This window comes from Mesocricetus auratus, unplaced genomic scaffold (genome assembly GCF_017639785.1).
Source record: "Mesocricetus auratus isolate SY011 unplaced genomic scaffold, BCM_Maur_2.0 Super-Scaffold_100007, whole genome shotgun sequence".
NCBI classification, from domain to species: Eukaryota; Metazoa; Chordata; class Mammalia; order Rodentia; family Cricetidae; genus Mesocricetus; species Mesocricetus auratus.
In genome coordinates this window covers 32,855,448-32,926,516 of record NW_024429191.1, presented here as the reverse complement: position 1 = coordinate 32,926,516, position 71,069 = coordinate 32,855,448, and the positions used below count along the sequence as shown (strand labels likewise).

The window sequence follows — 71,069 nt, the reverse complement described above, 5'->3', positions numbered from 1 at the left end:
TAGGCCAGCATACGATTCTTCTGCTCCTTGGTTCTCTTCCTTCGCCCTGGGCTTCATGGCACTCTGGGTGACCGTAGTCCTGGCCGTCGCCTGCCTTGGTGGTCTTGCTGCCCCAGGCCCAGTACCAAGATCCATGTCTCCTCCTGTGGCCCTCAGGGAGCTTATTGAGGAGCTGAGCAACATCACACAAGACCAGAGGGTGAGTAACACCCCCCCTCCCAGGAGGATAGCACGATCAGGCTGGGTCTGGCCCTGTATGTATGACAGAAGCAGTCCCCAGTCCCCAGGCTCAAAAGGGAGGGAGAAGGGAAGCTAATTGTGGGGGGTGGGGGCAGTGTGGCCAGTGAGGGGTCTGCTAGAGGAAAGACCTTTACTCCTGGACATGTTTACTCCAAGAAAACCTGTGGAAGTGAGGTTTCTATGGGCACAGGGAAGGGTTGGGATGTGAGTAATCAAAGGCTGGTGAGCACAAGAGTGCCAGGTGACCCTTAAAACTCTGTGATGGCCAGGTCCTATCAGGGGTCTGCTGGGGGATGGCCACAATCTGGGAAAACAAGCTACTCAAGTTTTGGAATGCTGGTTACTGTGGTTTTCAGAAATGGCCACTGTTTAACCAAAGTGGAGGACTTTCTCAAAATGGCGGGGCCATGGCTAGCAAGTGAACCTTGGCAGAGTCACTAGGGGCCTGGCCCCACTCCCTACCAGCTCAGCACCCTTCCACAGAGGAAAACAGGGCAGGGCCAGCAGCTCCCTAGGCCATTTGGCATCTACCAACTGGATCCCACATGTCCCAGTCATGATGTCAGGCAGCTGGACAGATGGCCCTGCAGCCTTGACTCCCTCCCGACTGGCATATTGGCTCACGCTGTCTGACCATTGCTTATTGCTAAGCCTGGTGTTATGCCATGTTGTCCCTACTGATTCCTCCAGAGGAGGGCACAGTGGCTTCATTTTGTAAGGTTCAGGAAGGTTAATGTCAGAGTCTAGACTCAAGTCTTGCAAGAATCAGTTGTGGCTTCATGTGTGTGTGTTTCTCTAACATAGTCTCCCATTCAGAGAACAGACTAATACTACACATCGGGCATCTACTGCCTCAGGTCTGACTTGACCAAGTCAACAGCATCCCCACCCACCCCTGGGCCAAACCCCACTCTGGCCTTCTCTATAGGCCTCCATCCTCTTGCCCAGACTGTGCCAAGCTTCAGATAGGCATTTTCCTTGTTAATAGCTGCTCCATGTTCCTCTCTCCGCTCCGGGGCTCTAATTCCTGCCCCAGCCCCTCCTGTAGAGGAGACACTGGAGCTTAGGGTGTTGAGGGGTGCCGGTGGGCCTGGCCTGCTGGGCAGGCCCATGACTTCTGCTACCACTCTGCTCATGTCATGTCTCTTTGCTTCCGCAGGCTCCCCTGTGCAATGGCAGCATGGTATGGAGCGTGGATCTGACAAATGGCGGGGTAAGCAGCCTGGGCTTCAGGATGGGGTGGTGGCTGTAGGCCTTGGGCTCTCTCTGGGCCCTGCTCAGGCAGCTAGGGCTTTGCAAGTCACTCTCAGAGCTCGGTATGCCTGAAATATCAGAATTTCAGAGGCAGGAGGATTACCATGAGTTTGAGGCCAGTCTAGAGTAGTAAGTTCTCGGCTGTCCTGGGCTACAGAATGAGATCCTGTCTCACAGAAATGAACTGTAAAAGCAAACTCTAGCTCAGTGGTTCTCAGCCTTCCTGATGCTGCAACCCTTTAATAAAGTTCCTCATAAAATTATTTTCATTGTTACATCACAACTGTAATTTTGCTGTTATAAATCATAACGTAAGTATCTGATATGCAGGATATCTGATACATGACCCCAAAGGCATCACAACCCACAGGATGAAGACCACTGCTTGAGAAGCTACACACTCACTCCTTATAATCTAGGCTCCCCCTGCCACCCACAGCCATCTGGCTATTCCAACTTCCTTCCTGTGACCTGGGCCCTCTTCTCCCATAGTTCTGTGCAGCCCTGGATTCCCTGACCAACATCTCTAGTTGCAGACCCATCTACAAGACCCAGAGGATATTGAACGGGCTCTGCGTCCGAAGGGCATCAGCTGGGGTAAGGCTTGTTCCATCCCTACCCCACTACTGCTAGCCTGGCTGAATGCCTCATGTCTGTGTCCGCCCAAGAGCGGTAGGGACCCAGATTTAAGGAGTTACAGGTCCTGGACTCCCAACTTTAACCTGAGCCTCAGTTTCCACATTTGTGAAGCAGAGGTGAAAACAGACCCCACCGGGCAGGGACTTTTGAGAGCATTGCATGGAAAGCCCCTGGTGGGTGCTGGCTGTCCTTGATGTTGGCGTCCCTGTAACGGATGGGCCTCTCCACTGTTTTACAGGTTTCCAGTCTCCCAGATACCAAAGTTGAAGTGGTCCAGTTTATTGTAACACTGCTCAGCTACTCAAGGCAACTTTATCGCCACGGCAAATTCCCCTGAAGACAGAGAAGCAGAGACAGGCCCTGGTCATCTCGGATGTGGAGTCCTTTTTCTTTCTCACATCAGACATTTCTTGGGGAGGCAGGGAGGGGGGTTGGGAACGGATGAGATTGTCTTAGCCTGCACTGCCTGCCTAGTGCCAGGGGGCCCAGCCTGGCAACCTCCTCTGTCACCCATCCCTACGCCTGGGGCCCACTTCACACAGGCCAATTGAGGCAGAGAGCAGCTTGGGCACATCTCTTCTTGATCTTATTTATTATGGATTTATGTTATTTAAATGAGTCTGTCAGTATTAGGGCAGGGGAATGGTTTGTTGCCTATGCCCTGAGACTTGGGGACCCAGCCCTGATGCAGTGGGCTCTGGGGTCCCTGGCAATGATTACTGTATACACAATTCTGCTACCTCACTGGGGCCTCCAGGTCTCACCTCAGGCAGGGGACAGGAGGGAAGGCCAGAGCCACGCTCCTGTCTGCCAGCCAGCAGCAACCAGCCCTCAGCCATGAAGTAACTTATTGTTTTATCCTTATATTTAAAATATTAACTAGGTTAGCAAAGAATTAATAATATATGAAAGAATGGCCTGTTACACCTAAGGTGATATGTGGGGAATGGGGTGGGGGGTGTCACTGAACAAGTTTTTTCATTGACTATCAGACTAGAAACTGGAAATAAAGATGGTGACAGATAAGCCTGCCTGCTTTTGCCTTCTCTTTTGATCTCTGGGATGCTGGCCCGTGGGCTCCAAACTGAGGAGCTCGGTGTGAGGCAGGCTGCTCAAAGCAGGAGTGAAGGACAAGCCCTGGGCTGAGAGCAAACCCTCTGGGGGGGGGGGGGAGTTAGTAGAGGAGACTCTCTACTCTTGGTGAACAGAGCAGGCTTGGTCCAGGAAGCTGGGGCTCAAGAGGGATGTCTGGAACAGGCGGGGGAACCTCTTGGGTATCTCCTGATGACTGGCCAGCTGTGTCTGCACCGCCCACACGTCTCAGGTCTCCCTTGCCACAGTGGGAGGCACTAAGAGCCTCAGACAGGGTGGGGGCAGGAGGCTTGCCCAAGGCACCCGCTGGGAAAGACCAAAGCCCACACTGCCTCTTTTCAAAGGTCGCCAGCTGAAACACATGGCCCTTCTCCACTATATTGCCTGCTTGGATGTCCCCTGTTGATGGGGCATTCACTACTTACAATCTAGGGACAGCCTGTTCAATTTCTGGACTCCACTCGTCACTGCTTTGTAAGCCAGGATGAATCAGTTGACATGTGGGAGACTGGGGGAGAATGACAAGGCCATGGAAGATGGCACCTCAGGGCAGGTGGCCTGCCTCCCCCTTGCTGGCCCAGAAGCTAGAGTGGTGAGTGTGTCTGCGTCAGTAAGCCCTGGCTAACATGGTGTCTGTCAGCATCCTTGGGAAGTGCTGTCCAGAGTAGAAAGAGACCTAGTAGGACAGGGTGCCTCTGCAGCAGGTGTGGAGGGGGTTCAGAGACCAAACCCTGAATGCTAGGCAGGCCAGGACAGGAGATTCCAGCACTGAGAGCCACATGTCAGCAGGAGTTCATCCAGTCCTCGGGGAATCAGTTCCCTTCTTGCCTCACTGCCAACAAAGGAGAGAAGGGAAGAGGCCAAGCCATGGCATTGGGAGTTGGCACTAGGCAAGGAGAATCGCTGCAGAGGGGCGTGGGATGTGTGCAGCAGGGCACGGGGCTTCCAGGAGTACCAAAGGGGTCACTTTCCCTGAGGACCTCCTGTGCCTGGCACAACACCAGTCACCTAGACTAGGGACTGCAAGATGTGGTACCAGACAGAGCTTACAAATGTGGGGAGAAGGATGCTCTCCTCCACCCTCCCTGCTAGGGGTACTTTGCAAAGTCAGGGGTGAGTGATGATCTTGACATCCTCCACCCATAGCCTAGAATCAAAGACTAGATGGATTGTTTTGTTTTGTTGGTTTTTCCAGACAGCGTAGCCCTGGCTGTCCTGGAACTTGCTCTGTAGTCCAGGCTGGCCTCGAACTCAGAGATTCACCTGCTTCAGCCTTCCTAGTGCTGGGATTAAAGTTGTGTGTCACCACCAACCACCTTGGTTGGTTGTTTAAGAAAAGGGTCATGTGTGTGTGTATATATACATGTATGTACATGTGTGAATGCCCATTGTGTACATGTGTATGATGTGTGTGACTGTGCATGTATATATGTGTCCATGTGTATGACTGTGTGTATGCATGTGTATATATGTGTGTGTGTATATGTGTGAGTATATGTGTGTGTGCGTATGTGTATGTATGAGTATATGTGTGTGTGCATGTGTATGAGTGTGTGTGTATGTGTGTATGTGTGTGCATGTGTGTGTAAGAAGCTAGAGATCAACCTTGGGTGCTGTTCCTCAGGAGCAGTCCACCTCAAATTTTTTGTTTGTTTGTTTTTTGGGGGGACAGGGTTTCTCTGTGTAACAGTCCTGGCTGTCCTGGAACTCACCACCACTACCTGGCTCACCTTGGAATTTTTGTTTGTTTGATTTTTGGTTTTTCAAGACAGGATTTCTCTGTGTCCTGGCTGTCCTGGAACTCACTCTGCAGACCAGGTCTGCCTTGAACTCACAGAGATCTGACAGCATCTGCTTCTGTGTGCTGGGATTAAAGGCGGGTGACACCACTGCTGGCTGAACCTTGTTTTTCTATATAGGTCTTTCACTCACTGGTGTAGGACTGGCCTGCTGGGCTATCTGAACCTTGTTTTTCTATATAGGTCTTTCACTCACTGGTGTAGGACTGGCCTGCTGGGCTATCTGAACCTTGTTTTTCTATATAGGTCTTTCACTCACTGGTGTAGGACTGGCCTGCTGGGCTATCTATGCTGCTTGGTCAACAATCCCCAGAGATGCTCTGGTCTCTGTCTCCCAGCGCTGGAGTTACACGTGTGCACCATCCTACCCTCTCTCATGCTTTCAAGGCAAATAATTTACCCACCGAGCCATTTCCCCCTAGTGGCTCCAAGAATGGTGATTTTCTTAAAACAGAATCATTTTCCTAGCATTCTTTCATCTATAAAGCTCCATCTTTACCCAAGTCCCCTCTACTTGACCAAAGCGTCACCTGTCTATCTGAAATAAGGGAGCAGTTTGGGGATAAAACACTTGCTGTGCAATCCTATTGCCTGAATTCCATCTCTGGGACCTACACAGAAGATCAGACACAGTGGAAGTGCCTGTCACCCCAGCACTCTTAGGTGATATGGGAGGTGAAGACAGGAGAATTGCCAGCAGCTCATGGGTCAGCCAACTCCCGGAAGGATGGAATGATAGGGCTGGGGAGATGACTGCGGTTAAGAGCACTGTTCTTCCAGAGGCCTCAGGTTCAATTCCCAGCCACGTGGTGGCTCACGACCAACTGTGACTCCAGTCCCAGGGGATCTGATGGTCTCTTCTGGCCTCCATAGGCACTGCTCACACATGGTATACAAACTCAGGCAAACCCTTATCACATAAAGTAAAAAACAAAATCTCAGGGATCTGATGGTCTCTTCTGGCCTCCATAGGCACTGCTCACACATGGTATACAAACTCAGGCAAACCCTTATCACATAAAGTAAAAAACAAAATCTCAGGGATCTGATGGTCTCTTCTGGCCTCCATAGGCACTGTTCACACATGGTATACAAACTCAGGCAAACCCTTATCACATAAAGTAAAAAACAAAATCTCAGCCCAGCATGGTGATGCACCTTTTTAACTAGCACTCAGGAGGCAGAGGCAGGTGGATCTCTGTGAGTTCAAGACCAGCCTGGTCTACAGAGTGAGTGAGTTCCAGGACAGCCTCAAAAACTATACAGAGAAACCCTGTCTCAGAAAAACTAAACTAAAAAAATTATTATTATTATTATTATTTTTTGAGACAGGATTTCTCTGTGTAACAGTCATAGCTGTCCTGGAACTCACTCTAGACCAGGCTGGCCTCTGCCTCCTAAAGGTGTACACTACTACTGCTCAGCTTAAAAAAATTTTTTAAGCCTGAAAGAAAACTAAAAGTTGTCCCTTGGCCTCCACATGTACACAGTGGCACAGGTACACATGCACTTAAAAATGTGTTCACACACACACACATCTGCTACACACACGCACCACACACACACACACACACACCAAGCTCTCCCTCTCCTCTCTCTACTCTGTCTGCTCTGTCTCTCTCCCCCACTCTCCCTTTTCCCTCTCCCCTTTGTCTCTCCTTCTCCTCCATCCCAGAACCATTCCAAAGGGAGCCTTCCTGTTACACGGTACATAAGGAGCCATACCAGGTCTGGCCACTAGGGGTCCACAGCTAGCTGCGTTCTCCGCCACCATGGACACAATCCTTCAAGCTAACTGTTACTCAGGCAGGGGTGAATCTCTGGTCCTCCATAAGGTGCACTGGGCCCTTCGGGAACAAAGGATAACTTGCATTGTCATAGAACAAAGCTGGTATAGCTGACAGCAAGGAGGTGGCCCAGTCAGGGACAAGAGGAAGAGGAAAAAACAGGAGAAATGTAAGTTTGGGAGCATCACCTAGAGGTCCTAGAGGGACTCCTAGGGAGCTGCTGGGACCTTTCCCTGTACACAAGGGCAACTCTCAGCTGCGCCCACAAGACAGGGGAGCCGAGAAGAGCTCAGGGCCCCTGAGGAGTGGGGGAGGCAGAGCTGGTCAGGGCAAGGGGTGAGTGGCCCCTCAGCACCCCAGGCCCGGAGATTTCACTGGAGGGAGGGAGGCTCTGGTGAGACGTGACACACACTCAGTTTCCGTTGAACTCAACAGCAAGGACTTCTGCCACTCAGGCAAAGTGTTGAAAACACAGTCACTGCAGGGGCTTCTCTGAGGCCAGTCCCTGAGGTGTTCAGGGTGAAGAGGAGTTGGGCAAAGGATGGTCCCATGTCTGTGTCCTGGGGCTGAGGGCAGCCGGGAGGATGGGGCTGATCAAGCCATCAGCTGTCACCCCTACACCTCAGCCAGTGCTCTGCCCTGCCGTCAGCTGGTCGGCGGAAGCCAGCCTCAGTCCTGCTTTTCCCTACTGAGGTGGCGGCAGGTGCCGTTGACATGTGTCTCGATGGAGACGCCCTGGGTGTGTGGTCCCACGCTTTAGGCTGGCCGGGACTGGGACTGTGTCCACAGGCACCCTCCCCCACACTGCCCTCCCAACTCTGAAGACTAAAAGTCACGAGGCCTCATTATCTTCATTCATTTCTCAGCTCCACCCAAAAGTGACAGAGTGCACGGCTTGTAACGAACTTTCCCAGGTCAACCCATTTCTCGTCAGCCAGGGAGGGCCCCCATGACGAAGCCATTCGAAATCCCAGAACCAATTTTCTACTTACGACCTCACTTTCTGTTGCTCTCTCCCTTCCCCTCCACAGTGCCATCTCGAGTGGAAAGTGATCCCCTCACAGAGGGAGTGTTTAACAAACGCCCCCAGTCCTGCCCTGCTAGGGCTGCTGTGTGGTCAGAGGTGACGCAGGCACCAAAACTAAACATAGCAGATCTTGTCACCTCCGCTCTGAGCATCACGGTGGACCAGCGTGTGGGGGCTGCACAGCTCTTCCTGAAGCCCTCCTGGGGAAGCAGCCCTCCTGGGGAAGCAGCCTGGCTGCTGGCTGTCCGGACCTGTGGGTCTGTGATTCCAGACATCCAGGAAGAAAAAGAAGCTTCTCAGTGTTGCCTCACTTCTGCTACACACTTTTACAATGAGTACACATCCATTCCCCACTGGGGCCGGGGGCAAAGACAAATTCAATATGGAAAGCAGGACATTCCTGAGGTTCATGGGAGGGACAGGTCAGGACTGGGGCTGGAGAAGGGACTACCTGGGAGCCTCAGCTCTTTCAGGAAGGGCTCATGTCTGGGAAGGTGTGGCTGTGGCCTGGCCAGATTAGCCATCTGCTCTCATGGTCCCACAGGCCTTCAGATCTGTGGTGGGTAGTGAATCAACCATCCATCCATCCATCCATCCATCCACCCATCCATCCAATCATCCATCCATCCACCCATCCATCCATCCACTCATCCATCCAATCATCCAACCAACCAACCAACCATACATACATATATACACCTATCCAATCATCCAACTGTTACACCCATCCAATCATCCAACCATTCACACACACACACACACACACACACACACACACACACACACACACACATCCACCCACCCACCCACGCATCCATCTATCCAGCAAGGATTCACTGCAGCCTTGCCAGCTACCACTGATCTGGTTTCTGAGCCCAGCAAGGTCAAATCTAGTGCCGCAGGGAAGCATACAGCACAGGGGTGTCAGGAGTTCGCAGCCTCAGAGAGAAGCCAGCCAGCAGTAGGAGCAGAGCACGGGAATCCGAGAGCACCTCACTCATGAGATAGGACGACGTCAGAGGTCTGTCTGGACAGGACCCGTGTGAGGAAAGCTCTTGACATTAAGAGGAGAAAAGCAGAGAGTAGGAATACTGTGAGGGCCCAAGTCTTGACCAGACACAGCTGAGGCCCAACTCTGGCACTCGGGAGGTGGAGGTAGAAGGATCAGGAGTTTGAGGGCTGTGAGAAAGGGCTTGAGGCCAGGCCATATCTGATTCAGTTTTGTTGTTGTTTGTTTGTTTGTTTTGTTTCTTGTTTGTTTGAGACACTAGAGTATTCTACCACAGAGCTACACTCTGAGCCCCATACTAATGTTTCCTTTTGTTTCTTGTGTTTTTTGTTTTTGTTTTTGTTTTTTTTAAATTTGAGACAAGGTAGTCCTGGCTATCCTGGAGCTTGCTGTGTAGACCAAGCCAGCCTTGAACTCACAGAGATCCTCCTGCCTCTGCTGCCTAAGTATTAGTACTAAAGGTGTGAGCTACCATGTCCAGCCCCCCATACCAGTTTTTAAAAAATGAGGTGTGTGTGCATGCACGCCCCCAGGAGGCCAGCCCCTGGAGCTGGGTTACATACAGGTGCTTGTAAGTTACCCAGTGTGGGTGCTGGGAACCTAACGGGGTCCTCTGCAAGCACAGCACACTCTTAACTGCTGGGTCACCTTTGAGTCACCAGCTGGTGAGTCACTTCTCTACCCTCTAAGAAATTTTCATAAATTGAGCGGTGGTGGCCTATGCCTTTAATCCCAGCACTTGGGAGGCAAGAGGCAGGCGGATCTCTGAAACATGAATAATAAAAACCCAGAGACAGATCCTGGGGTTCAAGTTGAAGATCAGAGAAGCAAAGCAGCCAGCCAGTAGCTCTTACCTCTGCCAAGCTGAAGTGGAGATCCTGTCTTCCCAGTGATGGGAAACTTAAATCTAAATTCCTCTATTCAATGTGGCTGGAGACTAATTGCCAAGTCTGAGACCCTGCTCCTGTACTGGCTGTCCTGGAACTCGATTTGTAGACCAGGGTAGCCTCAAACTCAGAGATCCACCTGCCTCTGCCTCTGCCTCTGCCTCTGTCTCTACCTCCCAAGTGCTGGGATTAAAGGTGTGTGCCACCACTGCCCAGCTTCTCTGGATGTCGCTGGCCTTGCATTCTGATCCTTCAGGCAAGCTTTATTAGATCATTATATATCACCTAAACAATGTATCACCACATCTCTGTGAGTTTGAGGCCAGCCTGGTCTACAGAGCAAGTTCCAGGACAGCCAGAGTTACACAGAGGGACCCTGTCTTGGAAAAAAGTATTACAGAAAATTTCAAATATTTACAAAAAGTGCTGCTCTGGTATCATTACCCAGTCCCAGTTTTTAGCATGTGACTGCCAATTTTGTCTCTTGTCTACTCTCCTTACTCCCCTACTGACAAGGACCAGCCCGGGTGAGAGCAGAGGCTGGGACCGGCTGCATGCAGCAGATGAGGTCTGTCTGTCCTGTGTGGGAGGAGCCTGAGCTTGGACGTGCTCCATCAAAGCTGGGTTATGGACACCATATGCCTCCTGAAGCCTGCCCTCCCTAGTGTGAGGTCACACCACAGGCTCTATGACATCTAGGTCCTTCCACTCTCCCTCTGTCCCCACTCACAGAAGCCACCATGCTGATGTCACCATTTTATCAATTCGTCACTCTTATCTCCCATCACCTCCCACTGGCTGCAATGAGATTCTCACTCCCTGGCTCTGCCTGCCTGCGCAGGGCCTCTGGTCAGGTCACCCACCCCAGTGGCTCTCCTCTTAACCGTTCACATGTCTCAACCCGTAGAACTGTCTGCAGAAACTCCCCCATGCTCAGAGCCGCAGGGGCCCCTCAGCTCAGCACTGCCAACCTGTGTCCCTATGTCACACCCTCTGAATGGTCACCACCCAGAAGGGCAGCTCCCCGGGCCAGAAACCCAGGTCGTCTATAGCTGTCTCCTCACTCACCCCCAAGTGTATTCACCTCGAGTGATGTTGCCACCACCACTGGTGACTAAAGCTGGGTTTGGGAGTCGTGTTATTTTTTTTCAAACGTGTTTATGCTTATGCTTTCTTCCTAGTGTGCCAGGTACTTACTACCACATATAGTTTTCCCACAACCATATTCTATTGTCAGCCTGACTTTACTGTGACACCCAGATGGAATAACTTACCCAATGCCACTCAGAAAGTCATCTGGAGCTGGGTTCAGAGAAGGCCGATGCAGTTTTTCTTTGTGTGCGTATGTGTATGTGTGTATACATGTGTGTGCATATACATGGGTATAGATGTGTGCATATGCATGTGTATATAGTTGTGTGCATGTTCATGTGTGTATAGATGTATGTGCATGTGTATATACATATGTATGCATACTCGTGTGTATAGATGTGTGTGGAAGTCAGAGGGTAACTTACAGAGAGTCAGTTTACTCTTTTCCCTGTGTGGGTCCTGGAAATTAAACTCAGGTTGTCAGGCTTTGATCCACTGAGTCATCTCATTAGCTCCCAACTCTCAGTCTTTTTTGTTTCTTGAGTCAGGGTTTTCCTGTGTAACAGCCCAGGCTGTCCTGGAACTCACTTTGTAGACCAGGCTGGCCTCATACTCACAGAGATCCCCCTGCCTCTGCTTCCCGAGTGCTGGGATTAAAGGCATGTGCCATCACACCTGGTCGGACCCCAGGTCTTAACTCTGACACAATCCCACTGAGCCACTCAAAGAAGCCGCAGCTCCTTCCCACTCTCACACTGTGACGACTCTCAGGACAACTGCAGATTCCGACTGCCCCCCTCTGTCTGTTCTCCCTTCCAGACACCCTGCACTTCCTCCAGGGCTCCATAGACACCACACTGGGCCACCCGAGCACTGCCTCTTGCTTGGTTCCCACAATGCCAGTCCCAGCTCTTAGCCTGTGAAGAGCTGGGAGGGGCTTCTTCCTCAGTGCAGAGACAGAAGGGAAGGCAAGCCTCCATTCAGGTGACACCAGATCTAAGGTTCTATTCCTTTCTCCTTTAACAGCGTATGTGGCAATGTGGCTTGACTGTTCCTAGTGGCAGATCTGAGCATGCTCAGAAGTGAGTCTGCATGGAGCTGGTTTCTCCAGAGACAGCAGAAGGAAGGTGACACTGTCCTCTTCGTCCAATGGGCTGTGAGGATGCCAAGTTTTCTCCTGGAGTGACTTGTCAGGTGGTGGAAGTCCATTATGGCTGCATCTCAGCATTGTACTGCCCAAGTTCCAGGCCTAGGTCAGGGTTCACAGCCCAGTCTGCCCACTCCAGCAGCCCCCTCAATACTCCCTCTGCACCTCCCTTTACTGAATAAAGTGCCCATGGCAAGACAGAGTCAGCTTCCTCCACTATGCAGCTCCATAAATCTTAGAGTTGAAGAGAAAACACTCCAACTCTTCAGAAACAAACTTGGGGCCCAAAGATATACATATGGGAGGGGCAGGCATGGACAGCATCCAGGTGTCAAAGCTGGGATGTCCAGATGTGAGTTATAGAGAGTACTTCAGTCATTCACCCAACTAACACATGATTAATGATCAAGTACCCAACACAGAACACTGCGTGCAGGGTTCTTGTCTAAGTACCTGAACTCAGTACTCCAGATAACTTCAAAAAGCAAGTACAGCTACCACTCCTCAGTTTGGGGATCATGGCTGAGGGTATGGCCAAGGTCACGTGGGAAGATAGAGAACATCCAGGCCCAACATGCTGCTAGGGCTGAGTTTTCTTTCTTAGTTATGTCCCTTGTGGCAACCTCTTCATGGGGTGACGAGGGCTAAGTGCCTTCCATGGCTTTCTGACTGTTCACAGGCGCCCTTGAGGGAGGAGACACGGATTCTTCCATGGTCACAGTCACAAGGAGCTGTCTGCTGAACTCCACACTTGGGTGACATAACTGCTGCAGTGACTCTTGGCTCACAGGAAGGGTCGGGGAGGGTCTGTGACAGTCACCTGCCCGCCGTGTCCAGTCTGTCCAGCCGCTGCCCACACTCCTGTAGGCTGCCTTCCCCTCGCCTTCATCCCAGACAGGGCAAGCACCAGCTTTTCCAACCTCTGCCTTATCAGCTCCGTTCACAGCCACCTGTCACTGTGGGGCAGGGTGGACCATCCTCTCTTCCCTTTGGGAAGATTTGCTGCTGTCTGGGAAGTTCACCCTCTTTTCTCTGGCCCCATCCAACCAATGAAACAAGCAAGATAAACCAAACTTTGCTCCTGGGCAGAGTTCCCACGTTACAACCCTTTCTGAGTCCTCGTCATTCCCACAGGGTCACAGCAGTTATTGCTCAGAGGGAAACCTGTTGTCCTTTGCCTCTGGGGCACTGCAGGATCCAGCTCTTCCCTAGCTGTCCTTCTTTGTCCCTTCCTAGCAGGGTTCCTCCAGCTATGGAAGATAAGTTCCTGCTGGGTTTCATTTCCAATGACCAACCCCTGCTCACCTACAAGCTCAACCCCACCCCTGCTCACCTGCCAGCTCAACCCCACCCCTGCTCACCTGCCAGCTCAACCCCACCCCTGCTCACCTGCAAGCTCAACCCCACCCCTGCTCACCTGCAAGCTCAACCCCACCCCTGCTCACCTGCAAGCTCAACCCCACCCCTGCTCACCTGCCAGCTCAACCCCACCCCTGCTCATCTGCAAGCTCAACCCCACCCCTGCTCATCTGCAAGCTCAACCCCACCCCTGCTCACCTGCCAGCTCAACCCCACCCCTGCTCACCTGCAAGCTCAACCCCACCCCTGCTCACCTGCAAGCTCAACCCCAGCCAAATTCTTCAACCTAAGCTGAACATCTGCTTGTCCTAGAGGCAACCTGCCAAATGCTCTTCTCAAAAACCCTACCCTTGGCCGGGCAATGGTGGCACACACATTTAATCCCAGCACTCAAGGCAGAGGCAGGTGTACCTACGTGAGTTCGAGGCCAGCCTGGTCTACCAAGTTGAGTTCCAGGATACCTCGGACTGTTACTCAGAGAAACCCTGTCTAGCAAAACAAAAAGAACTTCACCCCTTTCGGCACGCCTTCCTGGTTAAGAGCACTGGCTGCTCTTCTAGAGGACCCTGATTCAGCTCACAACCATCTGTGATTTCAGTTTCAGGGGTTCTAACCCCCTCTTCAAGCCTCAAGAGGCACCAGGGATGCATTCGGTATGCACACGAAAGCAAAATACTCAGACACATAAAAATTCTAAAAGCAAAACAGGAATTGCCCGTCCTCCAACTGCAAAGTGCAGGATCAGCTTCAGAGCCATCAAGATGCTGAGCAGGGAGAGGCTTGCCATGAAGGCTGAGTGTGACCCTTAGGACCCACAGAGAAGTGGAAGGGAAAAACCAACTCCGAGTAATGATTTATTTATTTATTTGGGGGTTTTTTGAGACAGGGTTTCTCTGTGTAGCCCTGGCTGTCCTGGAACTCACTCTGTGGGCCAGGCTGGCCTTGCACTCACAGAGATCCCCCTGCCTCTGCCTCCCAAGTGCTGAGATTAAAGGCGTGCACCACCACTGCCCAGCTTTATTTTATTTTTCAATGTATCTGCTTCACCCAAAGAGAGCTCTGACCTTTATTCTAGTTCTTGGCCAAGGAGAACAGACCTGGAATTGGCCTGTTGTGTGTCACCAGTGCCTGGTGGGTAACGATTTTCCAAATGTTGAATTTGTCTCTAGTACTACAGGAACATGCCACTGTGTCCAGCTTTACAACAGGCACATTTTTAAAAAGATACTTGTAAATCGGGTGTGGTGGTTCATACCTATAATCCCAGCATTCGGGAAGTGGAAGCAGAATCACTGTGAATCTAAGGCCAGCATTAGCTATATGACTTCCAAGCTCGTCTGGGCTTCAGTAGGAGAACCTTCAAACAGGTTTTATTTTTAAAATTTTTTTTAAAAGTCAGACACTAGTGGCACACACCTTTAATCCCAGTACTAGGGAAGCAGAAGCAGGTAGATCTCTGTGAGTTCGAGGCCAGCCTGGTCTACAGAGTGAGTTCCAGGACAGCCAGAGATATACAGAGAAACCCTGTCTCAAAAAACCAAAAAGAAAAGAAAAAAAAAAAAAAAAAAGAAAGGAAGGAAAGAAAGAAGAGAGGAAGGGAATGTGAAGACAGGACAGAGGACAGGAGTGAAGGGTCACTGCAAAAAAACCTTCACTTCCAGGCGAATGGCAGGGTCAATGGGTTTACTGCTGGCCCCTCACCAGGCCCATATGCAGTAGATTAAGACAGAGGAGTGGATGACAGCTGGGGAACCGGTGAGACATGGCTGTTCCCTCATTGGTTGAGGATGTGTTTAAGTTCACTTAAAAGCAGCCAGCCATCCTCAGGCCAGGGGGGTGGCTCAGTGGGGATAGGCGCTTGCTGCCAAGCCTGCAAACCTGAGTTCAATTCCCAGGATCCACACGTGGAAGGAGAGAAGCAGCTCCTGCAGGTTGTCCTCTGATCTCCACACGCATGTTGTAGCAAGCACAGATACACACTCACACAAAATAAATGCTTAATTTGCAAAACTTTTTGTGTTTTGAGACAGGGTGTCTCTGTGTTTAAATTTTTTACTTTTGTTTTTATTTCTTCAACTTTTTTGTTTTTAGCAATCACTGGTTTTTGGTTTTGTTCTAATTTAAAGTTACAGATGTTTGTGAGCTATCATGTGGGTACTGGGACTTGGACCCAGGTCCTCTGGAAGAGCAGTCAGTGCTTTTAACCATTGAGCCATCTCTAAAGCTCCTTAAAACTTTTTTATTTATTTATTTATTTATTTGTTTGTTTGTTTGTTTTTTGAGACAGGGTTTCTCTGTATTGTTTTGGAGGCTGTCCTGGAACTAGCTCTTGTAGACCAGGCTGGCCTCGAACTCACAGAGATCGGCCTGCCTCTGCCTCCCGAGTGCTGGGATTAAAGGCATGCGCCACCAATGCCCAGCTAAAACTTTTTTTAAAGCAGTTATTCCTCAGGCTTCTACCTTGGGAGGGGTAATGGTCAACCCATCCCGGGATGTCCTTATTGGTAAAGACCTCATGGCTCTTCTCGTCCCACTTGATGTCACCTGTCTGTCTCCACAGACCTCAAACTTGTAAGAGCAGCTGGGCTAGCACGGGAGAAGGTCTGCCTCCATCACCCTACTATCAGTGAAGAACAGAGTCGGGTTTCCCAAGACACCAGAGTTTCCAAGGTGCCCCCATGGCAGGAAGCAGCCAACCCCGGGGTGCTGTGCACGCCAGACTTTCCTGATATTACTCTCTTTCCCCAGGATGCGCCAGCACACCGGACACCTGCCACCTCTTCCTTTTGTGCAAAAGAAAAGCCAGTGGCAACCCCAGCGCTGATAAGATTAATCTGCAGGGCCGATTATGGTGTAATTTCCTATGCTGAAACTTTGTAGATTTTTTTAAAAAAGGGTTTCATTTTCCAATTGGTCTGATTTCACAGGAAAATTTACCTGTTTCTCTGAGGCATTTTTTCTCCTGGAAGAGAGGTGCTGATTGGCCCAAAATAACTGACAATCTGGTGTAACAAAAATTTCCAATGTAAACTCACTTTCCCTTGGTTTCAGCAATTTTAACTCTATATATAGAGATATCTCTGTCAGAATTGCATTGTTAGCGTCTCTTGATAACCTTAATTGTCTCCTATCACTGACGGTAGAGATCTATTGATGGGTCTCAGGCCCCAGCTAGCTGCCATCCTGCTCTGCCTTCTAGCATGTACCGGGAACTGGACCCTCGGATGCCACCATGGAGCCTTGAAAGAGATCATTCACATTTTGAACCAGGTCACAGAAAAAGGGGTGAGCACGCTATCTGGCACCATCTCCTCAGATGCTCAGGTGATGTTGCCGCCGGCTGTTCTAGGCTAGAACTGAGTTGACGGAGAGGTAGGTGGCTGGCGGTTGGAGCAGGACTAGGGACATAGCCAGACTTCTTGAGACCCCACTACTCCTGACTTTGAGGCTGCAGGGAGTTTTTACGGGATGAGGGAATGAGAGGTGTATTGACAATTTCTCTGTCCTGCCTGGATTTAATTCTTATCTTTCCATTTTGTCCGTGTCAAGACACCATGCACCGAGATGGTCGTACCAGACGCCCTTTCAGCAAGGAAGGTAAGTGGAGCCCTGGGGTCGGCTTTGGCATATGTGACAGGTGGGAGAGGAGGCTTCCCCGCCAATGTCTGAACGAGAAACTTCTGCAACAGAAAACTGGCGGGCCCCAAGGAGACTGAGCTACGCTCCAGTGTAGTTTGCAGTTTCGGATTTCACTAGACTTAGAAGTCATGTCATAGAATGCCTGGGTCTGTTCATACTAACCCAGGGTGCAAGGGTCCCTAGAATCCTCCCCACCCAGTCTCGGCACAGTCTCTGCAACATAGGACATAATTTACCTGTTGAATGAGAGAATTCTCTCCTTTCTCTCCTCGCTTTCTCTGTCTTCATTTGGCCCATGCATTTCTGAAAAACCAAATACTCTTTCAGAAACAGATATGGAGATTACAGGTTGAGAAGGGCTTTCACTTTGTCTAAGAGACTTCCTACAGTCCCGCCAGATCTCCTCTTTCTCAGCCTGGTCACCTAAGAGCCAGCTGGGATGGTGGCCCTCTATGTGGATCCTCAGCTCACTCTGTCCCCCCCCCCCCCCCAGTCCCTTCAGCCTAGTTTAGAACTGTCCTCTGGCTGGAATCTGACCATCCCTGCTTCTGCCCTGGCATCTGTCTCCCCTTTCTGCCTCACCCCCACCCCTCCATCTGTAGTGGGAGGGGACAGATGTGACAGCTGATAGTGCATTTTCTCTGACAAACACATGACTGGCTACCTCTGTACCAATAGCTCTGTGCCCTTCAGTTCCTGTTTTCATGGAAACACACAAGTGAGAACGAAACCCCCAGAGCCTTGATTTGCCAGTGGTCTCCCGACTGCCTGATTCCCACGAGTGCCGAACAGGGGTGAAGTAGTTAGGATCATCGCCCGGCACCCAGGCCATGATCAGGGTTCCTCCCAATTCACAGGGGAACTGCCTCGGGACTTTATCTGGATGGTCTCACTTTATTCAGGATTATTCCAGGATGAGTTTCTGAAGGACAAATGTACATGTATGTATATATGTACACATTCACTTGCATATATGTGTGTGTTTATGTGGACATATATGCCTACCTACATATATAGTGTGTGCATATAGACATATACATATATATATATACATACATACATATGTCACTAAGTATTTACTGATTCTCTGAGTCCTTCCAACTCAGATGGCAGCTACCCGAAGCTGAGTCTACTGTGCTGCCCTAGAAAAGCCCAGTGCAGGGACCAGCTCCTGGGAATTGGGCCTAGAGGGAGCACCAGGCCTGGGTGAGAGAGCCTTTGGTTTTGACTGCAATTCTGCCATTCACTGGCCATCTGGCTTTTGGCAGATATTCCTGTATCTTGGAGCCTCGGTGTTCACATTTGGAGATAGAAAGGTTGATTCTGGAGTTCACATGAGGGCTGGATGGAGGCCAGTCCTAGGAGTTTAATTGAAAGTGTTTGTGTAAGGCTGGCACAGCCCAGCTGCTGAGATGGGTTGAGTTAGGGAGGGCCATCAGCCACCCAAGTCTCCATGGCTCCCAGCCTGAGCCTGCTCAGTGTAGCGTGTGTGCGTGCGTGTGTGTGTTAGACCACTGTGAGCGCTCCACTCCCATCCCTCCCCCATGCTGGCTCTGCTCCTCCTCAGTGTGCCCCAACACTTAGGTGCTCGAAAACAAGCCTTCCCCGGCTGCTGTCACCCTTGTTTCCTGGGCTTTCCCCAAAATGCTTCAGCACCTCCTGGGTTTGCTCCCCAACCCCCAATCCTGTCTGTCCCCCAAGACTCAGCATTGCTTACTTTCATAGTGTGGAGTTTCTCACCAGGGGAAGGTTATTCTCTAGAACCCACAAAATTGTCTTGAGGGGGACTACTTCTTTGGGGCTCTCAAGAGACTACCTTTCCAACATCTACTACATTTACTTTAAATTTGGGGGATCAAGGTGCCCAGGTGGTGGTAGGAAGATTCTGAGATACATCCCTGGTGTCACAGACAATACTGGCCAGGAAGCTGACGTCAGGGGGCTGTTCCGTGAAGGGCCTCTTGGTGCCCATCAGTTGGGGTAATTATTCTTTACACAATAATTGGAAGCTCTGAGAGTTCATGCATGCGTTTGTGTGTGTTCATGCTTGTGTGTATGTTCACACATGTGCGTGTGTGTGTGTGTGTGTGTGTGTGTGTGTGTGTGTATCTGTGTGTGTGTGTGTGTGTTCATCCACATAGTGGCACCCTCTGTATTGCTGCGTTTTTACTTTTTTTTAAAGACAGTCTCTCATTGGCCTGGAGCTTGGCAAGTAGGCTGGGCTGGCTGGTCACTGAGCCTCAGGGACCCTCCTGTCCCTGCCTCTCCAGCCCTGGGATGACTAAGATACACCACCATATGCCCCCTTTAAAAAAAAATACATGGGCTCTGAGGATTGAACTCAGGTTCACTGGGCCATCTCCTCTGGCTCTGTTTGTTTGTTTGTTTATCTATTTATTTAGTTAGTTTTTCAAGACAGGGTTTCTCTGTAGCTTTATAGTCTGTCCTGGAACTCACTCTGTAGACCAGGCTGGTCTCGAACTCACAGAGATCCACCTGCCTCTGCCTCCCAAATGCTGGGATCAAAGGTGTGCATGTCACCACCGCCTGGCTGGTTTATTTTTAAAAGATTACCTCATCTAAAGCACTGGCTGATTAGATTTGGGCCTGATTAGAGATAAAGAAACGCAGTAGAGATAGGACTAAACTCTCTTGGGCCTAAACGAGGCTGGTGGAGACCAGCCGGGGACCTGAAACAGTTGCCACCACACAAGACACCTCCTAGGTAGCCATTTCCTGCACTCTTGTGAGCCACAGACTTGCTTGTGGTGAGGCCTGAGGTGCAAGCTTGGCCGACCGTGTGCTTGCTCCCTGAGCCACAGCTAGGCCTGCCAGGCAGGACTTTCTCAGGCAGAGACACAATCAAGCAAGTGGGGTGGCATCTCATCCTTGGTCGCCAAGTCAGTGTGACTAAAACTTGAAGGTCCCTGTTCAAGCTGCCTTTGAGACAAGTTCTTTTGAAGAGTCACCACTTGGTGAAGTCTTTTTCCAATTCCATCTTTAATCTCATTATTTTTAGAAGCTACATACTGATAAGCCGGGTGTGGTGGCACATACTTTTAATACTAGCACAGGAAGGAGAGGCAGGCAGATCTCTGTGAGTTCTAGGCCAGCCAGGAATGCACAGTGAGACTCTGTCTCAAACCAACAAAACTCTAGTAAGATCTCTCTCTCTCTCTCTCTCTCTCTCTCTCTCTCTCTCTCTCTCTCTCTCTCTCTCTCTCTCTCTTTCTCTTTCTCTCTCTCCTGTGTTGGAGTTTGAACCTGGGCCCTCACACATGCTAGGCAAGTATTCTACCATTGAGTTCTCCCCCAATCCTGATATTTACCCAAATAATAGCAGAATAAGAGTTACCCTGGCTGGTGGGATAAGTATACTGTAATAGTCAGGAAAAAATGAGGTAACTGTGAAAAGTGAGAACAGCTAGACGCTGCTTGGGCAACACATTGCCTGTCAGCTCCCCTGGTGTTGTCACAGCACATCCTGGCTCGGTTGGCCATGAGAGGCACTAAGAAGCTCCTGGTGATGTCAGACTTCCGGTGTGCAGGCTGCGGAGTAGTCAGGGTCACCATGCACACATCAGGGCATAGGCACAGACAGTTCTTGGCTGTCTTCTGAGACCCGAGTCCTTGGGGAAAGCGAGGAGCTCTCATCTCTACCAATGATGAACAGAGGCTTCTCTCAGAAGCTCAACCAAGGCCCAGGTCAATGGTGCCCCCTCCCAGGAGCCCTTCCTGACCCCTAGGCCAGGCTCCTGGATACCTTGCCCACACTGGACTTCTATCTTTGACCTTCTGGGAGAACATGCCTTAATTCTCCATGGGACTATGAGCATCTTAAAACACTGCATTGTCCTTGAGCAGGGCTGCATGGAGCATGCCCCCAGCAGGCACTCAGTCATCAGCAAACATGAAGGGTCTCCAGGACCATATAGGAACAAGAGCCACAGCCGGCTAAGAGCTCACGTGGGCACCTTGGGCAGAAAGGAAGCCCACAGGGTAGAAAGGCGGGGACTGAGGATGCAGGCAGGTGCTCCCTACTCTGCCATCTACCTAGGTGGGTGACTTTACTGAATAAAACCCTCCATGGAAAAGAACCTGGGAGATTCTGCAGAAATACTTTCATATAGATTTTGAGTTTAGCAGACCCACCTTTGGGGTAGGAAAATCTCCCGCTCAAGTTCAAACCCAAGCAGCCGACAGCTTCCTGCATGGTTTCTCTTTGCAGAACTCCACGGAGAAAGACCTCATCTGCAGGGCTTCCCAGGTGCTTCGCAAGTTTTATTTCCAACATGAGGTGACCCTGTGCTTGAAGAACAATTCCAGGGTTCTCAAAGACCTGAAGAAACTCTACAGGGGCATCAGCAGCCTGTTTCCACAGGTAAGAAGGGCAGGACAGCAACTTGCAAAAGACTTGGCACCGCAGAGGCAGCACTAAAGACCAGCAGAGCTCTTGCTCTCATGGAATGTTCTAGTGGAGCAGTTAGTTAGAAGAGGCAAACAGCAATGCAATGCCTGGTTGTGTTCATGCTATGAAGAAAGACATAGGAATACAGAGAGTGGGTGGCTGGGAGGGGCTGATTCTCTAAGCAGGTATTGGATTAAGTGAGGAAGCAGGCCATGAGGCTAACAGACAAATGCCTGGGTGAAATGAATGTGTTCTAGTGTGGCTGGATCACAGTTAAGAAAGTAGGTTTAAGCCAGGTGGTGATGGTGCACACCTTCAATCCCAGCGTTAGGGAGGCTGAGACAGGTGGATTTCTGAATTTGAGGCCAGCCTGATCTACAGTGTGAGTTCCAGGACAGCCAAGGCTACATAGAGAAATCCTGTCTCCAAAAACAAAACAAAGTAGTAGGTTCAGCAGCTGGGTTCACACAGCTTTGGAAGCTGTCCCGAGGATAGAAGGAAATATCTAGAGTTACCGACAGGGTGGAGCCCATGGTGTGCTTGGAGTGATATTTGTTCACATTGGCCCCTGGGTGGAAGGGGGCATGTCAGAAAGTGGAGGACAAGATATCCTGATGGACATGACCAGGACAGTGATGACAGTGGCTTGTACAGGTGGCTGGATTATCACTGATGGATAAACTCGGCACTACGACTCCACAGTGGTCCCCAAGGGAAGGAATGAAGCTTCTGTAAGCAAGGTGGCTGGTCTAAGTTACGTAATGAATAACTAACTGACAGCACTGAGACCCACACCGCAGCATTGGCATGGAGGGCGCTTCCTAGATGCCTTGTTACACGAAGTGCCCCCACTCTGAATGCAACTGCTTCCTGGGAAGGAGGGCAGTGAGACTTCCATCTTGCTCCACAGACCGAGTGGTACCCCAAAGGCAGACCAGTAGTGACCAGGGCATATGCCAAAAAAAAAAAGCAGGCCAAATCTTGATGCCTCATGAAAGTCAAACTCAGGTCTGGAAGCTTGGGTTTGAACATTGCTTTGGAGGCTACCAGAATCTGCTTGAACGAGTACATAGGCGAGACAGGTAGTGAGACCCAAGTATATACTCACACAACGAAACGTTTCTTTTGTAGAAGAGCTGCAATGTGAATGAGTCCACGTACACAACACTGAAAGACTTCTTGGAAAGCCTAAGAAGGATCATGCAAAAGAAATACTGGCAGTGTGGAAGTTCCACGTTTTAACTTATGACTTTTTAATGATTTATTTTTTAATATTTATATATTTATAATTCATAAAATAAAGTATTTGTGTAATCTAACAGCAATGACCATTAATGACACTTCATTTGGCAACGAGGTCATAGTTTATACTGTCACAGAAACCAGCTTTATTTCCAGTGGCCACAGGTGGGGTAAAGACATGACAGAAAGCTGGCTTCCTTCTCAAGGAGTCGCACTTCTCATCAAGGACAGAACGCACAAGATTACTAAAGGACAGAAGGGGGGCTAGAGAGATGGCTTGGTGACTAAGAGTACTTGTTGCTCTTCCAAAGGACACAGGTTTGATCTCCAGCACCCACATGGCAGCTTAAAACAGTAACTCTAGCTCCAGGGGATCTGATGCTCTCTTCTGGCCTCCTGTGGACACATGCATATGGCACATAGGCAACATGCATGTAGGCAAAACACCCATGCACATACATACAAACAAAATAAGTATAGAAGACACCCATGCACATACAAACAAAATAAGTACAGAAGAGCCCAGGAGATGAATCAGTAGGTAGGAGAGAACTGGCTCAATGGGGCTATCCTCGACCTCTCCACCCCCACCGTGCGCATATACCTACAAACCAGTTTGAGGCAGGCCAACGTGGACCCCCAGAACCCACATAAAAGACAGCCAGTTCTACAAAGTTGCCCTCTGACCTCTACATGTGCATCATATGTACATGCAATCATAGTATATTAAAGAAAAAACAGACATTTTTAAGTGTTTAAAACTGTTAACAGAACTATGCAAACTTTACAAAAGATTTCACAGGGAAGCCAGGTTATGGGGTGTTGCCTTAGATCCACAGGAGACTGTGGCGGTGTAGGGGAGAAAGGCCTCCTTGGGCTCATATGTTTGAATATTTGGTTACCAGTTGGTAGAACTATTTGGGAAGGGTTAGGAGCGGTGGCCGTGTTGGAGGAGGTGTGTCACTGGGGACAGGCTGTGAGGTTTCAAAAAGCCCAGGCCATTCCCAGTTTGTCTCTCTGCTTCTTGTTTGTGGATCAAGACATGAGCTCACAGCTGTCCCTGCCACCATGCCTCTGCTCAGCCATCGTGGGTTCCAACCCCCAGAGACTTCACTTTTCTGAGTTGCGCTGGTCATTGTGTCTTATCACAGCAAGAGCAGGAGCTAAGACAGTAAGTGACTGACTGAGACAGGACAGGGGGCCTAGGAGCAGGAGGAACTGGTTAGGCGTGGTGGCGCACACCTTTAAGTCCAGCACTCTGAGGCACAGGCAGGTGGATCTGTGTGAGACCAGCCTGGCCTATATAGTGAGTTGCAGGCCAGTCAGAGCTACAAAGTGAAACCCTGTTTTGAGAAAAAAAGTTACTGGGCAGGGGAGATTGCTCAGTGGCTAGAGCACTTGCTGCTCCCAATAAAGGGACCAGGTTGGTTCCTGGCACCCCCATGGTGGACCACAACTGTCTGTAACTCTAGGGGATTTGACACCTCTGGCCTCTGAGGGCACTAACCTCGTCAGCACACATTCACATGCAGACACACACATTTACAGATAATTTCAAAGAATAAAAGTAAATTTTAAAAAATGTGTTATGCCCAACCTGGGTAAATGAGATTTTGCTTCAGCTCTGTACCCTCCAAAAAAAAAAAAAGAAGTAAATCTTAATTTTTCAATAAGGAAATCGATATGTGATATCTAAAGCTGATAACTATGAAAACTGTGTAGTCATGAGGCCGGAGAGACGACTCATTGGGTAAGAGCACTGGCTCCATTTCCAAAGGGCCTGAGTTCAAGTCCCAGCACCACGTGGTGGCTCACAACTGTCCGAAACCCAGCTCTGGGGCACCTGACACCCTTTTATGACCTCTGTGGCCACTTCATGCAGAACGCAGGCATGCATGCAAGCAATACATGCACACACATAAAGTAAAAGTGAATAAATCTCAAAAAAGCTTAGAGAGTAGGCTTGAGTTACTGATGGCTGTGGCTGGGGGCAGGACACAGGGTAAACTGCTTTGTTTTCAAACTTATTTTAAAGTTTCTTTCTAAAAAATGAAGAATGTATGATGACAGCCACTGGAAGAATACAAAACAAAGGGAAGGGGCTGGAGAGATGGCTCATTGGTCAAGAGCACTGATTGCTCTTCCAGAGGACCCAGGTTCAATTCCTAGTAACCACATGGCAGCTTACCGCTGTCTGTAACTCCTGTTCCAGTGGATCTGATTCCCTCATGCAAACATGCAAGCCAAACCCCAATACACAGAAAAAAGAGGGGAGGAATGGGATGGTGCTTAGGCTAAGGAGGAATGAAGCAAAGCTGGAGGCATCTATTGGTTAGCAGTCAGTCCATTTTAAGTACGTGTGTGTGTGTGTGTGTGCGCGCGCGCGCGCACGCGCGCACGCGTGCTTGAATGTGTCTGTGGGCTCGCGTGTGCGCGCTCTAACCTCTGTCCATGTGCATAAGAGATAAATTCTTGTTTTGTTTTGGTGACCCAGGTTTGATTCCTAGCACCCATGTGGCATCGTACAACCATCTGAAATTTCAGTTTTAAGGGATACACAGGCACTGCACCTACATTGTGCATAGGCATACATAAAGGCAAAACATGCATGAAATTAGAGTGATAATATATATATCTTATATAAAATATATATATATATATACTTTTTAATTTCAAGACAGGCTTTCCCTGGCTGCCCTGGAACTCACTCTGTAGACCAGGCTGACCTTGAACTCACAGAGATCCACCTGCCTCTGCCTCCCGAGTGCTGGGATCAAAGATGTGTGCTACCACCACCCAGCAAAACATATTTTTTAAAGGGCAAGAGTTATATCTTAATAGCACTGTTATTTAAAAGGGGTGGAAGAGAGAGAGGAAAATTGCCACTCAGAAGGTGCTCTGTGAAGGAGGATGAATCTAGTAACAGTGACTTGGCACTCTTCTGACCCTCAATCACACGCATGTGACGAAAATTAACACCAATACTAAAATCACACCAAAAATACATGCCAACTTTTTAACCCCTTCAAAACAAATCAAAATCTTAAAATCTCACCCTGACCACAGTCAGTTTCACCCTGCCCACATAAAATACCAGTGTGCCAAGGGCAATAAAGGCTTCTAAGGCCACTTGGGGAAGATACACAGTGAAAAATTTAATTTCCTCTCTCCTTTGATTGAAGCTCATTTGCATAGGCTGGCTAATGTGAGCTGTGTCTGCCACAGGATATGAGCTGTGGGTTTGCACTTGGTATATGAGGCCAGGATGACAAAGGAAAGTCTGTCAAAAAGAAAGACCTACAACAGACCACAGCACACATACACAGGCCGTGGGTCAGTTGGTCACAAGAAGCTCGGGTGGTCAGAACACACTAATATTCTTGTTTGCATTCAGACAGGGGGTCCTGGACTCTGGATTTAAACATCCAACCACCAACCTGTGATTGGACCAAGAGAAGAAGAGAATAGAGGTGAAGGATAGACATAAAACACGTGAGTAGAGAAACCAGGATTAAGTGAAAGTCATGAGGCTTGTGACTGGAGCAGTTATGGAGGTCACCTAAGCCACAGCCGGTGCCTGCTCAGTGGATTGCACGTTGTTAATTGACAGCGAAGGTGGAACCATCGGCCCTCTCTTCCATGATTCATTCATATTGTCACTCCTTTGTCCCCAGCCACTGGATAGGTCATCTGTAACTGACATTTGGCAATAGATAATACATACCTAGTGGATAAATGAATAACAAAACCATATAGCTGTGTCTTGTGTGCAACATTTTTGGGGGGTGCGTTAAGAAATGTTGGCCTCTACTAAGAATGCCACACGGATGTGCCAGCCAAATGGCTTAGAAATAAAGAGGCTCATGACCAAGCTCGAAGACCTGAGTTTGGTCCCAGGACCTACATGGTAGGAGAGAACTGACTTCTACAAGCTGTCTTCTAGGAACCACATGGGCTGTTGCATATACAGTATTCCTAAGTGCTCATGCACACACATGTATAATAAGTGTAATTTAAAAAATGATCCAGGGGTTCTTTTTGTTACTGCCCTGCCTGCACCATTGCCTGTGACCTCTGTTTTTCTTGTGTCCCTGCACCTGTCCTCTCAGTTGGCACCCCACGGTATCAAGATCCTCGGAGACAAAACGCAGCACCAGCTTCCTCGTGGGAGAGCCACAGCGTGACCCATCAACACACAGGCCAGGGCTCAGCTCTGTCAGCCTCCACCCAGGGCAAGGCAGGGGGCCCATGTCTTCTTAACTCCTAGGATTAATTTATCCAACACGAGGTAGGGTTCTACTCTTGGGCACTGTAGTCCCTTAAGTAGCTGTTGTGGCTGACATCTCTTGAACTGGCTTCTCTTTAAAAACAAAAAACAAACAAACAAACAAACAAAAAAGGCAAAACAGTTTTAAAAAGATTCCCCCCTCCGGTTGGAGAGATGGATCAGTGGTTAAGGAGACTGACTGCTCTTGCAGAGGACCCGGATTCAATTCCCAGCATCCATGTGACAGCTATCAACTGTCTATAACTCCAAGATCTGACACACTCACACAGACATACATGCAAATAAATAATTTATAAAAAGATTCCTCCTTCTGCTGTACTAGGGCCTTGTACACAGTAGGGAAGCATTTTACTGCGAGCATCCCCAGCCTCTTGATCTCCATCCCTGAGACTCTGACATTCTCAGCTCGGCACTCCAGACTGGCTTTGTATGTGTGTGCACAAGCATGTGTGTCCATGGGACTCTACATGACAATGTGAGGGCCAGGTAATGTCACGTGTCTTTCTCAATCACTGTCTTACTTTTTATGAATGTTAGATTATGTGTGTATGCGCATGTGAGTGTTTATGAGTGTGTTTGTGTGCATGAGTGTGAGTACGCATGTGCATATGAGTGCAGTCAGTTCTCTCTCCCTCCTTTGGTGGGTATCAGACATTGAACTCGGGTTGGTGGGTTTGTGAAGCAAGTCCCTTTACTCTGAGCCATCTCTCCGACTCTCCATCTTGCTTTTGAGCCAGGATCTTACTTGATCTGGAGCTCACCATATCAAACAGACTGGCCAGTGAGTGCCCTGGACTCGCCTGCCTCCACCTACTCTGGGCAGTTTGGGCTGCCATACCCGGGCTTCTAAGCGGTGCCGGTGCGCCTCAGTAATAATCGGAGCATGAGGAGGCCTCAACCATACTCAAACTCGAAAAATTATAGCCTACTCCTCTATCGCCCACATAGGATGAATGGTCTCAATTCTACCCTACAATCCATCCTTTACTAAGATTAATCTAAGCTCAGGTCCACACGCCTACTCAGTAAGTGTCCTTACCCACTGAGCCATCTCCCCAATCCCAAGATACACTTAAAAGAGGCACCAGGATACTCGTACACTGCTGGTGGAAAAGCGTGCTGGGGCAGCTACTGCGGAAACCGATGCGGTGGTTCCCAAAAAGACTGAACACAGACCTGCCGTACGATTCAGTTACCGGAAGGGTTGTAAGTGAGCACGCCACAGAGAAGCTCGCACACTCACAATCATTGTACCACTGCACAGTCACAAAGATACGGAACCAAGAGTCTATCAACAGATAAAGAGATAACAGATACGTTGTTTGTAGCCCGGTGGGGGTGTGGGAGAGTGGAGGGATGAGGGAGTGGGGGAGGTGGGGGTCCTGGTGGCGGTGCTGCATGCACTCAGGAGGCAGAGGCAGGTGGATCTCTGAGTTCGAGGCCAGCCTGGTCTACATAGCTACACACAGAGAAACCCTGTCTTGAAAAACAAGGCAAAATAAAAATGTCATTCATATACACAGCGGAATTGTGCCTAGGCATAGAGGAAAAAATCACGATGCTCACAGAAAGCAGATGTAGCTGGAGATTATGTTAAACAAAATAAAGCCAGACTGAGAAAGAATTTTTTCCATTTTCTGCAGAATCTGGATTGAAATCTGTGTGTAATCAGAGTGTGTGCACACGGATAAAGTGAAAGGGAATTAGGGAGGAGGAAGGGATCTTCACGGGTGGAGTGGGTGAAATACCACGTGATCTGTGAGAAGCAGAAGCCAGGACTATTTGGAGGATGGGGAGGGGGCGGCGGGCACTATATAACAATTATGCTGGTGTTTCTGTGTGAGGGCGCCACAATGACACCGAGGCCGTTTGTATACTAACTTAAAGAGTTAGCAACAGAAAGCAGGCTGTCTGGCCAGTGGGGGGCAAAACTCCAGGTGGCCATCAGAAGGGAGGCCAGTGTAGCATTTCTGCAGCGTCTCTGGTACTTTTAGGTCGGGTTAGGCAATATCCTCTTTGTTAAGATTGGTATCGGACTCTGAGAAAATTTTATTCGGTTGTAAAGTCCCAGTTAAATTCTTAGCTACAATTGGAGAAACGCAGCCTTTGATTACAACTCAAATTTCCCCAGCCCTCCGAGAGACGAGGGGGGGGGAGCAGGTGTGGGAGAGCATCCGATCTGTCCCATGCTTCAGAGCCATAACCGAGTTTGGGTAACACAACCCGATGTTCTGATAACACTGATAAAAGTAACCTGAAGGTTGGGTCGCAGGAAGCCCAAGATAAATGCTGAGAGGAAACAGGTTGTTTTTGAAGTAGCCTCTTCACCAACATTTTCCCACACAAGGGCTCAGCTTCCGAAGGAAGACGGAGTACCTGATTTGCTTTGCAAATGAACCGGCTTTAAGGAGCAATTCTGCTAATCCACTAACAAATATGGCTGGAGGCTCCGCCCCTCAACCTGAAGGTCAGGTCCGGGCTTCAGAGCCCTTGGACTGTTCCCACTGGACTTGGGCTGTCAGTGACCATCATTCATTTAGGTACTGCCTAGTTTTACAAATGAATTGAACGATTCACTGGAAAAGATGAGCGCAGGAAACAGTAATGGCTAGCCTGTGATGTCAGCACTCAGGGGGCGGAGTCAAAATGATCAGAAACTGAAGGTCATCCTTGGCTACAAACACAGTTGGAGGCCAGTCTGGGCTAAGTAAGACAGTCTCATAAAACAAACAAACAAACAAAAGGCACGCAGAGAAGGGAGGGTACACTATAGAGATGACTCAGAGGTTAAGAGCACATACTACTTTTCCAGAGGACTGGAATTTAGTTCCCAGAACCTATGCTGTGTGGTTCATGACTGATTGTAACCCCATCTTAAGGGGACCCAACGCCCCCTTCTGGCTTCCACTGGCAATTGCACTCGTGCAAATACCTCTCGCGACTCCCACCAAACAATATAAATAAAAATAAAATCTTAAAAGCAGGGAAGGGTTGGAGGAGATGGCTCAGCAAGTAAAGTGATAAGTTTGACCCAGCACCCATATAAAAAGAGGAGCTTAGCAGTATCTGGCTAGGGGAGGCAGAGAACCGAGCATACCTAGTACTCACTTGTATGCCAGCCCTAAAGCAGTAAGAACCCTGTACCTGCACACACATGAACACCCAGCCAAAACCAATGCTATTAGTCTCAAAGAAGAAAGGGTATAGGAAATGGTGACCCAGAGTCAACCATCAAGAGGTAAGGAGGCCATTAGATCATGTAGTTCAATCCAAGACATCTGTGGGGGCGGGGGCAGCTCAGCGGTTAAGAGCACTGGCTGCTCTTGCAGGACTGGAATCCAGGACCCACATGGTAGCTCTCAACTGTCCATAACTCCAGTTCTGAGGGATGTGAAGTCTTCTCCTGGCCACTGCAGGCACGAGGCACACGCACAGTGCATATGCATACATAGATGCAGACAAAACATGCAGACTCATAAAATAACTGTCTTTAAAAGGAAGAGGAAACCGTGAAAACATCCATTTCTAGAGGCCATCCACCTTTAGAGAAGGCTTCTTTGGGGCTTGTGACCCTCCTGAGTATCTAGCCACCCCCCAACCAGTTGTATTTCTGTCTAATTGCATATGGGGGAGTGGACACCTGCAGAATCTAAGTGGGGAAGGATGAGGGGAGACAGCCCCATCTACAGAGACATGGAGAAGCCATCATCTCAGCCGGGGATGATGCTCCCTGCATTTTCCTTCCAAGGATTGTCAACGGTCATCAAACTTAGCTGGACTCCCAAAGATGGCCATAATCTGGCTCAGAGGACAGTGCATATAGCATCTCCACAGGAGGAGGTCTATAAAAGCTAGCAGTTGGAAAGGAAGCAAACCCAGCTTTAAAAAATAAGTCCTTTGCATGAGAACAGAGGGAAGTGTTTTGGGTAGAGGAAGGGACCAAGGCAAGCAAGGGGGATGAACAGGAACACAGTCTAGTGAAATGGATGTCTGAAAATGACACAACGAAGCTCAGTCACTTTGTATGCTAACGTGAAAAAAAAGTCCTTTAAACTAGTCATTAAATCAAAATGTCTCAAAGCCCACTTTGAATTTCTTTAGCCTACCTACTCTACCACACATGGTACTCATAACTGTAACTCCAGATCCAGGGACCCAACACTCTCTGGTCAACACAGGCACATGGCACACATATGGCAAATACATGGTGCACACATGTGTAGGAAGACAACAAAATAAAAATAAATAAAAATGTCTTAAAAGACAGTTGGCATTGGGGAGGAATTTTATTTCTCATCTTACCATGCAGCATGTACACACAACATTGATATATACAGCTTGAACAAATACAATTTATACATAAATACAATCCAAGTGTGGCTTCTGATTAACATAGCAAACTTACTATACAGTTTGTATCCTGGTCAGTAACAGCATTACAGTAATGCTACTCAGGTTTGCACTGATTCTAATTAGTCAAAACTGCAGGGTCAGTTCAAAGGCACTAGGAAGAACTATGTTTTCTAGTAGTAAAAAAAATTATATATATGTTAAGAAACGAGGGGGGGCACCTGGGTATAGTGGTCCATAAGTGTAATCCCAGTAATCATGAGGTGGAGGTAGAGGAGGCTCAGGAGTTTAAAGCCAACCTGAGCTACATACAGGGTTTGTGGCCATCCTAGGCTACATGGAATTGTATTTCAAAACGGAAAGGGGGAGGGGAGAAACTGGGCAGACACAGGTGTTTGTAAATGTAAACTCTGCCCTTTCTTTAATTCACAGCTCTATTGGAAAGAGGGTGTTCCTTGCATTATGACTTAAAAGGGGGCGGGGGAGAATGGGACACATTCTAAACCTAAAATGATAACAGAAACACTAAAACTTTAAAAACATGTTGCAGATGAAGCAACACTTTCCTCTCCAAAACAACCTTGATGTTCTGGTTGTCAGAAACATAAAGTAGAAAATCACCCTTTCCAGAATACACACGAGACAGCTCCGCTGTCAGGCAAACACTACTGCACAGCCTTCCCCTCGCTAAGCCTGAACATCACAAGGGCGGACAGAGTGAAGACAGCCTGGCTGTCAGAGCATGTAAGTGCAGAGCCAGCATAACTTCCTACTAGGGTTCCTTTCAAATAAATAAATACTACTTTTTAAATGAGGAAAAGGATATTCATCATTTATAGATCTGTCCCACTCATTTAAAATCTGTACATTTATTTTAAACATTAATTGAGTTTGTTCTTCATCTCTATCCATCCATGAAATTAACACTGAAAATGCAACTATTCCGTTTGTGGACAAAGCCACAGTGAATGAGAGGCAGCTCCAGCACTGCTGTGACAGGGTGCCTGTCCCACCATCTTTAAACGGACCTCCCACCTGCCAAGACTCTAACTTGGTTTTCAAGAAATGAACAATATCCACCTTATTAGAGTTTTAACACAAATGCTTTAATGAACACACTGCTTGGCGTGATGACACCACTTGCAACCTCAGCACACGGAAGCTGAGGCAGAAGGGTTGAGTCCCAGGCCAGCCTGGGCTAACAGAGAGAGATCCTGTCTCAAAACAAGCAAGCAAGCAAACAAAATTACTAAAGTCAGGATGCTTAGAGAATTTTCTCAGTATGTTCAGTTTTTATGCCATTATTTTGTTGCTGTTATAGGCTTTAACAAACTAGATTCAATGTCTCTAATGTTTTTAGTTTCATTCACAGCAGATATTCCTTCTAGGCCAACTGTTAAATAATAGGAGTGAAGGCATATAGACTGTTTTTCCTTACTAGTAAAACTAAGATTTTGTAATTACTAACAGTTAAATTTACACGAGGGAGAAATTTGACATCACCAAGACACTTGACTCATATGAGCTTTACAAGACACTTGGCTCACATGAGCGGGTGTCACGGCACCCAGGCCACATTCACTACCTTGAGGACACTGCCACAGTGGCCATGGTCATATCAGTACATGCTGCACATGTGGGACACCCAGCGCTCCTTCTGGAAGGCTCCACAAATGTATGGCCACATTTTCCATCACCTCACCAGGCTCTCCCTCTACTCAGTCATCCAGTCTACACAGAGCTCTGTAGTTATAAGTCAGTATATACCCAAATTTGTTGAAATCACAGTAACCTAACTAATCCTAACCTGGGAAGTCTCAAAATCTTTGCAATCAAGAGCCTGGAGTTGACTGTGTAATTTCACTTAGAAAGAGGCACATAAACTTCAAAAAAAAACATTCATCATAAAAAATTTATTCGCACGCCTTTAATCCCAGCACTCGGGAGGCAGAGACAGGCGGATCTCTGTGAGTTCGAGGCCAGCCTGGTCTACAGAGCGAGTTCCAGGACAGCCTCCAAAACAATACAGAGAAACCCTGTCTCAAAAAACCAAAAAAAAAAATAAAAAATAAAAAATTTATTAAACTTATTTTACTATATATTGAATATGACTTTTTTGGAGAGGAATATAGCCTAACTGGATTAGTCAATAGAAGAAATTCAGAGAGCAGTGTTATTTATATATAATTAAAAGATATTTTTCTGACTTAGCTTCATTTTCTGAAAATGAGTGGTTTCAATTTGTATAGTCATTTCCATCAAAACTTAAAATTCAGACAATGGAGTGTCTGTAAGCCATATGTCCAAAGGAATTTTTTTTTAATGCGTGTGTGGCTGGGAGGTGAGTTTGAGGCCAGCCTGGTCTACAGAGTGAGTTCCATGACAGCCAGAGCTGTAACACAGAGAAATCCTGTCTCAAAAAAAAAAAAAAAAAAAAAAAAACCAGAAACAAAATATGTGTGGCAGCAAAGGTAAGTGGCCAGTGTGGCTTTGGTGGGGAAGTCAAACCAGCAGCAACGACAAAGGCTGAAGGTGCATCAGGGGACAGAACCTGGTGGAGGGTGCCAGAAGACGCACATGCTCAAACTGTACCTTAAGATGTAAACCTGCAAAGTAGTCAAATTATGCAATTTTCTAAAGGAAATCCATAAAAGCAGTCATCTCATACCTAAATGCAATGAACATTAGTATAAAGTCGGAATGCATTTGGGCAGGCCTGTCAGGTGTTAGGACAAGTTACTGCTTAGATGAGCCACCCAGGTATTGACAGAGGACACAGGACAAGGCCATCTGCTATGCGCTGTGTGCAAACAAGACGGATTTACCTCTACTCTGAGACTCTGCTTATCTAGATACACAATAGTTGAGTACACAGCCAAGAGATGCACATTCACATACAACCTCAACGCGCTATAGGAATGGTGCCCTTACTCTCACAGAGCACTGCGGCACGGTGTGACATACCCACAGTCACCAGCTATGCACACTTACATGTTACAGAAACTTAAGAGTCTAAAAGTTATTAGGAAAATTGCTACTTCCAGTCTTACTCCATAATTTACAGCTTCCATTATGTGAATTACATAGGTGTCCTCAGTGTCTTAATTAAGGATTTCTGTCCAGGCATGAGAATATCACTCTTTTTATTGTAACCTTAATTCCGTAACATTTACTGAAGTAAAGAATCAATTACGGTCTCAGGCTTTGCAGAACGCTTTCTGTTAAGAGAGAAAAAAATCCAAGATGAGTGCTTTTCCCTAAGAGACAGTCAGTTTGAGTGTTTTAGAGTAGGTACGGTGATCAAAAGCAAACACAAGAACATAGTGCCACACACAGTACAGTGTTCCAGTGTGAGGAGCTGAGCACAGGGTCAGACAAGGTGCAGACAGCTGCCAGCTGAGCTTGTCAGGGATGCCCCTTGGTCGTTCCCTCTGTGAGGCTAACAGTACAGAAAGCCTCAGAGAAGCAGGACACTGTCCGCGCCTGCAGGAGTGCTCTCACGGGCCTCTCACGGAGCAACGCATGGGACACTCACAACAGAGCACAGACATGTCTTACTGCACAGAATTGCTTATTTCCTAGGAAAACTGCAGTTTTTGATTCTGTTATAGAATCTGGATCACAAGTTGGCCCACAAGTATTTTCTTTAACTTAAAATAAACAAAAAGCATATTTTTACAGTGGTGCATTATAGAAACTATATCAAAATAGCTTATCAATTATTTGTTTCAAGGACTATACATTTTTAAAATGTAGCTGAACTTGAGGCCTAATGTAAAGAATCTGGGTTCTCTTTATAAAGCAGTAATACGGCCTCTGTTCTACACTAACAAGGGACAGAAGCAGTCTCCAGCTTGCTGTACTGCCCTCCACTGCCTGTCTTTGTGAGGCTGAATGTCTCTACCATTGCCACATATTAGTGCATCTTCCTAGTGACCGCAGAGCTCAGAGGAGGGCATCTACTAACCTTGTAACAGGGAGGGGCAGCTCGGGAGCTGTGTTTTACAACAGCACTTAAGAGCATGTGTTGCTCTTCCAGAGGACCTAAGTACACACCCCAATACCCACATTGGTAGCTTATAACCAACTATTCCAGGAAATCTGACACCAGTGCAATATATAAATAAGCAAGCAAAAACACATACAGATAAAATAAATACTTTTATATTTTTTGTTTTGTTTTGTTTTTTGAGACAGGGTTTCTCTGCATTGCTTTGGAGGTTGTCCTGAACTCGCTCTGTAGACCAGGCTGGCCTTGAACTCACAGAGATCCTCCTGCCTCTGCCTCCCGAGTGCTGGGATTAAAGGTGTGAGCCATCAACACCTGGCAAATACTTACATATTCTTAAAGATTCCATGTGAAGATTCAGTTAGCATACGAAAATCTTTAAATCCTTCATCTAAATGCTAAAAAATGCAAAAATCTTATACATTTTAACATGTAGCTGATTCTTTCTAGCCCTACTTTAATGATTCCAACATTTTTAGTGTTACATTATATCTAAAAGTCTATGTAACACAATATAACACCCATTCACTTCACCTTACAGGTAAAGCAAAAGTCTTGCAACTGGTTCAAATTAGCTCAATGGAGGAGCATGAGCAGCATTAGTGCCAGCCCAGGCTTCCCACTGAGCTTATCTGATCAAGCACAGAGAGTACACATTGTCAAAACTGGCACTAGAGAGTCAAACAAGCTTCTCTTAACTTGAGATCTATGAAATCAATGTCCTGGGGCAAACTGGCCAGGTGAATACAGTATTTTGGGAGTCAAATGAGGCAAATTAATTAGCATCTTTTTGGGGGGAGCGGTTTCGAGACAGGGTTTCTCCGTGGTTTTGGAGGTTGTCATGGAACTTGCTCTTGTAGGCCAGGCTGGTCTTGAACTCACAGAGATCCTCCTGCCTCTGCCTCCAAGGCACATGTCACCACCGCCCGGGTAATTAGCATCTCAATAGAATTCGTGTAAAAATTAAGACCCCAAACAAGACAGTAGGTGGTGGGGGTGGGTAAACACTAGGAAAGAACAGTGGTTTCTCCTGTGGGCGGAGTCTGAAAGAATGCAGTTCTTTTTCTGCTTTGTTTGGAGAAAGGGTCTCATTATGTAGTCCTGGCTGTCTTGAAATTTGTAACACAGACCAGCCCTGCCTGTAACTCAGAGATTTGAGAAATCTGACAGGCTGCCTCTGCCTCTCAAGTCCTGGGATAAAGGGGTGTGCCACTCCAACTGTCCTAGAATGAAATCCAACTTCCCCCACTCAGAGACAGGGTCTCTCTGAGTGACAGCTCTGGCTGTCCTATAACTTGCTCTGTAGAACAGGCTGGCCTGGAACTCACAGAGTGTAATTCTTTATCCCTATTTTCCTTATCAAATACTAACTGAATAGAGAATATAATTTCAAACCACATGTCATGTTAACTAAACTTTGACTTCCTTTAGATGTATCTAAATATAGTATCACAACACTGTCACTTTAGGGACCTAGGGATGACCTCACCGTCTCCCAGTCTTTGGCCTTGCTTTCCCCTTGGAGGTCCGTGGCCTTTCTAACTTCATCAGAGACTGACGCAGACTCTCTTCTGTATAGGCGAGGTACACGTGGGAAAGGTCTACTTCAAAAGGCTACAACAAAACACACACACACACACACACACACACAAAGTTAAATCAGATTTGGGGAAGATTTAAAACACAGACTGACACTGGGCAAAAGAATCACTGAAAACAAAACCAAATAACCTTTTAAAGATGTCTTCTCCCCTACTATGTGAAATGCACTCAAAACTGGAGAAGTAGAGCCCAGACATACCATAAGTTCCCCAGACATAAAGAGAAACTGTCTTCCTTTCTCTAGATCCAGCACACTGGTTGACCCAGGACTGAAGGAAGCCAAGCAGTCTCCTGCCACAGCCCACAGCCCAGAGTGGTGAAGGACAGGGAGTGACAGCAGCCTGTACTTGTGGCAGGAGTGAAAAGAGGACTAAGTGTGTGCCAGAGAGCAGGCCTACCCTAACAGTCCAAACCCAAGAGCCTCTACTCACAAAAGATAATCAGGCTGTCCAGCCCCTACGCTGGGACAATGCACCCACCGACCCCAATTCTGATAAAGACAATCAGGTGTATAAAGTGTTCTTACATCTCTCTCCTTCTTGTCAGGCACTGGGGTCTGTTTCCTCATGTTATTTCCTGTGTAGGCCACACATTTCTCAAAAAAGGAAAAGAGGGAAGAGAAATGTCTCAATTAACACTGGGAATGGGGAAGACACCTGCCATCCATGTGGATCCTAGAGCAGAAATGATCCAAGAGGCCCTCCAGTACCCAGAAGCCCCAGGCCTAACCCATTGCCACAAAAGATCTCCACTCTGCTGTTAATCAGAAAAATATCTTATCTGGTCCACTGAGTTCTGATCTGATCCATCCTGGGCCACCCTCCGCCCACAGCAGCCAGCACCAGCTCCACCTCATAATTTCATGAAGGTAAGAGAAATACTCACCAGCTGCCATTCTCCTATGTCTTCATTCCAGTGTACATAGTTTTCAATCATTTCCTTTAGAAAGAGTCAAAGCTTACTTTGTTAGTTAAAACATTGAAAAATATGAAAAGAACTGTGAATAGAAATGTGACATTCTCCTGCATCTGTCACTACATACTGCTTATAATGATCCCTTTGATTCCCACATGACTTCCTTGAACTAAGCTTCTAAGGGTCCTGCATCTTATCACTATTGTGTGTACTGGGGGAGGACCATGCCATGGTGCTTATGTGAGGGCAGAGAAAAACTTTGTGGAGTCAGTTCTCTTTTTATACCTTCTTGTGGGTTCCAGGGACCAGACTCAGGTCACAAAGTTTACATAATAGTAAAGCCTTTACTTGCTGAACCATTTGACCCATTAGACCTACACTTTCATCAGTGTTAAGTGAAGAAAGTTGTTTCTAAACATCATATACTTCATCAAGCATTTAAAAATATATACTCCTTGGGCTAGAGAGTTGGCTTGGTGATTAAGGCCAATTGTTCTTGCAGAGGACATAGGTTCAGTTCCCAGCACCTACATAGTGGCTCACAACAGAATGTAACTAATTCCAGGGTATACGACACCTCTTCTTGTCACTGGGCACCAGGCATGCACATGGTACACATATATACATACAGGTAAAACATCCACATACATGAAATAAAAACAAATTTAAACACACACACACACATTTCTTAAGAACACATGTGGATACTATTCAACTATATAAAAACAAAAAGCAAAAGTTGGGATCCTGGGAATCAGGAGGACACACAGGCTGGGATACAAGAGACAAAAGGTAGAAGCTGGGAAACCATTCAGCTAGAAACAGGTTACACTCTAGATTTCAGCTCTGATTTTGGGTAATAAATTACAACATGGAACTAGGACATCCCATCCTAGTACCCAGGATTGATTCTGGGAACCTGAGGTCTGAAAGGAAAATTTCAGAAACATTTCTCATAGCTATTTTGAAATTCATAACATTGTTTTTTAAAATCACACATTTAGGTTTATTAGGACTACACCAGTAGGTGGGCTGCAGAGATGGCTCTGGGGTTAAGAGTGCTCACTGCTCTTGTAGACACCTGAGCGTTAACTAACCACCACCCACATCCAGCAGCTCACAACTGGTGATAACAATTGCCACCTGTCTGAAAATGACTAGTGATGTACAACCAAGTGAATACATTTAGTGTTATTGAACTGTATATGAAAAGATGACTAGAATGGGCAACTTCATGTTCTGTTTACACACACACCCACCGTGCACACATCAAGAGGACAGCTGCACATTCTGCTTATTCCTTTTTTATTTAAAAATATTTATGGAAATATTTCATGTATATGAATGTTTTGTCTGCAAGTGTGTCTGTGTACCACATGTCCACCTGATGCCTGTGGAGGACAGAAGAGGGTGTTAGATCCCCCAGGACTGGAATTATAGATGGTTATGAGTTGCCATGTGGGTGCTGGGAATTGAACCTGGGTTCTCTGAAAGAGGAGCCAGTGCTCTTAGTCATTGGGGGGAACTTCGTGTGAGAAAATGCCTTCATAAGATCTAGTTGAAAGGCATTATTTTTCTTCCTTTTTTCCTTTTCTTTCTTTCTTTCTTTCTTTCTTTCTTTTTTTTTTTTTTTTTTTTTTTTTTTTTTTGAGACAGGGTTTCACTTTGTAGCCCTAGCTGTCCTGGAACTCTCCCTGTAGACCAGGATGGCCTCAAACTCACTGTGAATGGTGCCATACTTGTGTTGGTGGTCCTAGAATCTCTAAGAAAACAGCCTGAGCAAGTCAGTAAGCAGCACCCCTTCATGGCCTCTGCATCAGCTCCAGTCTCTATGTTCCTGCCATGTTTGAGTTACTGTCCCAATTTCCTTCCCTGATGAACTTAATGTGGAAATGTAAGTCAAATAAATCCTTTTGTTCCCAAGTTGCTTTGGTCATCATGTTTGAGTACAGCAATAGCAACCCTAATTAAGACACTTTTATATGATGGCATTAGTTCAAGAAAGCTTTATAGAGGAGAGCTGCAATGCAAACATGTAACGTCTTAATTAGTTATACTGGCTTATTCTTTAGCCCTCATCAATGACCTAATGTCTAGAGCAGATTCTCCCCTCACCTGGTAATCTTGAGGTATGAAGTTATCAATAATGAGCATCTGAAGCCGAAGTTCGCGGCTGAGCTGCCGAATGTTCTCCAAGAGGCCTTCAATTTCCCTCTGATGCTCTTGCTGGAGATCAGCCATCTACCAGAGAATCCATGACAGTATATAGCAAACACAATTTTTTCTTGGTTTTTCAAGACACGGTTTCTCTGTGGCTTTAGAGGTTACCCTGGAACTAGCTCTTGTAGACCAGGCTGGTCTCGAACTCACAGAGATCCTCCTGCCTCTGCCCCCCAAGTGCTGGGAATAAAGGTGTGGCCACTACCGCCTGGCAGCAAACACAATTTCAAGCACAAACACAGGCCTATGAGGCCTGGCAAGAACTGCCCCAGCTCTCGGACAGATTGACACCATCACTAATTGGTTTGGATTATTACTTATAGCTGGGAGTAGGGTGTTCTTAAGTAAAATTTAAGATACATAGAAAGAAGTGAGTGTTTCAATGTTTCAAAAGTACAGGCACACAATCAGGGTAGCGGTAGTACACGCCTTTAATTCCAGCACTCGGGAAGCAGAGGCAGGCAGATCTCTGTGAGTTGAAGGCTAGTCTGGTCTACAGAGCAAATTCCACGACAGCTAGGGCTACAGAGAGAAACCCTGTCTTAATAACAAAAACAAAAAACTTGTAAGCACACATCAAGATTCTAATTTGTATTATGGACAATTTCTAAGACACCAACCTCTGACTTTGCAGCCATCAGCATGGTCCAGACTTTCTTTAATTTCTTGGTCTTTCCCTGTGCCTCCTCTTGCAGACTGGTATATTTTTCCTCAATGTCCAAGCGTTCTTGCTATGATAAAAACGGGTTAACTTCAGAATAATTTTCTCTAAGTTACAAATTCAATGTAACAAATGATCTAGATGTTTAGTTACTAATGTCTTCAAAATGGTCCACAATGTGCTTTCCACTTTATTTCTGGTATTTAGTTTCTCACTGGAAGAGGTGGGCATGCTGTACACACCACACTCAACAGGGCATCACCTCTTTTTCCTCCAGTTCTTTCCGAAGCTGCTCAGCTCTCTTCCTCCTCTCCTCCAGCTCCATATTGGACTCCTCAAGAAGTTTCTCTTGCTCCTCAGCTTTGGCCAACAAGTCCACACCACCGACGATGACCTTCTTCTCCAAAGCAGACAGTTTTTCCAACAAAGACTGATGCTCTTGTCTATAGGAAAGGGAGAATGTTCTAAACCTGTCATCTGCTGCTCCAGTCTCACTCCCAGTTGAAGCAGAACTGAAGATGCACACTTAGAAAAATTCAGTCATGTGACATCTCTCCAAATCACACCACTACATGGCATTAACTCATACACAAAAGTGTGATTCACACCGGCCAATATTTTCTCCTACACAGAGATTAAATGATCAGAAATATTCAACTAAACTTTAAAAATACATCACGGACAGGAGACCCTTACCCCAGAACAGCTATGTTAGAGACAAAAATCGAGCTTCTGATTATTTTTTAATTGATTGATTTTCCTGATGCCCATCCCTATGAGGAACACTAGAGACTGCAGCCATGAGCCCACTGAGTCCCACGTCACTCACTGGGCTTTCAGCAGGTCCTTCTCCCGTCTCTCCAGTTCAGCTCTGGCCTTGTTTCTTTCTTCTTCTTCCATGTCAAGTTTTGTCTCCAGTGCTTTTCTCTCCTCGTCGATTTTCGCTTGCATTTCCACCATCTTATCTGGGGAAACTTTCTTTTTACCTATTTGAGTCATTTAATTGCAGCAGTCACTAAAAGAAGTCAATGTTTCAGACCTAAGAATGATCTTAGTATAGCATTGTCCATACCCAGTCATACAACAGCAAATGTTAAACTTCCATTTCTACTTCAAAGTTCCTAGAACTTTTTAATTTGTTAATAAATTCAAACTGTTGTCCAACTGTTAATGATATGTAAGGGGGAAAATGAAAGATGATCAAAACAGATGAGCAGAAAAAGAGGGAAAGAAAGTTAATAGGAAAGCCAAATAAAAAAGCAAAGCTGTGGGTCCCCAAATGGCATACAGAGGCAAAAAAGGAAAATGACTCTTCAGTCACTTCCACACTCATTAAGTAAGTCACTCATTTAAGGCAGCAGGTGTTTACACTGATAAGCTGCCTGGGCAAATCATAAATGAGCCACCAAAGTAACTTACTATGTCAGACTAGACCATCAAAGTCTCTAACTCAGATCAAACATGCTAAGAACCAACTAATAAGGCTGGAATGCAGCTTCCGACTAACTGGAATGTCCAAGCATGTGGAGATATATTATGCAGCCTGCTCACACAAAGTTTACCAATGAACCTCAAAACCATGAAGTGATACGAAAAAAATCAAAAGGAGAAAACAAACGCTAGCTTATTAAAATGGTTCTGAAACTGAACCAATTTGACAGTTCATTTCTGGTTGATGCAGATTCTTAGAAATGCACTCACTCAGAACAACAAGCATTTCATAGAACTGTCAGAACTGAGGTTCTCCAGAGAGTTTGCCATTCTCAATGTCCTTCCCAAGGGACAAGGATAGAGGATTGTAGATTAACGTCTCCACCCCAAGCCCAGCCCCTCCTGCTAATAAGGAAAAAGAACTGAACAACAATCCCAATGGCACTACAGATCTGAGCATGTTCTTGTAGGAACCATGAAAGATAGGATCATGCATAGGCTTTTCAACTCTGGAAACAAAATCTCATTAGGAACTCATGGGTTTAACGGCATCCTTCCTTCTACAGAACCAAAGTCTAAAGCAAAAACTTAGGCACAAAACCAAAGAGGAACTAAGCTGTGATCCAGGCGGCTGGTGTGGTGTGATTCACTGCACTCCGTGTCAGAGGTGGGCCTGGGCCTATTGGCACAGCCACCTACCTTGAACCTTCTGAATTACACTGTAGAAGAATAACTTTCACAAATAAGTTAACTTCTATTCCCAACGAATTACTTGAGAAGATTTTCTATCCATAGTAATAGTTATTAAAAATTTGAGGAGAAAAGTCTAAATTGAAGTTTACAGGAAGTACATGTACAACAAAATATGTAACTTCCACCTCAGGATTACCAATGTTTAGAGAAAAATAGCAAATAAATCAAAACCAAAATAGTGTGTGTAGAAGGCATGGGTCCTAAGGACACAGACTAAATCATTGGATCAATGTATGAATTTTGGACTTGTAGTGTTTTGTTTTGCTAAGAGTTATAAGGAGTTTCAAAAGTCCATCAGGAGGGAGTATTACAAAAAGGGTTTGCACATGAAAGCGTATAAGCACTGTGTCTTGATGAACTGATTGCCTTACCTAGTAACCCTTCAACCACAGGCTTTAGAAAGAAGCATGCATCTCACTGTGCTCAAGAGGGCTTAGTCCAAAAGTCCACACATTCAAGTCCATGTGGCTTTAGCCAGAATCACCGGTACAAGCCACCATATTTTCTTCCCATAACACTTGAAGCTACATATGGCTGTGTAAAAGCCTTGGTGACCAAGAGTAACTTGTACATAGATCTTTAAGGAATGAAGTTTTAGCCTAAGCTCCCCTGATACAAGCTTCAGCCTCCAGTGGGAGTCGAAGCGATCTGTCTCCAGTGCAGTCAATGAGCACTTTGATCCCTCCATGGGTAAGAGACTACATACACTTCTGAAGAGATCTTACAAAGGAGATGGGGTGCAGCTCAGTCCTTGGCCACCCTGAGTTAATTCCCAGAACAATACACACAAACACAGTCTCCTCAACCAAATCAATTTTAAAAAACAAGACAAAATAAAAACCCAATCTCAGAAACTTTTCTAGTTCTCTATGATAAAATTTTGCACAAAAATTTTAAGTAAATAAATCTAAAAAGGCAGCTGGGCAGTGATGGCACATGCCTTTGGCCCCAGTGCTTGGGAGACAGACAGGAGGATCTCTGTGAGTTCAAGGCCAGCCTGGTCAACAAATCGAGTTCCAGGACAGTCAGGGCAGTTACTCAGAGAAACCCTGTCTCAAAATAAAAAACAAACAAAGAAACAAATCTAAAAGGGCATGTTGATACTGTAAAAGGTATTTTGCTTAGTCAAACAGAAGCAGTGAGCCCCTCCGTTCCCTTTCCCCAGGTGAAGGTGACCTTGCAGGGCAGGGAAGGGTGGCATTGCAGCAAGCGACACCTGGATGAGTGTCATCTGCGTCTCAAGCACCCATGGTGTGGGCAACAGGGACTGACTTTTGCCCTTCAAAAGAGGAAAATGTCCGAAAGTCAAATCAATTATAAGTGTATTTTCAAAAACTGGTTTAGTGGATCTTTAAGAATTTAGGGGAAAAGTTTTTTAAAGTAGCTAAAATGGAATTTAAAAAAAAAGACAGATACTTACCTTGTTAAAATTATTAAATTAAAAAAAGTGGAGAACTTAAATAAAAGATCTTGAGAAATGAGTAACTGCACCACGTGGAGTGCAAGCCAATCACACCAACCTGCTTGATCTTGCAAAGAAGCGGTAAGCGAGTCGCAGACAGGAAACATGTGCACAGAGATGAGGAGGGAAGAAAGGAAAACATTATTTCCTTTGTAAAACAGAGAAGATGTGTAACAGCATTCATTTAGCATGAGCAAAGACATGAATCAAATAATCAAAACTGAAATAGAGTCCACAGAAAAAGAAAGCATGTTCCTTAAGAAGACAATCACGAATGCTAGACTCAATCCACTCTGTGGTTCCCCCTTTGAGTGGAACAGCTCAGTGCATATGCTGATGGATTACAGACATGGAATTGGGAACCTACTAAGACTTGGAAGGTATCTAAAATGGCAAAACCAAAACTGAAGTCAATTTTTAAAATTACTAAGTTAAAAGTAACAAAGCTCTCATTGTCCATTTCAAAATTTCCCAATTCAATGTTTCGTCTATATAAAGACCCATTACAGGTGTCCCCCATTTTAAGAAAATCCACCAGGTAGACCTGAAGCAACTAGATAAACGATTACAGAATAGTTTATACTAATGTGATTAACAAAAGGGTTAATGAATTTCAAAGGTAATAAGTTCACAATATTTTATTTTCCAACCTGATTTTTAAGCAGCTTTCTCTAATTACCTAAAATGAAGTGCACCTGTATAGTAGCAAACTTATTACATTCAGCCTATGGATTGACTGTTCTGGGTAATTAAATAATGGCTACAGAAATAAATGACAACTGATGATTCAAGCAAGGGACATCGAACGGCCATTCATATTTTTTAATGGGAGGGGACATACACACAAGTTACACACAGCAACCACATGCTGGGGCAGTCATCTCTCCACCTCCCAAACACATCCATGTTATGACAACGAAAGTTAAATGGTAAGCATGAAAACAGCAATTAAAGCTTCTTGAATTGGAAAAAAAAAGTCTTGAATTGAATAAGGACCAACTCATTTCATAACCTACTTTCATATAACTACTCTCTAAGAATGGTAAGTTTTAGAACAGAAAATTAAATTACAATGCTTCCTCTCAGATATTTTCTCTTGTTTCACAGTTTATAATATGAAACTGTACTCCTCTGGTGTCTGAACAATGCCATATATTTTATAAATTATCCAGTGAGGTCAGATGCTCTGGTAACTTGCTTCAACTGTGTCAACAGACACAGTGTCTTGAGATTCTTGAGATTTTCCCTAGTAGAGCTAGAAGCAATGGTTTCTGCCATTAGTCTGGAAAAGGTAAGCACACAGATAATGCTCTAAGAGACAGCAAGCTGCAAGCTGGTGGAAGCAAGCATCGCTCCCATTTTCTTCTCAAAGTAGAAATAGACAAAATTAAATAATGCTTTTAAACTTACAGTTTACAAAAAAATTAAGACTGCAGAAGTCTAGACAGACTTTATGAACTCTGTGTGACTCTGAATTTCCTTATCCCATTGCAGAAAGAGTCTTAAAATCAACCTGGTAACTTAGCGGTGGGGAAGCATCCAGTTGGAGTCAAGCACACTACTCAGTCTTCTTCCCTGCCTCCGGCTTCACTCATCTCTTTATTTGGAGCATTATGGCTTATTACATTGGGTGCTTCTGCACCAAAAAACATTAATTTGGACTTATAGAGATTCAAAATTTGTTGTTCACATCTCTTACACTGACCAGGATTAAACATGTATAATGAGGCATAAAAAGAACCCTGAGAATTATTCTTTCACACAGCTTACTAGCTCTCTTTACATTATCTCAGCAGCAAAAGCATGATTCTCTCTTCCACTGTCTCAAACATAGGCTCTGGCCTATGTTTCACAGTTAACTGAAGCCATGGCAGGGTAGGGCCACATGCTTTTCTACTGGAAGCCCAACATGGACCAGTCATGACAGGGAGTGGGGCAGCCATCTCCCAAATGAAGCCCATGAGTGATGGAGAAGCCAGAGCTCTGTCAGAGAAGGTGAGGGCCGCCACTCACGAGGCAAGAACTCATCCAGAGGCTTCTCTATGACAGAACATGTGGAGTCTGAGCTACTGCTGCTGCTACTGCCTGTAAGACAAAGAAACGAGCCCACGGAACCAGAGAGAGGGAACAAGAAACGAACAAAAATACAGAGAAAACTTGAGTTCTGCAGGAAGAAGTTAGAGGACAATCAAGCTCTGCATTCAAGAGCAACTCACTCTAGCTTAAAACTAAGTAGTTAGCTGCTTCCTTGTCACAAAGCCATGCAGGGAATTAAAACTGCATTTCTTTACAGATCTGCAGTAATGGCAAACCCCACTACTCATCTACACATGATTATTCAGAGAGTTGAAATGACAAAATGTCACCTGGTGACATGCAAGTCTATTTACACTGCTAAGAAAAAGAAACAGCTTTAAAACATTAAAAAAATCACACTATTCACGTTACAGAAATCAGCTGCCCTTCATTATAGACAAGGTATTGTTTCCAATTCCTCATCCCCTCAAGACATCATATTGCCAGACTTAATGACTTATGTCTAAAGCGTGACAGTATGATTGATAATTGACAAGGCTCAGAGAAAAATGTTAAGCTTCTCAGCACAGGGTAAGACATAGTTAAAATATTGCAACATATTTTTCTATATAAAATTAATTTTTAGTAAGTCTACTACCTGCTTCAAGTTAGAAAACAATAGTTTACTCTGAAAAACTAGCTATGAATAAAAACATTTTTTAAGTCAGGGACTGATAAACAGTTTCTGTGAAAAGACCACAGCCAGGCCACTTGCTTTGATGTGAAAGAGTCACAGACCACATGTAAACGAATGATCGAGGCTGCTTTAAGAACACTTTACAAATCAGGTTCCATATGGACTTGGCCGGCATATTGTACTCTGCCAACTTCTGCCCTATACAATCTTCAGTCTTTAATTTGGGTCCCCCATAGAGCAGTGATGGGTTTGTTTTCAATAACTGATTAACTATGACTGTGCAGCAGCCTGCAGGAGCTGAGCAGAGCTCTGAGTTTGAAATGAGGCAGGGACATTCTCCTCTCCATGCCACTGAAGCCTCAGCAGAGCAGTCTTAGTACATGCTGGAAGCTGCCCCGGAGGGTAAGAATGGCAGTTTACAGTTTACAAAGAAAGGAGTTCAGTGAAAAACTATGATCCTCATTCAAACCTACCAGTGGCAATGATTTTTAAAGGCTAACATCACTTGAAGAAAAATCCCACATTATCCTAATTTCAAAAGCTGGTAGGGACCTAACACAGATGTAAAACTGAAAGATAGTGTATATACTACCACAGAGGTTTACAACTTAAAATTTCATAAGCGGCAATATGGCATCCTGGGACAGCAAGAGAGCGTGTACAAAGTTAACCACATACAGCATAAATTTCCTGCTGGAACCACTACTATAATTAAAAATACCTAATATAAAGCGGGCAATTCTAATCAGTTGTGAGCAGTTAGAAATAAACAGCACTTACCCCTTCTTTTCTTCCTTTTTTCTCCATCTTCTCCAAGCTCACCCTCCTCATTGTCATCCTCCTCTGACCCACTGATGTCAGAACCTGAAACTTCTTCACCTTGGACAGAAATTTAACAACAATTTCAGTCTGTACCATGTCACTGGCTATTTAGAAAATGCCTATATCCATTCTCGTTGATCAAACACAAATTGGAAATCTATTGAAATGTTCACAGATAGTTTACTGACAGTCAAGTAGAGACTGGGGATCCCTGGGGTTTGCTGATAAGCCAGCCCAGCCTACTCGAGGAGTGCCAGGTCAGTAAGAGAGCCTTCTTACCCTGGCTCACCAAAAAGTGGACAGAATCTGAGGAACAACACCCCCTCTGTCCTCATCTCTAAGCATGTGCACATGCATATATTCACATACAACCACACATACAATGTACACAGAAATTTTATTTTACTGTTTTAGAAAAAGTAATTTTTGAGACAGGATCTAATTATGTAGCTCTGGCTGGCCTATAACTCATAGCACTCTGCCTGCATTTGTCTCCTGAGTGCTGGGGTTGAAGATGTGTACCTTCATACCTAGCTATAAATTTTATTTTTACAGTCCTAAAAGAGAAGTTAAAATGTGACCCACTGTGAGTACAGGTGTAAACATACACAGGGATTGTGTGAAAGACTTTGCATATTTCTGCATTTGCATTTTTAAAAATTGGAAAATTAGCTGGGTGGTGATGCACACCTTTGTTCTCAGCACTCGGGAGGCAGAGGCAGCCTTTGCCTACAGAGCATAGGGTCAGAAGGACACAAATAAAGTGAAACACATTACAAAGAATATGACTTATGACTCTGCCTCTGGATACATGTCCAGCATAGTGTGGACAAGGACTTGAACATATGTATCCAAAGCACACAGCCATACCACTCACAAGGACTAAGAGGTACAAGCAACACCCGGCTATTGTGGTGCAGGCCTTTAATTCCAGCACTTGGGAGGCAGAGCAGGCAAATCTCTAAGTGAGAGGCCAGCCTGGTCTACATAATGAGTTCCAGAACAGTTTGGGTTACAGAAAGCCACCCTGTCTTGAAGGAGAGGGAGAAAGGGAGGGAGAGAGAGGGAGGAAGGGAAGAAGGCAGGGCAGGGAGGGAGGAAGAGGGAAGGAGAAGGGAAGGGAGAGGGAGGGAGAAGGGGAGAGGGAGAGGAAGGGAGGGAGAGAGAGAGAGAGGAAATCATCAAAATGGAAGGCATATATATTCAGCACTAATTGGGAAATGAAAGACCTTAAAAAAAAACAAACCAGCTACAAATGCCACCTAGTGGCTATTTTAAAAATGCCAACTTTATTATCTGTGAAGCGGTTCTCTACTGCTTTTTCTCAGATCCTGGCTTTCCCCAGATACACTAGTAGCAGTTGGCACCTCTGAGTTTTCCCTTGTTGCTGGCCTGGGAGTCCCAGATCTGAAAAGGAAGCCCCTCACCACCATCAGGCAGGAATTCAGTTTCCTTTTTTGTTGTTTTGTTTGTTTGGTTTTGTTTTTTGAGACAGGGTTTCTGTGTGTAGCTTTGGCTGTGCTGAAACTCACTCTGTAGGCCAGGCTGGCCTCAAACTCAGAGACTGGCCTGTCTTTGTCTCCCAAGAGCTGGGATTAAAGGTGTGGACCACCACCACTGGCTGAGACTTCAAATTTTGTAACTTTCTAGATGGTCTTAGAAAACATTTTCTTAGAAGACACATATTCCTCAGAAATATTTTTAAGTGTCAATGTTAGGATCCAACAAAGGGCTCATCAGGTAAAATGTTTGCCCTTTAACCCTGACATGAGTTCAATCTCCAGAACCAGAGTGCAAGGAGTCAGCTCCCACGGTGCCCTTCCTCTGACCTCCACACCCACGGCATGTGCGCCTGCACTCACATATGTCCAACACACGCAGAGGCACACACAGACACTTTAGCTCACTTTCTTTCTTTCTTTCTTTCTTTCTTTCTTTCTTTCTTTCTTTCTTTCTTTTTCTGAGACAGGGTTTCTCTGTATTGTTTGGAGGCTGTCCTGGAACTAGCTTGGTAGACCAGGATGGTCTCGAACTCACAGAGATCCACCTGCCTCTGACTTCTAAGTGCTGGGATTAAAGGCTTGGTCCACCAATGCCCAGACACTTTAAATAACAATGCTAGAGGTGACTGCTTGGCAGCTCATTTTGGAAACAAATGCAATGGTTACCAGCATGCCTCAGCTGACAGTAAGTAATCTTTGTGAGAAGTTACCTTCCTCAAGCTTTTTCTTCAGTTCTTCTATTTCTTTCTGAAACTGACGGAGCAGAGCATCCTTAGGGTCTTCGTTAATTCTTGCTTTGTTTTTAATGTTCTTGGCACGGTTGGCATATCGCAAGGTACTGATGGTTTCATCATAATTATAATCTGCTGGCCCAATATTTGCACACTGTTGAATTAGAAACACAAATCATTCTACATCGATAGTAATAACACCATTAACAAATGCCCAAGCCACACATGCTTGGTCTTCTAAAAGCCAGTATCAATCATACAGGTATGGAAACAATACAACCATGGACAATCAATTACTTGTTGTATTTCACAAAGAAAAGGGATTGACTTGTAAAATTCTATTCCTATCAATTATGGGAATAAATTAGAATCTGAAATTGGCCTTATACGAAGTAACTATGCCATGACTGAAGTCTTACCATCATGGTTTTTGAATTCCCTCCTAAGGAATCCTGCAGAAGACGTGTCAGTTTAGAGTTTCGATACGGCACATGCGTGCTTTTTCCATCCACCAAGGCAGAAATGACATTTCCCAGGGTAGAGAGTGAAAGGTTGATTTTTGTAGCTTCCTTGAGGCGCTGTCCCGTGGCTCCAGTCTTTGCTTGTCTTTCTGACCCCTACAATAAACAGACAAAAACTAAACTAAATTTTTTTAAAATCAAGAATACACTTTTCTAAAATCTGGTTTTTAAAGTAATTTAAGGTTATTCATGTAACATCTGGAATTCACTTCAAAATAATGAGAGAAGAAGTATGAAGAAACAAAGAGCCTCGGCAGGAGGAGAAGCAAGGCCAGCGCCATAATACTGTCAGATATCCCACATAATAAGCAATTTAAATCACATGTGCCACCCCTTCTGGCTTTAATTCTTATTAACAGATGAATAGACCACAGGACAAACTCTCCCTTAAGTAGCATCCTGCTACTTACTGCAAGATCCACAAGGTGCAGCTTCCCCATCCTGACATGCATGTTTCCATCAACGCCCTTCTCGCTACATTCTATAGTAATTGTGAAGATGGCATGGGATCTCGAACTATGCTCATTCATGTTAGTTGCACCAACAGAACCTTTAACAAAGAAAAGAAACTCTTAAAAACTGTAACAGAATGCCTTTATGTTTACTTTCTTTGTTTCAACAGGGTATCCTATAGTCCAGGCTATCCTTAACTTGGATCTCCTATTTCTACCTCTTAAGCACCACCACCCATACATAGTTTATAGAGTGCTGGGGATTGACCCAGGGCTTGATGTGTGCTAGATAAGCACTCGACCAACTGAGCTAGCCTCAGCCCAGAGAGTGCCTTTATTAATTAAATACCTGAAACATTTAAAATACCTGATTTCATCAGAGTCAAAGACACTATCTGACTAACTATAAACTACAGGTGTTCAGCGACTGTACACTTCTTTTATAATTCACACTATAATTAAAGAATCTGTAATGTACTCACATTAAAACATAATCATAGCATAAGATTCTTCACTTCATTCCCAAATATTAAAATATAATCACAGAATAACATTCTTCACTTGACTCCCAAATATGACTATGTAAAGATTATAACTATCTATGATGCTGGACAAGGTGGTGTGTACTTAGGAGGCCAAGGCAGGAAACACATCAACCCAGGTGACCTAGGCCAGCCTTGGCAACATAGCAAGATCTTCTCTCTTTAAAAAAAATTATACTACAAAAAGAAACACATGTTGAATAATTGGGATAAAATTGCTGACAACTCTCTCTAGAGAGTTATGTTTGGGACTTCAAACTGCAGAATGATTTGCACACACACATTAGATGTTGCAGGAGGAATTGTGTTACCCACACTGTTTGAAACAGAAAGGACCAGAAAGATCCAACACAACATTGGTTAATCTACTATGGAATAGCTAAGTCAATAGAGGGTCATTAAAAACATGAGATCGATCAATATCCAGCAGCATCTAAAGATGCCAGTCCCACAAGAACTTTGTTAAACATGAAGAGCTGGGCACAGACGGTGCAAGCACTTAATCTCAGTGCTCAGGAGGTAGAAGCAGGTGGAATTCTATGAGTCAGCTTCATCTATACATCAAGTTCCAGGCCAACCAGGGCTACATGTAAGACTTCGCTAAAAACAAAAACAAACAAATTTTAACACATGCTAAGCAATCAGTGTGGAAGTTCATTCTTGAAATTCTAGTACTTAGGAGGCTGAGGCAGGAGGATCACAAGTTTGAAGCCACCATGGACAAGACAGGTCTTTCTGTCTGGCCTAAAACTCCCTATGTAGACAAAGCTGGCCTCAAACTCAGAGGTCCACCTGCCTCTGCCTACTGAACACTAGGATTAAAGGTGTGTGCAATCACACCTGGCAAGATTTTTATCCTTTAGATTAAATCTGTAACAATTACCAGAAGGAGAAAATGTTAGCTTAATTTTGCTTTTCTTTTCAACAGAAGGGAAGCAGTATATATTCTGAAAAACTCAGACTAGTAGTCTAGGTTCAAACACTTACCCTACCACTTAGCAATAGTATTACAAAGACATGGTATTTAAAATACATCTCAGTGTCCTTATTTATGAAGTAGGAACTTCATATCCCCATAGACTACAGTAAAGACTAATCGATCATCCCCATAAAGCACACAGCACAAGCACTTCCCACTCACTAAGTGCTCAACCAAAATGTTATCAATGTTTTAATGAGCAAGCTGTAACAGTATGACAGTTTCAAAGACTGGGCACTATTAAGAGACTGGAGAGCGGGTTTGGTGGCACACACTTTTAACACCAGCACTTACGAGTTAGAAACAGGCAAGTCTCTGTGAGTACAAGGCCTGCCTGGTATATATAGGACAGCCAAGGCTATGTAGAGAGATCCTTTGGCAAGAAAACAAAAACCAAACAAACATAAAAGAGGCTGGAGAGATGCTCCTTAGGAGTGTCTACTGCTCTTCAGAGGACCTGGGTTTGGTTCCCAGCGCTCTTGGCTAATCACAACTGTCTGTGACTGCAGTGCCAGGAAATCTTACGCCCTCTTCTGACCTTTGTGGGCACTGCACACATGTGATGCACTTACATGCATGCAGGCAAAACTCAAAACTCCCACACAAATAAAATAAAAAGAAATAAAGTCTTACTAGGATAGTAAGGCCCTGTCTCAAGATGGAGGGAGGGAGGGAGGGAGGGAGGGAGGGAGGGAGGGAGGGAGGGAGGGAGGGAGGGAGGGAGGGAGGGAGGGAGGGGGAAAAGAAAGATTGGTACTAACAAAAAGAAAACTTCAGTAGCATGAAAAACAATCTATATTATTGTTCACTCATATATATTCCTTAGATAGTAAATAAGTGAACTTTTAAAACAATTCAACCTTGGGGCCGGAGAAATGGCTCAGAGGTTAAGAGCACTGGCTGCTCTTCCAGAGGTCCTGAGTTCAATTCTCAGCAACCATACAGTAGCTCACAATCATCTATGGTGAGATCTGGTGTCTTCTCCTGGCCTGCGGGCATGTAGATAAAACACTGTGTATATAATAAAGATTAAAAAAAAATCAACCTCTGTGGGGCAAAAGCCATTATTTATTTGCTTCTCAACCAGCACTCGAATGTAGGCATTTCATCACAATTATATACCACACTTACGATTTTTGTGGCCTAATGTCATGATTCTATCCATGTCGTCAGCATTATTGACCACATAGGCTGATAAATCTTTGATATATACTCCCACATCTGGCCTTTCTTTAACCTAAAAAGCAGACAAAAATCATGCTAAGACTTTATATTTATAATAAGTTTTCCAGTTACTTACTGAGCATCTACTGTTATATATGGGAAGATAGTTGAGTATGGTTATAAGCAATGCCCATACCTCACAAAGGTGATAATACATCAGTACATATTAATACCACACACAAAATTATTTGTGATGGTGCCATGAAAAAAATACAAGACAGTATGAGAAGATAGTTTACTGTGTGTGTGTGTGTGTGTGTGTGTGTGTGTGTGTGTGTGTGTGTGTGTGTGTGTGTTTTGTGCATGCCAGGGCACATGAGGTCAGAAGACATATGGAAGCTGGTTCTCTCCTTCTACATGTGAATCCCAGAGATTTAAACTCAGGTCCTCAGGCTTGGTGGCAAGTCCCTTTACTTGTTGAACCATCTTGCCAGCCCTGGGAATGTATTCAAAGACAAGCTAGTTAAAAGGAACAGAGTTAGCTTCTGCAACATGATATTTAACGTAAAACTTACAAAAATAGAAGGCAGACTGGTTTGGGGTAGGAGAACACTGGCAAAGATCTTCAAACAGAAAAATCAAACTACGCACTTACAAAAATAAAAATATTCCAATACTAGTGCTTAAAAGGCTTGTCTTAGCCGGGTGGGGAAGCAGAGGCAGGCGGATCTCTGTGAGTTCGAGGCCAGCCTGGTCCCAGGACAGCCTCCAAAGCCACAGAGAAACCCTGTCTCCAAAAAACAAAATAAGTAAATAAAAGGTTTCTTTTTTCTTGTTTGTCTTGTATCTTAAAATATTTTTAACATGGCACTATCTCCCAAATTTACCACCCGAACTCAGCAGCTATGCTTCAGTGACTTATGCTCAAATGAGTTTGTAACTATAAATGACACATGCAGGTAGTTTTTTTTAAAGGACCTGTTGTACAAAAAGGATCTTAATTTGACAAGCATTCTAACCCAATTTTTTTCATATTTCTTTTTATTTACTGTTTTCTCACACAGCAGATCCCAACCACAGCCTCCCCTTCCTCCACTCCTCCTAGCTCCCATTTCCCTCTGCCCTTGAATGTCCCCTCTCCCCCCAGGCCCACTGGTCCTCCCTTTCCCTTCAAAAAAAGAGCAGGCCTCCCTGGTTGTCTTGGAACTCACTTTATAGACCAGCCCTTGAACTCACAGAGATCCACCTGCCTCTGCCTCCTGAGTGCTGGGATTAAAGGCGTGTACCACCATAACCTACCCTCCAATTTTTATCTTAACTCCAATTTCATCCTTACCTCCAACCGCTGTGTCTGATCCTTGCCCAAAAGGTCTCGAACTTCTTCATTATATATCTCCAAGTATGACACCCGAACCAAAAACCTGAAAGCACAAAGGAATATTCAATGTTTTAAATATGTTTATAAATTTGATGCCTTGAGGGCTGGAGAGATGGCTCAGAGGTTAAGAGCACTGACTACTTTTCCAGAGGACCTGAGTTCAATTCCCAGCAATCACATGATGGTTTACAACCATCTGTAATGAGATCTGACACACTCTTCTGGCCTGCAGGCATACATGCAGGCAGAATACTGTATACACAATAAATAAATAAATAAATAAATCGCTTAAAAAAATTGATGCCTTGAGGTCTTTTCCAGGACTGAACCTCTCAATATTAGGAAATGGAAGTACTCTCTCACCTTGTGTCACCTTCTGCTTTTGCGATGTGACCAAATATGTGAGCAAATGAGTTTGGGATGACCCCTCTGAGCCCTGGCACAGCACGGACGCCTTCCATGGTGAAAGTCTTGCCTGTCCCAGTCTGTCCATATGCGAAAATGGTCCCTGAAAATGATGCAGAAAGTCTGTTATTTCCAGAGTCTGATGATCCAGGACAATGAATCTTAAATTAAGCTGTTGAAACTGTCATATAACATACTCCCTGAACTAAAATTTCATTCTAAAGCTGGGCACAATGGAACACCTCTATAATGCCAGCACTGGAAAGGAAGAGGTGAGAGGATCATTGAAAGTTTGAGGGTAGCCTGGACTATGTCATAAGACTGCCTCAAAAAAAAAAAAAAAAAAAGGCAAATGGTCACACATGCCTTTAATACCAGCACTCAGAGGCATTAAAGTTCTAGGACAGCCAGAGTTACACAGAGAAACCCTATCTCAAAAACAAAAACATATTCTAGTACACATTCAACTTATGTACAATAGGTGTCAAGTACTAGCTGGGTGGTGGTTGCACACACCTTTGATCCCACTTGGGAGGCAGAGACAGGTAGATTGTGAGTTCAGGGCCAGCCTGGTCTACAGAGTGAGTGCCAGGACAGGCTACAAAGCCACACAAAGAAACTAACTAAGATGGAGTAATAAGACTAAATTAACCAAACATCCTAACTAGAACTGAAAGTAGAAAAAAATGAAAGCAACAGTTTTCAAAACAATTAAATTAAAAAACAATCTAATCCAGCATATACCTTTAGCATAGCACCCAGGAGGCAGAGGCAGGTGAATCTCTATGAGTTCAAGGCCAGACTGGTCTACATAGTGAGTTCTAGGACAGCCAGAGCTACAAAGAGAAACCCTGTCTTAAAAACCAAACAAAATTCTGGTCTCCATGCTCCTGCCCTTAAGTAAAGCCCTGAGGAAACTTCCTGGTGCCAGGGCCTGGGTGGGCTTACAGAGGGAAGTTTATGCTACCTCTTCAGCCTCACCTGAGGATTGAGACTGGGGCCTTATTCACCCCAGTTCCTCAGTCTACAGCAGACACAGGCAAATGCTTGTTGAATAAAGTCAATACAGAGCTTAGGAAAGACCAACAAATCCAAATCACAGAACAAGAGAAGGCCACAAATAGAGAACAGACTTCCTGTGAGAACTCCAAAATGAAACTCAAGTGACCAAAGTCTGAAGGAGGCAGTGTCCTGGGGAGAGGGATGCAGAGAGAGCTCTGGACATTGGCAGAGGATGCTCAAGTATGAATACCCACCAGAATATAAGTAGGAGGAAGGAAGCCATCCAATGGGGTTGTGGGAGAAGCATGCTTGGAAACCTGGAAAGAATGGTCAGCAGTCACACTAACCAAGAACAGACAGACTGGAAACCCCACAATTCTCAGGATGTTTAGTACAATACATAGAAGGATCTTACCATCTGTGAAGAAGGATGAAGCACTGTTCTGGTCTTTATTAGCCAATCTAGAAAGAGATCTGAAACTAGGCATGGAGGTACATGTCTAAAATACCAGAAGTTGGGAGGCAGGAAAAGGAGGACTCAAGATCATTCTGAGCTACATGTATGGCCAAGTTCGAGGTCAACCTAGGCTACGTGAGACTGTGACTCCAAACCAAGAAAGAAAGGAAGGGGAAGGAGGGGGTGGGTGAGGGAAAAAGAAGAGAGAATGAGAACATGTCTCCCTAAAAGGATCAAACTGGTTTTCAAGTTTGCTCTGAGAACAAAATGTTTATAGAACTAAAAAAGACCAAGAATTAATGGTAAAATTCACACTGTCTAGCATCCAACCAGAAATTACCACATCTACAAAAGAGCAAAATGATATGGTCTATTAAAGAAATCAGTCAAAGCTGGAGAGACCGATCAGCAGTTAAGAGGACTGGCTACTCTTCCAGAGGTCCTGAGTTCAATTTGCAGCAACCACAAGGTAGCTATAGTGGGATCTGATGCCCTCTTCTGGCATAAAATTGTGCATGCAGATAGAGCACTCATATATAAAATAAATAAATCTTTTTTAAAAAAAGAATATTTTATAATAAAAACAGAAAAGAAAACAGATCAGTCAACTAAAACCAAGTCAAAGTGAGAATGGCCAGAATTAGTGCCCAAGCGCTCAACAGGGCTAGAGATACGGATGTGAGACATGAAGAGCCCAGGCATCTTGGCACACAGACGACAGTGTGGGGGATGGGAAGTGCAGTCAGAGTGCTAAGGGCAAACGAGGCATCACAGAGTGGATCAGTGCACTAGAAAACATAATCATACAAGCAAAACAGGGAAGACGGAAAACCAAAATGGAGCAGAGCATCAGGCAGCCGCAGGACACTTTCAACGCTCCTACATATCTCTGGAGTTTCCAAAAGATTTGAGGACAAGGACTAAGAATATATGAAGAAAGAACAGCAGAAAAGTTCCCACAATGGATGCAATCTGTAATCTACAAATCCAAAAAGTTTAATACCATTAACACAAAGAAAGACCCAACAAAGCATACAACAATCAAATAAAATGAAACCAACAATAAAGGAAAAAGTCTTCAAGGCCCCTGAGGAGAAAGACACACGGATACTGGTGGGGCAGGCCCCCCTGCAGCTCCCTATCAGAACGACACTTTAAGGACACTGAGTGGTTCTGTGGGAAGGAGGCACTTGCCATGCTGATCTGGCCACCTGAGCCTGAACCCGGCCCCACTGTGACAGTGAAAGAAGAAACCAACTCCACAGAGATGTCCTCTGGCTTCCACACAAGCCTTGTGGCCACACACATGCCCCCCTCCTCCCTTTTCTCTTTCTCTCTCTCTGACACACACACAGAGACACAGACACACGCAGAGACACAGACACACACATGTACACTTTTTAGAAAACACAAATGGATTAAAAGGATAGAGAAAGAACACACCATGCTAGCAACCAGAATGACATAGCCAATTCCAGAGCAAAGAGTAAGGGGGATGATTTCACAGGGTAAACGATGTAGCTTAGTGGTACAGCACTTGCCTGGCAAGCATGAACCCCTGGGGCAGAAAAAAACAAAACACCAAAACAGAAAGAACAGTTTCACAATAAAAAAAGTCACCAAGATGGCAAAAAATCCTAAGCATTCATGCATCTTCTCACAGAGCTCCAAAATATAAGAAAAGGAAAGAACAAAAAGTAGGAAGTCCAGCAGAGTAGTTCACCTGTTTAATCCCAGCGCCCAACCAAAGGTTCCTAGTGAAACCCTGCTTAACAACAACAACAACAAAAGGCAAATCAGAAAACATACTCAGAGACTTCTCAGTGACTCACAGACCAAAGAGACAGAAGAGGGGAACAATGTAGCAAACCAACTGACTAGTAAATGTTAAGAGAACACCCCTGCCTCAACAGCAGAACGCACAGCCTTTCAAGAATACACAAAACATTTAACAATAAATTACATTCCAGGGAAGAAAAAAGTCTCAATAAACCCAGTAAGATTCAAATCACAAAAGTATGCTCACTAGCTTCAAGTGTTACTTTAATTAATCTTTATCACACAACACTAGCTAAAATTAAATTAGTGTAGAATCAACAGAAAACCGCTGGAAAAACCACAAAATATCTCAACTAAATATAAATAAAGTATTAAAAGAATCAATGATCTGGGAGATGGATGATTCGACGGGTAAAGTGCTTGTCACACAGGCACAGGAACCTAAGTTCAATCACGACATCAAAAGCCAGAGGTGGCGACGTGCTTGGACTCCAACACTGTGGAGGATCCTGGGGCTCACTAGCTAGCCAACCCAGGTCCGCATCTTAAAAACAAGGACGATCCCTCCTGAGGAACAACACTCAAGGCTGACCTCTGGTCATTGCACACATGTGGCATGCATGGACTCCGCACAAACATGAAGGTGCAGACACATAAACATGTGCTTGCACACACACACAGAATAGAAAGCACTCTGAAATGCATACAAGTGAAAACATGATCTGCATATCAAAGACTTTTAGATGACACTAGAGCAGTTATGTGAGGGACGGATACATCACTAAACTCCTATATTAGAAGGGTGAACCAACTAAAACAGCGACCTCAGTTCCCACCTTAAGAAAACAGGCTGGATATAGTGGCTCATGCCTTTAATCCAGCACTCCGGAGGCAGAAGCAGAAGAACTTCTGAGTCCCAGGCCAGGCTGGCGGACAGAGTGAGTTCTAGGACAGCCAGAGCTACACAGACAGACTCTGTTTCCAACAAACAGCAACAAAAAGGCAAAAAAAAAAAAAAAAAAAAGAAAGAGAGAGAGAGAGAGAGAGAGAGAGAGAGAGAGAGAGAGAGAGAGAGAGAGAGAGAGCGAGCAAGAGAAAATTAAATCCAAAGGGAGCAATTAAGATCTGAACAGAAATCAGGTAGAAAACATGAAGCAATATAGGAAAAGTGAAAACTACCCCAAGTATAAATCTCCAGTCAACTAGTCAGGACAAAGAAGACACAAATCACCATGTGGGGACTAGAAAGGTTTGCACCACATTCTAAGACCCAGAGCTACAAGAGATGAGAAACAACTTCCTGATTGAAATGACAACTGCAAATACAAATTCCATAAAAGGCAAATTAGCGAAGCTCACTGAGAACCAGGGAGAACCTGAGTGGTCATGGGCCCATCCAATAACTGCATCAGAAGAGTTTATCAGCCTTCCCACAGAGAGGGCCACACCCAGCTTCAGCATGGATGAGTACTTCAGCGCCCAAAGGAAAGGAATAATGTTAATTTTACACAAATTCCCCTAGAAGTTTGCAATGGGGAGAACCTGTAATTTATTATATCAAACTAGAGCTAGAGGCTAGAGGGATGGCCCAGGGGTTAAGAGCACTGATCTTGCAGAGGATCCAAGTTCCATTCCCAGCATCCATGCTATGCGGTTTACAGCCACCTATAACTCTTCCAGCATATACCCCACCCCACATACAAAATTTAAAAATGAATCTTTTAAGAAAATTAGCATTATTCTGATACTCAAACTAGGAAAGACATTTCCCAAAACGGTGTTTTTAAATCCTTCATGAACACAGGTGTAAAATTTTCAAATAAAAACTTGGCAAATCAAACCTAACAGTATTTGAAAAGAACAATATTTCATGACAAATGACAAAGCTGGCTTCACTCATAAAAACTTAGTAGCAAACTTTAAAAAAGGAAACTGCATTTGAAAAACTGCAATATACATTCCTGTAAGAGAGAGAGACAAAGCAAAACAAACCTGTCAACAAACTGAACTAGAAGAAAGGCAAGTCCTCAATCTGACCGAGAATATTTGTGAAAAATCCACAGCTAACACAAGGCTCCCCAGTCAAAGAATGAGTACATCTTCCCCAAGATCAAGAGAAGACAACAATGTTCACCCTCTCCAATTGTGCTCAACATTTATTGGAGTTTCTGCCCAGGGTTATCAGGCAACAAAACGAAATTAAAGACAAAAGGTTGAAAAGAAAAGTAAAAACTGTCTTTACTGGCAGACAATATAATTATGCATATAGAAAATCCTAGAGAATCTTTTTTTTTTTAAGTATAAGGGTCTGAATTTGATCTCCATCCCCCACCCCAGGGGTAAGCACTAAAAATCAACTAGAATTACTAAGTTGTAGGATACAACCTTGCTAAATATATGAAATCAATATATAAAATCAACTGCAAGTCATGAGACAGCACTTTGTGCCATTAGGCCAATGCTAACCAAAATGACAGTAACATGCTGGCAAGGACATGGAGAAACTGGAATGCTCACATTGCTGGTATGAATACGAAATGGTGATGTCACTATGAAATAGCATTTGGCAGTTCTTTTTTTTTTTTTTTCTCCGAGACAGTGTTTCTCTGTATTGTTTTGGAGGCTGTACTGGAACTCGCTCTGAAGATCAGGCTGGCCTCGGACTCACAGAGATCCATCCCCCTGCCTCTGCCTCCCGAGTGCTGGGATTAAAGGCGTGCGCCACTAACTCTCAGCAAGTATTTGCAAAGTCCTTCTCGGGTAGCTGGAAACAGTCTAGGAACACTGTGATCCACTGAAAACCCACGAATCCCACATTATAAAATGATGAGAGGGTTTATGTCACTTCAGCTGTCTCTTAATAAGAATACCTAAAAACCAAATACTTGCTGAGAGTTAGTGGCGCACGCCTTTAATCCCAGCACTCGGGAGGCAGAGGCAGGGGGATCTCTGTGAGTCCGAGGCCAGCCTGATCTTCAGAGCGAGTTCCAGGACAGCCTCCAAAGCAATACAGAGAAACCCTGTCTCGAAAAACAAAACAAAACAAAACAAAACCAAAAACCCAAATGCATACTTGTATACAGATATATATACACACAGAGATATATCTGTATACAGAAGTATACACATGTATTTTTGTTTTGTTTTTTTCTGAGACAGGGTTTCTTTCTGTAGCTTTGGCTATCCTGGAAATCACTCTGTAGACCAGGCTGGCCTCAAACTCAGATAGATCCACCTGCCTTTGCCTCCTGAGTGCTGGGATTAAAGGTGTCCACCACCACCGTCTGTCACATTTCTCTATATCAACAATACTTAATCACAAGGTAAAATTATGCACACAATTCTATTTACAATAGGATGCTGAGAAGTGGGCGAGAGAGAGGCTGAGTGGGTAAGACACTTGCCACCAAATCTGACAACTAAGTTTGATCCCTGGGATTTCCATTGTAGAAGGCAAAAAATGACTCCTCCAAGTTGTCTTCTGGTTGCTATACATATATCCTCACATAAGTAAGTAAAATAATTTTTAAGCTTATAAGAATAACATGAAAACTATTAGAAGAAGTGAGAGTTTAATTAAGCAAGACATAAACAAACAGTCATGGTAATGAAACAAAAGACTCCTTAGTGTCAATACAGCGATTCAACACAACTGGATCAACATCCCAAAAGGTCTTTTATGAAAACTGCTAAGGTGGTTATAAAATCTATATGAAAATACAAAGGGCAAAAACAATTTTGAAAACAAACAAAAAACCTCAGCAAGTTGGAGAACAGCTGCTATCTCACAGCTGCTACCTAACTTCAACAGCGCTACAAAGCTACTGCTATCAAGGTAGACTGGCCGGCCGGGCGTTGGTGGCACAAGCCTTTAATCCCAGCACTCGGGAAAGCAGAGGCAGGCGGATTTCTGTGAGTTCAAGACCAAGCCTGGCTTACCAAGTGAGTTCCAGGATAGCCTCCAAAACAATACAGAGAAACCCTGTCTCAAAAAACCAAAAAAAAAAAAAAAAAAAAAAAAAAAAGGCAGACTGGCCATGGAATAGGACAAGCAGTCCAAAAGTAAGTACACGTGGTTATGTAGATTGATTTTTAATGTTTCCCCACCCCCAGAAGCCAATTCAATAGCAAAAGAAGGAACTTCTTGTTGGCTTTGTTTTGGTTTTTTGGGGGTGGGATGGGGAGCAGGGTTTTTCTGTGTACCCCTGACTTTCCTGGAACTTGCTTTGTAGATCAGGCTAGCCAAAAACTCAGATGTCTGCCTGCCTCTGCCCCCAAGTGCTGGACTTAAAGGCACATACCACCACCATCAAACAATGCTGGAGTACTGGGGTATCCATATATACATATTTATATCTGTATGTGTGCTTACCATTGACAATCCAATTTCAGAGATCTACCCAAGACAGACTTTACATCTTTATAAAAAAAACATATAGGCACATTATTTATCTTAGCAAAGGCTATTATTTCCATCAACTGGCAAATGGACAGAATGTGTTACATACATACAATAAAATGCAACCCAGAGAGCTGGAGGCTGGAGAGTCAGGAAGGAGTTTGAGTCTACCCTCAACTACTAACAAATTCAAGGTCAACCCGGGCTATATGAGACCCTGTCTCAATAAAGAAACACAATTCAGTAGTATAAAAAAAATCACAAGATAAGCCACACATGGTGGTGAAAGCCTTTAATTCTAGCACTGGGGAGGCAGAGGTAGGAAGACAGGAAGATTTCTGATCAGCCTGGTCTACAGAGAACAGCCAGGGCTAGAGAGAGAAACCCTGTCTTAAAAAACCAAACCAAAACACACATGTGCACGTGCACCATAAAATAGGGTAGGTGCTGGAGACGGCTCAGTGGTTTAAAAGCCCTTGCTGCTCTTCTAGAGGACCTATGTTCTACTCCTAGAATCCACATAGTGGCTCACAAGTCTGATGCCCTCTTAGGGCACCAGACACGCACATGGTACACATACAAGCACTCATTCATACACATTTAAAAGAATCATTTTTTCGTCATTAAGTCACAAAGTACTGATAATATGCAAAGACAGGTAAACTTCAAAAACATTACACAAAGAGAAGAAAACATAATTTTACAATAAAGCATTTTGCTGGGTGGTGGTGGTGGTGGTGGTGGTGGTGGTGGTGCACGTCTTTAATACCAGCACTCAGGAGGCAGGTGGATCTCTGTGAGTTCGAGACCAGCCTGGTCTACAAGAGCTAGTTCCAGGACAGCCTCCAAAGCCACAGAGAAATGCTGTGTCAAAAAAGACAAGAAAAGAAAAGAAAATTTTAGCCCAGGGTGGGGTGGGGTGTGGGAGATGACAAACACCTTTAACCCCAGCATTCAGGAGAAAGAGGCAGGCAGAATTTTGAGTTAGAGGCCAACCTGGTCTACAAACTTGCTATCCAGTTCCAGGACAACCAGCATTATTACACAGAGAAACCCTGTCTGCACCCAGGTTGAATTCTCAGCACCTGCACAGTGGCTCACAACCATCTTTAACTCCAGTCCCAGGAATGACAGCCCCTTTCTGACTTCAATTAGCACTGCACGAATGTGGTGCAAGCACAGACCTACACGTAGCCAAGATACACACACACGTAAAATAAAAATAAAAAATAAAAGATGGCATTTTATGACGTCACTTAAATGAAATTTCAAAAAGAGAAAACTATGGGGCTATGCAGGGTGGGGGGTTGCAAGAATAGTGGAAAGGAATGTTTAAGGATGACATTAGGGTTCTAAACAGTGCTGTGAGGTCTAACAGCTGTATATGTTTACCATAACTCATCAAGCTGTCCTTGTAAGAGGTAAACTACTTATCTTACGGGGCATTACTTTTACAACAATAAAGTTTTGTTGTTTTTTTTTAAGCAAGCTGCATATTCACTCACCATTGTAGCCTTCCAGAACAGAATCAATAATAGGTCTTGCAGTTAAGTTATATACATCAAGTTGTTTACTTTCTGGTCCAAACACAGTATCAAAAGTAAACGTCTTTGGAGGCTCGTTGGATGAATCAATCTTATGGACGGTGATAGTTCCCCTCATCTCATCCACGCTGACGGCCTGTCTATAGCACATTGATTTCTCTCTTTCATTGAGGGGCCGACACCTAACAACGACCTTGACATTATCGCAGCTTTCTGGCTTCTCGGATTTATTGATCTGGTGGAGACAATGTTTACAAAGAATGAAATGAACATTAATATTGCCCCAAATTTATCATTGAAAAAGGATACAGAAAGGATGCAAAAAGGAAATTTCTTTTACAATACAAAAGAGAGGAGAGAAAACTCTAGTTTACATCTGCAGTAAATGTTTCAAACGCAGAAAATGAACTAGTATACATGACATTGGCTCAACAGTCCCTGACATCCTCTGAATTTCCTGCCTGTAAAAAAGCACATGTGAACATGGTTGACAAGCTTTATCAAGAACGTTGAGAGGTCAAGCTAGGCACTATAATGCACACCTTTGATCCCAGCACTCCAGGAGGCAGAGGCCTGCGGATCTCTGTGAGTTTGAGACCAGCCTATATAATACAGTGAGACCCTGTCTCAAAACAAACCAACAATGTATGAGGTCCTTTGCTCTCCTACAACATCTATTTTCATTTTCTAGAATGCATTTGTAAAATTTTTATCATATGAAACACCCATATATGACTTACTGTCTCTACAGAAGACAACAGTAAGTTAAGGACAGAGAAGCCAATGACATAAGGAAAAATGTCTAATGAATGTTTGTATAAAGTTTTGATTTTCAAAATTTTACATGACTAAGAAACTAAATCAAAACAGTCCTATTACTATCAATATGCTTCTCTCCAAGTCAGCCTTCATCACCCTAAGGTAAATCCCATCACCTGGGCCCTGCATTACAGTCTCCTAACTATGCTCCTGCATCTAATTAAGCTGCCCTTCAATCTGTCCTCCTACATGATGGTGTAAACACAAATCAAATCATGATACTCTCCAATATAAAACTTCCCCACAGATGACAAGCCCAAAATAAAAAATGTTACGGCAGTATAGAAAGGTCTCTAGGTTTCGAGAAATATTCTGCCTCCCTCAGCCCAAACACCCTGGGTTTCCTGATCTTTTCCTGGAGTCCTTCTTCACTTAGATAATATCTACTTATCCTTCAGTTTTCAGCTCAGCAGCCACCTCCTTTGGGAACACTTCTCTGACTAGGTCAAATGCCTTTTTTCTTTCCCCACTGAGAGCACATCCTGATTTTCAAGGATACAGATTTACTCTTGTTTGCTCCTTGATTGATGTCTGACATTCTATCTTCACCCGAGTTTCAACAACTAGTCAGGGGTTTGAATTCAGCCCATAAAGTTTTTATTTGGCTTAAATTATTTTTGTTTTGTTCTATACAGGGTCTCATTATACAGGGCAATCTGGAACTCACTATATGCCAAGGAAAGCCTTGAATTCTCTATTTTTTACTTTATTTTTTAGTCTGTATTTATTATTTTATTTTAGGTTTTCAGTTTTCTGAGACAGGGTTTCTCTGTGTAACAGCCCTGGCTGTTCTGGAACTCACTCTGTAGATCAGGCTGCCCTCGAACTCACAGAGATCTACCTGCCTCTACCTCTTGAGTGCTGGGATTAAAGGGGTGCACCACCACCACCAGGCTGCAATTTAAGTCTTTTGAAAACAAAAGTAGATCTGTATCTGTAGGCCAACATTCTTTCATGGCAGCATTTTCCAACTCACCAGAGCCTATTCCTGTCATATGCCACTCATCCACTTCATTTATTAAGACTGTCTTCTCTGTCAGTATGCATGGTTTTCACCTCTGCCTCAAAAGGCAAGCTTCTCTTTCTCCAAAGTCAAAAACTTGGCAAATGGGGCTGGAGACATGGCTCAGTGGTTAAGAGCACTTGCTATTCTTGCAGAGGACCTAGGTTGGAGTTTCCAACATGCACGTGGCAGCTCACCACTGCTTATAACTCTAGTTCCAAGAGAGTCACATGTCCTCTTCTGCCTTCCTGGGGCTCGTGGTGTACATACATGCATTCAGGCAAACACTTGTACACATAAAATTAAATTTAAAAAATGCCTGCAAGTTTTGCTCAACCAAACCCTACTACTTACATGGTTAGCATATATACAGCTGGTGGCGAGTATTATTGAATTAATACCTGTGGTTATATATTATTTATGATTTATTAAAGCTTGTTTGAGGATTCAGAAAGCAAAGTCAGCCACAAGCCATGGAAGACAGGCACACACTTTTTTTTTTTTTGGTTTTTCGAGACAGGGTTTCTCTGTGGCTTTGGAGGCTGTCCTGGAACTCGCTCTGTAGACCAGGCTGGCCTCGAACTCACAGAAATCCGCCTCAGGCACACACTTTTAATCCTAGCAGCCAGAAAATAGGAGGTGGTGGTAAGTACACACCTTTAATCCTAGGATTTAGGATTAAGAGATAGACGGATCTCTGAGTCCAAGACCATCCAGATCTACACAAGATTGATCCAGTCCTAAAGAGAAATAACTCACACAAGGATGTTATCAGCACCTGGGGTCACAGACCTTTAGTTCCAGCACTAGGGAGGTATATAAGACAGGAGCAAGGTCTCCTGATCAGCATTCATTCTCCAGCCACACTGAAGACAGGAGGCATCATTCTCCAGCACCTTTAAGAATAGGAATGCAGCCGGGCGTTGGTGGCACACGCCTTTAATCCCAGCACTCGGGAGGCAGAGGCAGGCGGATCTCTGTGAGTTCGAGGCCAGCCTGGTCTACAGAGCGAGTTCCAGGACAGCCTCCAAAGCCACAGAGAAACTCTGTCTTGAAAAACCAAAAAAAAAAAAAAAAAAAAAAAAAAAAAAAAAAAAAAGAATAGGAATGCTCCAGCCCTTTTAGAGATGAGAGCTCTCTGGTAGCTTGCCTGCTTTACTTCCCTGATCTGCCTCCATGATCTTCAGGTTGGACCCCAATATCTGTCTCTGGGTCTTTTATTTATTCGTGCTACAAATGCAGTGAAAGAAATAAATAGAAACAAACACTGAGCTGGGCGCTGGTAGCACACGAATTTTATCCCAATGCTCAGGAGGCAGAGGTAGGCAGATCTCTGTCTACAGAATGAGTTCCAGGGCAGTCAAGGCGAGAAACGCTGTCTTGAAAACCCAAAAAGAAAAAGAAAAAGAAAAAACCACTGAGCATTTTGTACTGAATACCAACCCCTGTCCTTCAAGTGTCCTGTGCATTATTTTATTTCGCCCTGATAAAAACCACAAGAAGTTTGTGTGGAAACTAAGGATCCAGACTATTTGAATAGCTGTTGAAGGTCTCATAACCAATAAATAACCTTCCAGGGCTCAAGTCTTCTCCAATGATGAGACTTAACAACCACCCCCTTATTATGGCACGATAACAATCCGAGAAAATTTAGAAGATAACCAAATCGCCACCGCGTACTCACACAAAGACATCTACGGGTTACATTTTGCATAAGCTAAGGCGCCCGAGAGGAATGACAGCTTACAACCAGGGGAGTCGGGGACCGAAAGTGGACTCTGGGGTCTCGGGCATCCGCACGACCCTCGCGGCTGCGCGCAGTCACCAAGCCCCGGCTGCCGGGCGGCGGCGCTTTTCTGTCGAGCAGCGCGAGCCCGGCAAGATGCAGCACGCAGTGGGATGACAGGGCGGGTCCCGGGTGGCCCCGGTGCGCGCAGGACCCCAGCCCCGCCGCCCTGACGCCCTTCCCCGCCCAGGCCTCGCGGCCCCGCCGCCCTGCCCCGCCCGCCCGCCCGCCGCGCGCTTCTATGGCAACGGCCGCGCCCCCGAGCAGGGCCGCCACGATGAGTCGGAGCCCCAGCGGCGGTCCTCACCGGCATGGTGACCGCGTCCCGTGCTCCACCAATGTCCCCGCTCGGGATGCAGCCCAACAACACCGCGTTTGCGGGCGAGGTTGGCCGCAGGCGACCGAAACACCTTGGTGCTCTAGAGACTGCAGCTCACTCAGCGACAGAGAGCAGTGCGCAGGCGCACTCTGAGCTAGCCCCGCCCAATCTCGGGTGCCCTCGGCTTCGTGAAATACGCATGCGTCAGGACTTTCGGGTCCATCTCCACGGACGCCTGACCGAGGCAGCGCCTGCGCGGTTGTGCTGGTTCTCTGTGCTGCAAAGCTGGTTCACGCTGAGGCCCTGGGGACACCTGGCTCACTCAGATTGTGAGGAGCTTCTGGCGCTGGCCCTATCCCAAGTGTTAAAAATAATCATGGATAATAGCGCATCAGATTCTGATTAATCCTATTTCATGAGGAATATCAGAGGTTGGGTTCTGTTTCTCTCTGCTATCTGACTGCACTGACAGTTTGAGACTTTGAGTAAAAAGTTGTGATAGGTGACCTTCGTCTCTTTTGGTTTACACACATGTGTGCATCTGTGCATTCCTCAACCGTTAAATTGAGTGACCAGCGCACCATTAGATATGTGAGGGCTTTTGTTTGGGGCCGGGGTGCTATGAATTGAATCTTAGGTCTCAGGTATGCTGGGCAACAGCCCTACTACTGATCTATGCTCCTGTTTCAAACTGAACTCTTTGTAGACAGAGGTTTATTTCTGGCCTGAGGTATCTGAACGAAAATAATAATAATAATGATAATGATGATAATAATAATAATAATGACGTGGGGGCTAGAGAGATGGCTCAGGGGTTAAGAGCACTTGACTGTTCTTCCAGAGGTCCTGAGTTCAATTCCCAGCAACCACATGATGGCTCACAACCATCTGTAATGAGATCTGATTCTTTCTTCTATGTGCATGAAGACAGAGCACACATATACATAAAATACATGAATAAATAAGTCTTTTTAAAAAGATCACGACTGCTCCTAGGAATGGTGGAGGAGAGGCTTTATTGTAGATAAAAGGAAGAGCATAGCCAGAGGCAGGGACATCTGGAAGAGTCCACAGTGCACATGACCAGACTGAGCTGGGCCATGTGACGAGAGGGGAATGGAGAGAGGAATTGCCAACCAAGAGGGGTATCCTGGTTCAAGAGACTGGTATAGCCAAAAGGGCTGGGTTATATGGGGAAGGGCAGCTGTGGGAAGAGCAGTCCAGTCTGGAGTATGCCAGCCATAGCCTATAACAAGTAGGGACTGAGAAATGCTGGGAGAACCTGGTGTCCAGGTCCACTTTGATGTGTTACATAGGCACCTCAGCTGTTTGTCCCAGGTTTGAGGTCTAATCCTAACATTGTCCAACCGTGAAATTGAGTCAAAGCCAAAGCTCCTTCTAAATAGCCACTTGCTCAACAGAACTGGTTTGGATTTTTCACTTATGGGAGAGTTGGTTTGGTTTTGGTTTGATACGGGATCTCACTGTGTAGACCATGTTGACCTTGAATTCACTGAGATCCTTGACTCAGTGCTGGCATTAAAGACATCTCCATCATGCCCAGAAGTTATGGGAGAGTTTAGGTTGCAAATAATTGTAAAGTATGTTTTGTGTTAACATTCAAAATGTTCATCTTGGGGCTGGGGAGATGTCTTAGCAGTTAAGAGTACATATTGCTCTTACATAGGCCTGGAGTTAGGGGCCCAGCACCCAAGTCAGGAAGGCATTCACAATTCCAGCTCTAGGGGATCCTACGCCCTCTTCTGGTCTCAGTGGGCACTATACTGACATGCATTTATTCACTCACAGGCACACATATACACCTAATTAAATAAAAAAAAAATAGCCTGGGGCCTGGAGAGATGGGTCAGCAGTTAAGAGCACTGTCTGCTCTTCCAGAGGTCCTGAGTTCAATTCCCAGCAACCACATGGTGGCTCACAACCATCTGTAATGATATTTGGTGCCCTTTTCTGGCCTGTAGACACACATGCAGGAGAACGCTGAATACATAATAAATAAATCTTTAAAAAATAGCCTGATGGTGGTGGCACACGCCTTTAATCACAGCACTTGAAGGCAGAGGCAAATGGATCTCTGAGTTCAAAGCCAACCTGGTCTACAGGTCCAGTTCCAGCACAGCCAGGGCTACACGGAGAAACCCTGTCTCAAAAAATAAAAAAAATAGTAACAATGAATAAATCTTTTAAAAATGTTTCTCACACAATTGGCCCTGAATATTAGTAAAATGTTCTGTATTTCTCAAATGTGCTGAGTAGGAGAGACCACCATTGTACAACTGTTGCTAATAGATGATAATCCCTCATCGTTTTATTCAAGTTTTCTATTTATTTATGTGAGTGTGTGCTCCAATACTAGAATGCCGAAACTCACATGTGTGGAGGTCAGAGGACAACTTTCAAGAGTTGGTCTCTTCTTCCT

At 45.2% G+C, this 71,069-nt stretch overlaps 3 protein-coding genes across 8 annotated transcripts in view; 2 read left to right on the top strand and 1 right to left on the bottom strand.

Moving 5' to 3' along the window:
- The window catches only part of Il13 (interleukin 13), a 3,214-nt gene extending 96 nt beyond the window's left edge, over positions 1-3,118 (top strand). The window contains exons 1-4 of the mRNA XM_005067910.4: positions 1-199; positions 1,400-1,453; positions 1,987-2,091; positions 2,372-3,118. The exon at positions 1-199 is cut by the window's left edge and continues 96 nt beyond it. Of these exons, the coding sequence (XP_005067967.1) occupies positions 56-199; positions 1,400-1,453; positions 1,987-2,091; positions 2,372-2,470 (402 nt within the window). The 5' untranslated portion in view covers positions 1-55 and the 3' untranslated portion in view covers positions 2,471-3,118. The remainder of the gene's footprint in view (positions 200-1,399; positions 1,454-1,986; positions 2,092-2,371) is intronic.
- Positions 3,119-16,143: 13,025 nt separating this feature from the next.
- Il4 (interleukin 4) lies at positions 16,144-22,621 on the top strand. The gene is made up of 4 exons (XM_005067769.3): positions 16,144-16,617; positions 16,882-16,929; positions 21,200-21,352; positions 22,511-22,621. Exons 1-4 carry the CDS (start codon positions 16,486-16,488, stop codon positions 22,619-22,621), a joined length of 444 nt encoding a protein of 147 aa, XP_005067826.1. The 5' UTR covers positions 16,144-16,485.
- Positions 22,622-31,176: 8,555 nt separating this feature from the next.
- On the bottom strand, positions 31,177-68,776 carry Kif3a (kinesin family member 3A). 6 transcript variants are annotated; one of them, XM_005067770.4, is made up of 19 exons: positions 68,618-68,776; positions 64,664-64,937; positions 55,480-55,624; positions 55,075-55,159; positions 53,706-53,811; positions 51,012-51,151; positions 50,500-50,697; positions 50,060-50,234; positions 47,806-47,904; positions 46,326-46,397; positions 44,371-44,379; positions 41,496-41,652; positions 40,929-41,109; positions 40,626-40,736; positions 39,901-40,026; positions 37,756-37,809; positions 37,397-37,465; positions 36,758-36,882; positions 31,177-34,477 (listed from the first exon to the last, which is right to left on the bottom strand). In XM_005067770.4, exons 1-19 carry the CDS (start codon positions 68,621-68,623, stop codon positions 34,429-34,431), a joined length of 2,181 nt encoding a protein of 726 aa, XP_005067827.1. In that variant the 5' UTR covers positions 68,624-68,776; the 3' UTR covers positions 31,177-34,428. The 6 variants fall into 6 exon arrangements, with proteins under 6 accessions (XP_005067827.1, XP_040604567.1, XP_040604568.1 ...); XM_040748633.1 differs by lacking the exon at positions 68,618-68,776 and adding an exon at positions 68,209-68,403; XM_040748635.1 differs by lacking the exons at positions 31,177-34,477; positions 68,618-68,776 and adding exons at positions 35,501-35,554; positions 68,209-68,407.
- Positions 68,777-71,069: the final 2,293 nt, after the last annotated feature.

Coding starts and splice junctions, on each gene's coding strand:
- Il4 (XM_005067769.3), top strand. CDS start 16,486: ATGGGTCTCAGGCCCCAGCTAGCTGCCATCCTGCTCTGCCTTCTAGCA. Junction 16,618..16,881: donor ACCAGGTCACAGAAAAAGGG/GTGAGCACGCTA, acceptor GTCCGTGTCAAG/ACACCATGCACCGAGATGGT. Junction 16,930..21,199: donor ACGCCCTTTCAGCAAGGAAG/GTAAGTGGAGCC, acceptor TTCTCTTTGCAG/AACTCCACGGAGAAAGACCT.
- Kif3a (XM_040748633.1), bottom strand. CDS start 68,238: ATGCAAAATGTAACCCGTAGATGTCTTTGT. Junction 50,235..50,499: donor GGAATTCAAAAACCATGATG/GTAAGACTTCAG, acceptor CTAATTCAACAG/TGTGCAAATATTGGGCCAGC. Junction 47,905..50,059: donor GAAGAAAAAGCTTGAGGAAG/GTAACTTCTCAC, acceptor TTTCTGTCCAAG/GTGAAGAAGTTTCAGGTTCT.